This window comes from Magnolia sinica, chromosome 1, assembly GCF_029962835.1.
Source record: "Magnolia sinica isolate HGM2019 chromosome 1, MsV1, whole genome shotgun sequence".
Taxonomy (NCBI): Eukaryota; Viridiplantae; Streptophyta; class Magnoliopsida; order Magnoliales; family Magnoliaceae; genus Magnolia; species Magnolia sinica.
This window is the reverse complement of record NC_080573.1, coordinates 9,494,741-9,551,434: the sequence shown is the minus strand read 5'-3', so window position 1 is coordinate 9,551,434 and position 56,694 is coordinate 9,494,741. Positions and strand designations below refer to the sequence as shown.

Below are 56,694 nucleotides of genomic sequence, written 5' to 3'. Positions count from 1 at the left end.
GAGATCGATTAATTAAATATCAAGCCGTGTTAACAACTTTAACCCACAGCTCATTGTCCAACCGATTATTACTTAACATACCTCAATTTAATCTCAAAATAGTATGATTCATATATTCAGCCATACTATTTTACTCAGCTGTATGCATTACTGTGTCATACCTCATAATTTTTTCATTACTCCACTTGAGATTTTATTTTGCTTCGTTTTTAGGATCTAGTACTAAAATTATCCGTTAACATGTATTAACCGAGTGGATAAAATAAATAAATAACAGTGGAGCCCACACAGTTTACTCAGTACGCTAAGGGTACTAAGTTACTCAGTACGCAATCCGCTTCCGTTTTCATGTGCAATGGTACGAAAGTTGAGAGTTACAATGATACGATGATCTCGGCGATTTAGATTGACGCAACGTAAACATTTTGTCCCTGAAGACAGGCTGAGCCGTTGATCAGGTGGTTCATACGCGTGCACTGGGTATGGGCCGCTGGTAATCTTCTTTCTAGCCGTCGATTTCACACGTAAAAGTGATGGCCGGATGATGATTAGATTGGCTTACCTATGAGGCCAGGGGATGATCACAGTCATCCACTTTTATCACTGGCCAAGATCTCGCACACGTGTTTGAACGCTTCGGACGCGATTCACCGATTCGGTCGGACGCGACTTGCCTGCGCCCCCAGCCGCATCAGGTTGCTGTAGTCGTAAGTTACATGGGGTCCACAGAGATTCTCCTGACAAATCCACTCTCTTCATCAGTTTTTCAAGACCACGATAGAACAACGATAAAAAAATCAGGCATATCCAAAACTTCGGTGGGCCACACATAACAAAACAGCGGGGATTGAATGACTACCATTGGAAACTTTGTGGGTGCACAGAAGTTTTGTATCAGGATGATAATCGCACCTCTGAACGGTATGATATTGGCACCAATGTACGGTTTGGATGGCATATAAAAATCATGTTTGGCTCCAGGAAGGTTTCAACGGTGGATGTTTCCGTTCTAACTGTTTCGTGTGGGGTGGTCTAATTTAGGTTTTGATCTTCCTTATTTTCGGATTTAAGTTCTGCTGTGGTCTCTAAAAACTGATGGACGGAGTGGATTAGTCACGGGCATCTCTGCGGGTCCCACATAACTTCCGACCACAGGAGCTTCCCTGTGGCCGAGGGCACAGGCGAGTCGCGCCTCTTCAGTCTCTCCATTTCTGAGAGAACGAGAGAGAGAGAGAGAGAGAGCTGCAGAAGAGGGATTTTTGCACGTCTCGAGATAAAGAAAGAAAGAAAGAAAGAAAGAAGGCGATGGCTCCTGTTGCTCCAAGATCCGGAGATGCAGTCTTCGCCAACGTCGACCGCGTCGTGAGTGAAGTTCCATAAATACCCATCCAGTTTCCATGATCTCCCTCTCTCCCTCTCTCTCTCTCACACACACACACTCTCTCTCTCTCTCTCTCACACACACACACACACTCTCTCTCTCTCTCTCTCTCGTAATTTTCCATATTTGCTTTCTTTTTGCAATGCGACGGAGAGCAGAACGCGGAGCTTTTCACGCTGACGTACGGCGCGATCGTTAGGCAGCTTCTCACAGATCTGGAAGAGGTGGAAGAAGTCAATAAGCAACTCGATCAGATGTACTACTTCCTCCCCCCATCTCTCTCGACTTCTCATCATCATCATCATCATCATAAATTTTATCACTCATAGTTGCACCGGGACACTTGGACAGTCCAATCGATCAATCTGGACTGTCCGCTAGGTCCAGCAAACATTTCATGGGCTATCATGCAAAAATCACACCTATAGGCTATTTTTTCAATTCCAGGCCTGAAAATCCACTAGGCTGCAGTGCTGGCCCTTTTCAATGCCGGGGCTTGATTTGGTTGACATGATCAACGCCCTTCTTGTAGGAGTCATATCTGAATTCTGCTGGCGATCTTCTACAAGTAAGATGGCAGCATTATTCATTTGAATGGCATTATTTGGCAGCTTGAAATCTCCCCACACAACTTCAACATCAACGTGTTGAGTCCTTGTTCTCTCTAATGCAACTAGATCAAGGAAGAAACTAATTGCAATAAAATTCGATGTACCATACTGAAAGTTCGAATCACAAAAAAGAGAAAAGATGCAATGACTGTGAGCAAACTCAACAGTCCCCTAGTCTTATACTAGTGATCACTACTCTCCCCTCTCCAACACACTACCATAGAGAAACAAGAGAACTTGCTCAAAGAAAATATCATTCAACCGTGGTTTGTTCCATAGGGTCTATGCCTTAATGAGTGCTTACAAGATTTTCTCTCTAAGACAATACCTAACATAATCTAAGGAATCTAAAAATAGGATCCCTTGCTAGCAAAGATCTCCAAAATAAGAAAACCCCTAAGCAAAAAAATCTAATAAAACTTATTTCCCAACACAAAGATCTCTAAAAATAGGAAAGCATTTAAACAAGAAAATCTAATAATACTTATTGAATAAAAAGAGAATTTCTTAGCATAGGAATATGAAAGAAAGGAAATTAAGAACATGCTAAAAAAGTAAAGTGAGCCTTTTCTTATTCACATGTGTGGAGTGTGCATGTGTGGGATGTGGGGTGATTGCATCAAATACCCCGGCTTGGAAAAATTCGGTTTCGTCGAGTTAATGACTTAATGGCAATGTACTCCTTGCAGAGCTCCGAGTTGATGCACTTGAAATCATCTGCCACGATCCACATGCTGTTAGATCTCGGTCGGCCCTTGCACTTGACAAGAAACTTTTGATACCCTACTTGGTGTGTGGAACCTATGTGATCGTCCAACACATCAATGATTTGTTCAAGTTGGCGTGACACCTCGGTGCGCTCTGCCCGGTTACTAATGAATTGGTTTGTGACTGCCTTTTGAATATGATGACTCTTATTGAAACACTTTCCCTCCCTCAAAAGGTGGCCCATTCTTCCGTGCTCTTGTCTTCATGATGCTTAAGATAAATTGTAAGGTTTTCCACATTGAAAATGAAGTCGATCTTCATTTCGGGTAGAAACTCGATCAGATATGCATCATCACTTAGCTTCTTCAAAATACGATAAGGACCCGCCCTTTTAGAGTGGAGCTTTGTGTAAGAGCTTGCTAGAATCTTCTTAGGCTTGAGCCGCACCATAACCCTATCTCCTTCTTTAAATTGTGCAAAACGTTGCTAAACATCTACATGCCTCTTATAATTTTCATTACTTCGGGGGATCTTTTGCCTGAATTCCTCATGTATCTCCTTAATATGTTGTGCAAAAGCTTCGACGTCTTGGCTCGATCAAGTTGCAATAGGAAGTGAGACTAAATTGATAAGTTGTCGAGGTTGCAGACTCGTTGCAGTTTTGAAAGGAGAGGGTCCTGTAGTGTAGTTCACAGAACTGTTACAGGTAAACTCAATTTGTGGTAACACGATGTCCCATGAATTGATGTGGTCACCAACCAAACATCGAAGTAGATTCCCAACACTGTGGTTGACAACTTCGGTCTACCCATATGTTTGTGGAACATCTCGATGCACGTGGTTAGCGGGTGATTGTGATGCAGGACATGAAATTCAAGTATGATGTGCAAGATTTTTCAGGCTTTTAGATCACACTAGTTCAGAAACAATTACACAAAATTTCACATCCCATACAAAAGTTCAAACACTCAATTAAGGGGAATCTTATGCGGATCCAGACCTACATATGCTAGGGCCGGATTAATCAAAATTATAGACCAAACAAGAATCAAAGGAGGATAAATTCATCTACACATGCACAAAAATAATTTTTCTAATTCAAAGGATTCAGAAATTTCAATTTGGGGAACCCTAAGGTTGAAGAAAGGGCATAAAATTGGGGATTTGAGTAATTTAAGGTTAGGTTTAGAGATTTTGGGTGAAAGAGTAAAAGAGAGGAGAGAGACGAACCAGAGAAGTACCGCACGTGTGGACAGCAGCAATGGCCCAGACGCACGCGTGTGTGATCCCAGCTGCATGTGTGTGGGGCCCATTATTCAAAAAAAGGCCACCTTGGCCCTGGTCGGCTAGGGATGGACTCCAAAATCTCCAAATCTTAGCTCGATCCGATGCACGGTTTATGCATTGTGCTCTGCCGAAGTTTCAGCCATCTTGCAGGGCCAGATTCCAGAAATCTGTTGTAGATGGGGAAACGCCTGCAAATATTGATTGATTTGCAGATGGAATGCTTGTAGGAAAAGAGAAATATGGATGGTAGAAGGTGGGGGCGAATCGGGATAGGTGGTGTGGCTTCGCACCACGGTAGTCAGCCCTTCGAGGAAGGGAGAGTTTCACACCCAATTAAATTTCCACAACTCAGGAATTTAGAGGAGCAGAAAAATGCAGAAATTTTATTAATCTTCATTGAATTAAAAAGACTACAAGGGATGTCTATTTATAATAAAACCCTATACCCCAAAACTCACGCCATGTGCGCAACCTATTACTTTGGCGACGAAGTAATAAAAAATAACAACTAATCAAAGCAATCTAAACCGTTTATGATATTCCTAATAACAATAATAAGCAAAACTCAAAGTACTAGATTAATTAGAATAATGGACCATGATCATGAGAACCCATGGTGGGATTCACATGACTATCGGGTCCACTCCAACGAACCAAAATGCAGCTCTTTAACTAGAAAGCCCTCCCCGGATGTCATCATCGATCCAGATCGATGGTGGGGCCCTCCTCCTTGTGTACGTGCGTAAGGGAGGGGGAGTGCATTTGCGCGAGATGTCCCCATTAATTCTCTCCGGCTGCGAAGGTTTCGCCACTGGCGAAACAAAACTTCTGGACCGCTCTGAGATGTAAGGATCAAGTCTCTGAAGCTCCTCCTCAGCGAGCCACATATTGTCTGAAGCTGGGTATGACTTCCATTCGACCAAGAACTTCTAAAACCCGCCGTCTGACGTGGATATTATCTGATGGTCCAGAATATTCTCTATCTCCTCTATGGGTATGGGAAGGATAGATATAGGAGGTAGAGGCTGGGAAGATGGGTCGGGAGGGGGCCATGGATTAAGGGAAAGGTTTGGGGAATCAGGATAGTTAGGTTACAGGTTGGATAATGTATCAGTGGTCCCCTGAAATGCAACTAGATCCTCCACATTGAATGTAGAATTAATTCCCATGGAAGTTGGAAGATCTACCACATACGCATTGAGATTGTTTCGTTTTATAATTTTGAATGGTCTAGCGTTACGTGCATATAATTTAAGAACGGCTCCCTGAGGGTACCGCTCTGGCCTGATGTGGATCATCACAAAGTCTTTTACATTGAATTCTTTGAAACGTTTATGTTGGTCTGCAGAAAGTGTGTAATGTTCATTACTAGTCATGATCTTCTGCCTGATTTCTTGATGCCATGAATGAATGTGATGCGCAAAAGACTCCGTAGACTCTGACGGCTTATGGGACAGTGACATAGGGACAAGATTAATATGTTTTCTAGGTTTATAACCAGTAACGACTTTAAAATGACTTATACCTATGGGCATATCGACAGAACTATTAAACGCAAACTCAGCTATCGGTAGTACGGTGTCCCACGTCCTGGTGTGCTGTATATCTCTCTTAGGGGGAAACTCATCCGGTAGATCATCAGGAAAGATATTACGGAACTCATCCACTACCGGAATGACCTTAGTGGGTAGCTATACACTAGCCTCTGGTGCACTCTCTCCAGCCACAAGGCCTTACATGTCGTACCACTCAAAAAGGTGGTCCATGTCTGCTAACCAATCTTGAAAAACTTTAGGGTCCAATTGGTCATCAAACGTGAGGGCATTTACTCTAACTTCTTTAAGAAGTTGTGCATTGGGGTCATAGTGTTCTTGATGTCCCTCACGGAGTGCGCGCCCATAATCGATTCCTTGGCCACCTTCATTCATCGTTCTATCCTCCTGACCACCTGCCTGAGATTGAGCATCTTCCCCAATGGTGGGGTTTGCCCTGGCGGAGGTCTCTAGTCGGGTAATGCGCACATCAAGCTGTTCAAAGCGTTGGTCAATACATTGTTCCAAGCGCTTACCCAAAGACTCAAACTGCTGGGTCAGCTTGTTCATTGAATCTTGCAATTGCTCCATGTTTAGTGTAGGGTGCAAGCCAAAACCACGACCCGTACGTGTAGGCATACAACTACTAACTCAATCTGAAGACCTTTTACTACAAATATATGCGCCTAGATAGGACTAAATGCTCCTATAGGACTCTATATGGAGAAAACGACACAATACTACTCAATTTCTAGCAACTTATCTATCCAAAAAATCTATCAATAGAAAATCCAGCAAAGAGATGCGGATTTTCTGATAGCAGAAAATTCAGCAGCCTATATCAGAAATTATGGACCTCTAAACAACTCTATATGATGATACTTAGTGCATAATGGACACAAATAAACTTAACCCTAAACATGCAATGCATTCCTCCACAAGAACCCTAAGCTCTGATACCAAATTTGATTCAGGACATGAAATTCAAGTATGATGTGCAAGATTTTTCAGGCTTTTAGATCACACTAGTTCAGAAATAATTACACAAAATTCCACATCCCACACAAAAGTTCAAACACTCAATCAAGGGGAATCTTATGTGGATCCAGACCTACACATGCTAGGGCCGGATCAATCAAAATTATAGACCAAACAAGAATCAAAGGAGGATAAATTCATCCACACATGCACAAAAATAATTCCCCCAATCCAAGGGATTCAGAAATTTCAATTCGGGGAACCCTAAGGTTGAAGAAATGGCATAAAATTGGGGATTTGAGTAATTTAGGGTTAGATTTAGGGATTTTGAATGAAAGAGGAGTGAAAAAGAGGAGACGAACCAGAGAAGTACCACACGTGTGGACAACAACAATGGCTCAGACGCACGTGCGTGTGATCCCGGCCGCACGTGTGTGGGGCCCACTATTCAGAAAAAGGCCACCTTGGCCCTGGTCGGCCGGGGATGGACTCCAAAATCCCCAAATCTCAGCTCGATCCGATGCACAGTTTGTGCATGGTGCTCTGGCGAAGTTTCAGACCTCCTGTAGGGCCAGATTTCAGGAATCTGCTGTAAATGGGGAAGCACCTGCAAATATTGATGGATTTGCAGATGGAATGTTTGTAGGAAAAGAGAAATATGGATGGTAGAAGGTGGGGGCGAATCGGGATAAGTGTGGCTTCGCACCACGGTAGTAAGCCCTTCGAGGAAGGGAGACTTACACACCTAATTGAATATCCACAACTCAGGAATTTAGATGAGCAGAAAAATGCAGAAATTTTATTGATCTTCATTGAATTAAAAAGACTATAATAGGTGTCTATTTATAATAAAACCCTATACCCTAAAACTCGGGCCATGTGCGCAACCTATTACTTGGCGATGAAGTAATAAAAAATAACAACTAATCAAAGCAATCTAAACCGTTTATGATATTCCTAATAACAATAATAAGCGAAACCCAAAGTAGTAGATTAATTAGAATAGTGAGTCACGATCATGAGAACCCATGGTGGGATTCACATGATTATCGGGTCCAGGAGGGGTGTGCATGTGCGTGAGATGTCCCCATCAGATTGCGTGCATTCGTAGAGAATAGTCTCATCTTAAAAGGGGGTGGGGACACGTTGTCGTCATAAAAAAAAATGTTTGTGGATGTTAAGCACTTCATGACTTTAATTTAATTCCCATCTTAGACCATAAGGTGCACCAAAAGTAGCTCATAAACTTAACATCATGATCAGATACAATTGTTTTAGGAACACTGTGTAGACGAACTACCTCTTTGAGAAAACATTGGTGATGCGTAGGGCATCTGATCTAATGTCTTCGTACAAGAAATGAAATGGGCCATCTTAGAGAACTTGTCAACCACAACGTAGGTATGGTCATAATAGTCACTTTGAGTCTTAGGTAATCCTAGGACGGAATCCATACTGATGTCTTCCCATGGAGCATCTGGCACTGGTAATGAAGTATAAAGACCACCGGTATTCTGCTTACTACCTTTGCCTGGTTTGCATACTCAACAGACATTGATGATCATTGATTCTGACATCTTTCTTTAAACCCGACAAATAGAAATGGTCCTCGACTAGGGCTGTTGTCTTGTCAATACCAAAGTGACCATTGAGGCCGCTTGAATGAAGCCCTTGTATGACAAACTCTTGCAAGGAACTTGTAAGAAGGCACAACCTCATATCATAGAATAAGTATCCATCGTGCAGGCTGTATCGTTGGTACTTATTGCTTAAGTTGGCAGAGAGTGTTAAAAATACCTTCCTAAAATCATTATCTATTGCATAACCGCTTATAAGTTCTTTGAACTCAACAATGGAGATTGATAAGGTATATGAAAAATGTGATTTTCGGTCGAGGGCGTCCGCTACTTTTGAGAATTTGAATAACGCAACACTTTGTGATTAGAATAGAGCCCAAGCTCTCGATGAATAAGGTAATGATGCCAATGTTTCAAAGCTTGTACAACAATGTAAAACTTTACACTGTATGTAGAAACTTTTTCCTTGCCTTATTGAGTTTTTTGTTGAAGAAGGCCACTAGATGTCCTTCTTGACTAAGGACACCTCCTATACCTATGTGGAATGTATCACATGCAACTTCAAACACCCTTTTAAAATTAGGAAGCCTAAGAATTGGAGCTTATGTTATTTTTTGCTTGATTTCTTAAAATGCCTTTGTTGCCGTTTTGGTTCCCTAAAATGGAATGACCTCTATACATTTAGTAATAGGTGCCATGATGGAACTAGAGTTCCGAATAAATCTTCGATAAAATGTTGTTAGCTCGAGAAAATTGCAATCTCGTGATATCATGGGAGTAGGCCAGTCGACAATGGCCCTTATTATTATTATTACTAATTTTCAGAATTAGCCCACCTTTTGTTGAAATCGCGAACCCTAAAAAGACCACGTTGGAACTTGGAACTCATGAAGGTATGCTTCTTCAAATTGATGTAGAGGTTTTCATGGCATAATACTCTTATCACCTAGCAAAGATGGGCCGAATGATCTTCTCATGAACACTATAGATTGAGATGTCGTCAAAGTACATGACGACAAACTCGCATATGGTTGTAGAATCTGCGTCATCAACTGCGTGCATTCGTAAAGCTGAAAGGCATGGCTAACCACTCATACAATCCATCATTTGTCTTAAAAGTGATTTTCCATTCATTTACAGGACGAATTATGATCTAGTGGTTTTTGCTTCGTAAATTGATATCCGAAAAGATTGTAGCATTCACCATCATATATAACTTGTCATTTAGCTGTGGAATGGGAAAATGGTAGTGTACCGTTATCTTGTTGATGGCGCGGCTGTCAAGTGTTAACACACATTCGCCAACTACCATCTGTCTTTGGTGTCAATAATGCCGGAACAACACATGGGCCAAGGCTATCATGAATGAAACCCTTGTCTAGCTATTCCTCTATCCATAGACAGAGCTTTGCATGCTTTGTCATATTTATTCAGTATACTGGAAGATTTGGTAATGGTGCTTTGGGTACCAAATCAATCGCGTATTGAATGGTCGCACATGGGTGAAAACTCACTTGGTAGTTCATTAGGGACCAAATTCTACAATTGTGACAGAATGTCATGAATCTCAAGTGATCGGACAACAACATCACCAGTTGAATCAGACTTGCCTCCTACCGGTGCATATGTGATTCCCCCTTCTCGACTTTCCTCCACGAATTGGGCCATATTGAACAATATGGAAGAGGCTTCGCCTCTTCGGGTTTGTCATCCTTCGTTGGGTTGAGAGTAATGTGCTTCTTTTATACATAAAGCTGTATGTGTTCTTGCAACCATCATGAGTCACATCCCTATTGTATATCTATGGGCACCTTATTTATATATGCGTAACCTTCACTGGACTGATGTTACATTAAAGTGATTCTTCATAATGACCCAGGGAGAAGTTCACTTAAGTTCGCTTAGTCACGGGGATGAACGTGTTATTTGCCTATGCTAATTTTGTATGGCTTGGGATGCTTGTGAGGTCTCAGCCTCAACTTGTCTTCCATGCTTTATGAGGCCACGTTCATACTGCTGCTTCCGTCAATAATGACCGCGACAGCCTTTCCACCATATGATACTCATGTACGGCAGATATTGGTTCCCAACTAGTCTTTTTGGGCATCCTCTTTTGGTGCCTTTAGAATCCTCCACCACCAATGATGACTTATTTTCGTTAAGGCCATCAAGGCCTTCCTTAGGTTCCTGATTGTCATCTTCTGAATTGCTTTCATGTTGACCTTCCATTTGGTCTTCGACAAAGTTTTCTTTGTACCATTCACCCTCTTGTCCCTTGTAAAACTAGAGATTGTGAAAGGGACACTGTCACGTAATGTCCACGATCACCACACCGAAAGTAAGTATTAGTTGACCCCTCCTTAGTTTCTGCAGTAGACTTCTCTTTTGTGTCACCACTTTGGAAAAAAAAGGATTAGAGGCAGAGTTATTGCCAATTTTACAATCCCGATGAAAATTACTGCAGGGTGCAATCCATTTTAGTCACGTTGTGGGATTGTGAGGGGGAGACTATCGCATAATGTCCACGACCACCACACCAAAAGTAAGTATTAGTTGACCCCCTTAGTTGCCGCAATAGACTCTCCTTTGTGTCACCACTTTGGAAAAAAAAGGAATAGAGGTAGAGTTTTGGCCAATTTTATAATCCCGATGAAAATTACTGCGAGGTGCGATCTATTTTAGTTACGTTGTAGAGCCACTATTAGTAGGATGGGTGGATGTATAGCCCTTGACTTGAGGCCTATTGTATCTTATCACCAACTTTTGCTCTTGCACTTTTCCGGCCATCTGATACACCTTGTCTACACTATTGAGCAGAACGGTCAACAATTCTCTTTGAATTTTGAACCGCAGTCCATTGCAATAACGTGATGCTTATTGGTTTTCGGTCTCTTTTAGGCGGCAACGAATAATTAAATTATAATGTTATGTATATTCCTTCATAGTCAGATAGTCTTGCCGAAGCGTGAGGAGCTTTTGGAAATAAGTCGTCTTATATAATCCATCAACAGAAACCTCTGCTTCAATGTCTCCTTCATTTCCTCCCAATTGCTCACGAGAGGAAAGTTGTATCATTGTAAGTCTTCTTTGATAGCATACCATCAGTCTTAAGCCTCGCCCTTAAGTTTCAAGGCAACAAAACGTAACTTGACGGTTTCTTCCATTTCGCACCAATTAAAATACTGCTCCACTGACTTGAGCCAGTCATTGGGGATCCAAATTACCATCGTAATTCGTAATTGCAATATGGACATGCTTAGAGCCAGGGATCTGCAGTGTGAACATTCCGCCCTTCTTCGAGATGATTTGGATAGTCCTGTCGGACTTTGTTCATTCTTCTTGTTCCTGGTCGTGCATAACAATGTCGTCGGATCGTGCAACCAAGCTTTACTCTTCTTCATGGAAATTACTATTTCGACTAATATGCCTTGAGTCAATATTCCTATATTCCAAGTTTCCCTGAAGGCCATCCATAGATGTTTGATAGTTTGGATTGATTCCCTTTCTTGCTTCTTCAAGAATAATAACTCTTCCTTCCAGAGCTTCTAGAGCTTCTACATTGGTTGTTAAATGAGTCTCCATATCGTTCAACCATTTCATGATCAAATTGATCACTTGTTGTAAGGTTGTTACAGTCCCATCCTGAGGTTCCGTAGCCATCCCACTATTGTAAGTTGTCCCTCTTCTAGTGCTCTAATGACAGTAGGTTTATGCAAAGTATGTGAGAATGTTTTTTTTTTTTGGGGATATAGGGAATGTAAAAAAAGGTTTTGGGAAGTTTGAGTGTTTGATAGACAGGGTACGGGCTTTGGAATTTGGGATAGAGATAGGGTGCTGGTTTAGGTGAGATGGAGATTATATATGGTTTGTGGTGGAAGGGTGGAATTAATAGGCTGGTTTAGGGAATTGAGGGTAGCTTTGGGATACATATTGGGATAAAAATTGTTAGTCTTATAGTAGAGATCATTACTTCCCCTCTCCAACACACTACCGTAGAGATGAGAACTTGCTCAAAGAAAATATCATTAAACTATGTTTTATTCCGTAGGGCCTATATCTTATTTATAATGAGTGCTTACGAGCTATCCTCTTTGAGACAATCTAATGCAGGGGCATTTTCACGCTGGGCTCGAGTGGTATAGCTTGTGGGATGCGAGGACACACTCGAGGTGGGCGGCCCATGTGAGGCAGTACCCATGTGATATGGGGCCCACGAGGGGGGTTCGGCCAAGGTCCTAACTCATACGATGTGGGGCCTAGGCTATAAGATAAATGGATTAATTCACCATGCTCTATCAGTTCGAGCTTTTAGAGCAAGTGGTTAATTGTCCTGCATCACAATCTCTAACATAATCTAAGGAATCTAAAAATAGAATTCCTTACTAACCAAGATCTCCAAAATAAGAAAACCCCTAAGCAAGAAAATCTAATAACACTTCCTAAAAAAGGATATTTTCCTAACATAGGAATATGAAAGAAAGGAAATTAGGAACAAGCTAAAAACGGAAAGTGAGCCTTTTCTTGTGCGCAAGTGTGGGATGTGGGGCGATTGCATCATTCTTGCTACAAGATTATCTGTTCCTAGCTGTCTACATATGTCTACATACAATCTCTTGGCAAATGGCAGGTAGAAGCTATGAATAAGAATTTGTTCAACATCCTAAGTCAAGCAGTCTCGGATTCAAAGCATGATTGGCATGAAAAGCTGCTGCATGCTTGGCTGCCCGGACTTGTAGGGCCCGGGCTTGGGCCCCTAAACTTGGCTCGAGGGCTGGCTTGGGCTTGAAATCTATACCTGGTGTCCTGGCCAGGCCAGCCCAGGGCTGGGCCAATGATGAATGGCTGGCCTGGTCCAATCATCAAGTGGGTCACTATTATACGAAAGAGTGGATGGTCTAAAGATACTTATGAATGGTCCGATTCAACGTACATGTGTATTTTAAAAGAACCTTTGGATTTTGGGCACACTTCCATTTATATGATGGGATTCATCATGGATGGAGGGAATAAAGCAAAAAAATTCCTAGATTCAGACAATTTCAAACCTTTGATCATGTCACTCGTTGACTTATAGGGCTGGCCTTGTAGGTCTAGGGCCAGGGCCGAGGCCTTTTTAACCTGATTAGGGTGAGGGCTTGGCCAGGACCAACCCCGGCCTGGCCTGGCCCTAGCTTGGCTCATTGCCACCCATACTCATAGGTCTAACATACAATAGATCAGAGTCATCAGACGGACCTCTATTGTACTATATTCTATCATGTTGCACACTTTCATGCTTGGCTGAGTCCATTTGGTTTCTTGGATCTTTTGCAGGGGTTATAATATTGGAATTCGACTGATTGATGAGTTTTTAGCGAAGTCCAACGTCTCCAGATGCATTGATTTCAAGGAGACGGCTGAAGTAATTGCAAAGGTCTTTCTGAACTAATACCTTGACCTTTTCTCAGTGTTTAAAATCTTATATGTTCATTAGCTTCAGTCTAGTTAGTATTTTATTATTATTATTATGATTTTTTATTTCTTATTGTAAAGATAATAATATATTTAAAAACTAGAAAGAGGGAATAGAATTCCCAATACGAAGAGCAGAGCTTGGTGCACCCAGTCTGGCCAAAAAAGAAACATCTGAGCTAACACCATTGTTGGCAAGGGTAAACGGAGCATTTAGCCTGGCAGTAATGGAGTTAGATTCTTGAAAAATCAAGATCAGGGACCAAGGCATAGTCAGTTCCCCTTTAACCCAGCTAATAAATATCCAAGGAGGAGCCTTTACTGGTTGAACAATGGGCAGGTTTTGGTACCATTTAGGATAGAAATGAGGTGGTGGCTTAGGTGAGATGGAGGCTGCCTATGGTCTATGGTGAAGGACAGAATTTGTGGAAAGAAGATGCAGAATAGAAGGGAAGTAAAAAGAATGTTGCAAGAACAGAACTTGTCTCTGATAATAAAATAGTGCAAGTGTGCAACTAGATCAAGGAGGAAACTGATTGCAATGAAGTTTGGTGTATTAGATTGAAAGTTGGAATCACACAAGAGAAAAGATGTAATGATTGTGAGCAAGTCCAATGGTGCTCTAGTCTTATGCTCGAGAACACCATCCCCCCCTCAACACAATACAATAGAGAAAACAAAACAAAACAAAAGACGGTCAAAGCAAACAGGCCCTAACAATTTATGTTCTTTCTTATGAACATTTTCTCCCATTTTAGTTTCTATCCAAGTCCTTAAGTCTTCCTCTTGTCCTCCTTTCAGGCACTTCAACCCTAATAAAAGTTCCCTTCCTTACTAGGGTCGTCTGCGGTTTACTTAGTCGAGCATTCTTTTTATGCTTCTCTGAAAATGGTTTTTTTCCCAATCAGTTCCTTCTTCAATATTCTCTAGTAGTATGGATAGGCAATGATACTGGCTTTTTCGATGCTTTTGAACAGGTTGGTTTCAAAATGTTCTTAGGGGTTACTGCTTCCGTGATGAATTGGGATGCTGATGGAACAAGTTGCAGTCTTGTTTTGGAGGACAACCCTCTGGTAGACTTTGTTGAGCTTCCTGATACATGCCAAGGCCTATATTATTGCAACATCTTGAGTGGAGTTATTAGAGGGGCACTAGAAATGGTGAGAATTTCATCTCTCTCTCTCTCTCTCTCTCTATCTATCCATCTATCCATCTATCTACATCTAGTTAGTTACCTACTTACCTACTAACGGGTTTAAATATACCATAGCTTGTCAGAAATTTCGTATGGAAATAAACTATCTGTTATGGAGCAATACATTTGTCCCTAATCTGCTAGTGCATTCTGTTGAAAATAAACTATCTGGTATGGAGCAATACATTTGTCGCTAAGCTGCCTGTGCATTCTGTTGAAATAAACTATCTGGTATGGAGCAATACATTTGTCGCTAATCTGCTTGTGCATTTTGTTGAAAATAAACTATCTGGTATGGAGCAATACGTTTGTCGCTAATCTGCTCGTGCATTCTGTTGAACAGAAATGAAAGCCAGTAGAAACACAGAGCATGATCATTTATTCGTAGTTAGCCTACTCCTTCTGGCATAAAAGCCTTCGTAGTCGTGTTCTAAGACTAATTGTGTGGTTTAAACTCTTTGATAGTTGTGGGAAAAAGAAATCTCTGATTACTCATCAGAAAAAGGAAAAAAGATAGTTGTGGTAAATTTTTTGACAATGTATTTCAAACCCTTTGAAGTGAATTGAAGAATATCCTTTAGGATTCATCTCTTAGGTTGAATGCCACTATTTTGGCATTGTTGTTTCTCGTTACTTGGGAAGTGGTGTGACTTCTCTGCAGTCATGTTCATCTCTCTTTTTGTTATTGTCTAAAGAGTTTACCAATTAAAAAAAGGCAAAAGATTTTCCTAGTTTCTTTGCTTTTCTTTCTCTTGTCATTCAGGACAGTTTATGTTGAAGTTTATATTGCTTATTCGTGGGATTTTGCCTTTTATAGCTCATGGCATTTTCGCCTTCTCCTGGATTTCGGAGAATAATTCTTTGAATGTCATCCACCTTCCCTTTTATCAATCAAATCATGTGAATGGGGAAACTGTGAAGGATCCATGTGGCTTGGATGATCTGTTGGCATTGCTGTTCCATCTAGGTCCAAGGGTTGCAACTGTTGTCCGTATGCTTGAAACCTATCTCATCATCCTAATTTGCAGGAAGGCAGTCTCCTGCTATTCTGTGCTCAAAGCTGATCTTGGTTTATTAGTTTGTGTCATGGTTGGTTTAAGGGATTGATATACTGCTGTTGGGTATCTATGCCCCATAATTATAGAATCCCACATAAGACTCCACGGTGAATTAAGAAGACCTAAAAAGAAGATAGTGAAGAGCAGAGGAGATTGAAACGTAGTTTTGAATATTGGTATCGTTTGGGTCAACATGGCTGTATCTTATCTGTATTGGCTTGCTACAATGGGCAGTATGGGGCCAAATCGGCCCACCCGGAAATGATGGGCCGTATCAGCCCATATTGGCATTGATACAGGGCCGATATGCCTGTAAAGACAATGCGTGCATAAAGGCCCAAATTTGATTTTTTTTTTTTCATGGTTGAATTGAAAGTCATTTAGACTAGATTTAGGTGTATTTTGGGGATCAAAACAGAAGATATGAGGGCATTCAACAAATTGAAGTGAAATAGACAATTATGGGAAAAATCAGAAGAAAGGGTAAAGCATCATTATTTTTTCTTCTTCATGTTTTCATCTTCCTTCTGTTGTATTTCAATGTAGTGGGCTCCAATTTACCAAATCATGATTGATTTGTGTTCAAATAGGGTCCATTTGGTTGTCTTTCAACAATTCAAGCTGACAAACAATGTTCTTATCAACGAATGGTCTGATACACCATTATATACCTGTCCAAAATACTAAGTAATGATATATTCTTTAACATCTCTATTTCTAATATTTTATCATAATTCTTTGGCTGAAAAAAATGACCGATATGGGCCAATACCGTCCAATATATGCCGATACTGATAAGCGATGCCCGTATCATATTTTTTTAGACCATCTTTTACCCACGATATTCCATGGCAAGAATGTTATGAATAATTTCTCTACAAAGGGAAAAGGGTGGGTGGACTATGACTGATCTGATTTCACGTGGAGGAGCTTTGACAGATGACAGCCGACACTGTCAGAAACAGTATTTTAAATAACTACGCTATGTAGCGTAGCTTAGCCTTAACGCTACATAGGCCATGAAAATAGCTTAAGTCACGTGTAGCCTATGCTACATGATAATTTACATACACTGTACGCTACATGGACTACGCAACACGCTATATAGCTCACATTACAATTTATTTTTCACTACAACATTAAAATCAATTAATGCTTTCAATGATTTGTTACATTTTTTCCCCCTATAAAATTAGTTAATTTTTCAACACTTCTAGTAAAAATAATATAACTAACAGTATTAAATCAGTTTCGTGTTGCTTTCTTTACATTTACTCTTAATCATTACCTTATATTATTTTAGGTTGAGTTTACTTTCACCAAATATCTAATCAGTCTAATTTGGTCCAAAATATAATGAAATAGGTGCAACTAAGCACGACCTTGATTAAAAATCTAGAAGTAGCATGTAGCTTACGCTGCATGCTATGTAGCTTACACCTCACGCTATGCTACACGCCATTTGCTATTTAAAACACTGGTCAGAACATGTTTTTTCTCAACAATCTTCCTGAATAAAAATCAAATGTTCCCCGAATTGTAGCAACTTCTTCCAACTTTCATAAACACAACCATCTCATTACAAGAAACTTTGTATATGTTCTAAGAAACTTAGCTTAACCTAAGTTTCAATCAAACCTATTTTCCCAAGTCATCAATGTTGTTAACAATCTTCCCTTCAACATTCCTGAGTTAGCAACCTTTTTCCTGGTCATTGATTCCATTTATGGTGGTGATGTATCAGGATTGGAGTCAATGCTTCTCAACATTTCCCTTCAATGCCGACGCTACCCTAGCTCTATGTCTAACTTTCATGCCAGTACCTTGATATCTTTGTTAGAAAATTTTATTTTATTTTTATTTTTCTTAAAGTAATGATAATTATTAAGGAGAACATAAAGGCCTGAAAACAAAGATACATTACATCTCACCTAAGAACGATTACTCATTTTGGTCGAAATCCTTAATACAAGAAGCCCGACCTACTATATACATTTTTGCCCTCCTATATACATCCATCATGGAGCCACTCTTTTTTTGGAAATGTGTCCCATTTCTCTTCCCCCTAATAGCCTAGGAAATTGCTATCGTTACTAGCTTCCACACCATCCCCTCCTTTTTGTAGTCCACCTCTAGGCCAAGCTAATAGGAGACCGACCATGGACCTTGGCATCTTCCAAGGAGACTTGAAGAAGCGTATAAAATTTTTCCACACCTTTCTTGTAAAGGAACAATGAATGAAAAGATGATCCATTGATTCCGTCCCTCTCATTCATAGAGCACAACAATTAGGAATTACTATTGATCTTTTCTGCAAATTGTCAATAGTGAGGATCCTACCTTCTCGCCAACCATATGAACACCACTAACTTTTGAAGGAACTTGCCGAATCATACAAGTGATAGAACATTGCATCCTTCTCTCAAACTTGGCTCATCAAGTGACCTGTAAAAAGACTGGACTAAAAATTGACCTGATTTTTCCGGTGACCACAATATGGAATCCTTGTCACTTGTAACCACTTGTAACCGATGTAATCATTTTATTAGATAAGGAAGATCCTCAATTTTGATTTCTGATAAATCTTTATCTCACCGGGGTATCCACACCACAATCGTTAGACCATGTGAAGCATCGATCTACGGTCATGTCCAAATCCATTGCAACTCTGGCTAGTGATGGGAATGCCTCCAATAATGGACATTTCCTGATTTATAAGTCCTAGAATTGAATTCTTTCCCCATCGCTCATTGAGAAGCAAATCTCCACATTTAAACTTGTTCATCAATGAAGAGAGTAAGAGACCCCCTTTCACAAAGCGGAAGCCCTATAAAGCGATGAATCATTCACCCACCAACCCCCTTTCTTGAAGACCATACTTGCTACAACTTCTCTCTACCATCTTTTGTCCTCCGACCCAAACCTCCATAGCTATTTACCTAATAGAGATTGATTCATTTGTGCCAGATTCCTAATACCTACCCTCCCTATATGGTTTGCATACTTCTTCCAACTTTAACAAGTAGAACTCTTGCTTCACCTTGGCTCCTTGCCATAGAAAATTTCTTCTCAATTGCTCCAACCTGTCTATCACTAATGTTGAGTGCTTAAATAGTTACATGAAGTAAATCGGTAAATTTGACATTGTAGCCTTCATCAATTTTAACCTCCCCCCAACGATAGGTGTTTGCTTTTCCATTTAGACAACTTCTTTTCTATTCTTTCGATAACCTTGTCCCTTGGGTGTTCAACAGGCTTGCCAACACATAAGGGAAAGCCTAAATATGTAGATGGGACTTGGGAGAGAGCTAACTAGTGTTCGAAATATTGGTATCAAGTTGCGTATCACACCGTTGGGATATGGATAGATATTGGTTATCACATGGGATATATCGGTTGTATAGCGTAATGTATCGTTGTTGTTGGGAACATGGGGAAACATTGAGAAATTGGTCGGATTTTTCAATGAAACTTCAGTGATTGTTAAAAAAGATATCATCAATACACACTTATAAATCAAAATATTACAAAAAACAAAGTGCCATAATAGGTTTTCTTTGTATGGGGTCCTAATCTATGCGCTGTCTAACTGAATTGATGCAAGTATATTCAAAGTCTATTCATATAATTTATAAATGTAAGAAGACGTGTGGAACACAAGCAATGCATTCAAAAGCAAAAGAAGAATCACTAGATCATGTTACATACATGTTTGATTTTATGTTTGGACACAAAAATTGCAATCGATTTGTGAGAAATTGAGAAATTTAGATTTAGATTTTTTTTTCAATTTTCCGCAACTAGCCCATCTCATCCAAATCTTGAAATCAAAGCTCCCAATCCATGATTTTTCATGCAAAACATGAAAAATCATGGGTTTGCAATAATTTGATGCTAATTTAACATGATTTACAAAAAAAAGGGTTGAAAATCGAAACATGAAAAATCATGGGTTTGTAACAATTTGATGCTAATTTAACATGATTTACAGAAAAAAAGGGTTGAAAATCGAAAATGCTCACTAAATTGAACATGCGGGATATATCCCACTAGTGCGTTTCGTATTGCACAGTTGGGATGCGAGATATACCGACCGATATCGTCAATACTTAAAAAACTGGACCTAACTCTGCATCCAAAGATTCTTGTCATTGTTGCCACCTTTTTTTTTTAAAGCGCGCACACACACACACACACCCCAAAACACTTAACTCTTAGATATGTTCTCTCAAAACCGATACTACCACAAAGCATCTAACCACCTCTCTCAAATTGTCCGCCATCTGTGTATCTGTGTTGCAGAATAGTATCTCGTCATTTGCAACTGAAGGTGAAAGATCGGGGGCTCCATTTTTTTTTTTTGAAACGAAAAAGAAAAGAAAAGAGAAGGAGATAGTGGGTCCCCTTGCCCTAGGCCCCTAGAAGCCCTAGAGAATCCTTTGGGAGAACCATTTACAAAGACTGAGAAGCTTGAGGATCTGACGCACTCCTTCATCCAACTTCTACATTTTAGACTGCAACCCGAACGACCCATCATGTAGTCCAAGAATTCCCAATCCACATGGTCATATACCTTTTCAACATCCAAATTACATATTCCCTCGTTGTACCTTACATCCAAACACTCATGAGCAATGAGTGCACCCAATATTTTCCTTCCCCTAATAAACTCTCCTTGGGATTCTGCTATGACTTTGTTCACTACCGCTCTAATTCTTGTAGCTAGGATTTTTGTGATGATTTTATATGGCCCACCAATCAAGCTAAAAAGGCCGAAATAATGAAGATTCTCCGCCCCCTCTATTTTTAGGATAAGAGCAATGAACGAGGCCCCTAGGTCCGGCACCAAGTGACCTCTTGTCCAAAATTCTTCTATGAAACTAACGAGGTCCTTCTTGACTAATTACCAAATTTGTTGGGAAAAAGTCATTGGAAAACGATCCGGTCCTCAGGCTTTGTCACCCCAAGTGACTCCACCATTGCCTTGACCTCTTCCTTCGAAATCGGCTTCTCAAGTTTTTCTGCTTCCATAGGTGACAATTGTTTGAATGGCAAATGGTCCAATCTAGGCCTTGATCATCCCTCATCCTTTAGTAGATCTTCATAGAAATGCGTAATATTGTTGTAAACTTGTTCTGTCTTCAACTCTTCTTTCCACCTTCACGTTATGAATTCCATTGTTCTTGGCGTGTACACTAGCAATGTTATGGAAGAACTTGGTGTTTATATCTCCTTCCTTTAACCATGTGACACCGTAACCTTTGTTTCCATTTTATTTCTTCTTGAGTAAGCCTACTCATATTATCCCGTGAAAGTTTGAACCTTGTTGCCCTCTCTTCAGTTGTTAAAACACCACTCTCTTTCTTCATGTCCAGAGCTTGTATATTATGTAGTGTGGTTTTGGTTTTCGCCTCCCTATTCTCCAACACTTCCTTTTTCCACTTAGTAATTTTCCTTTTAAGTAGTGTAATCTTCATTTGTAGTATGAATCTGGCTTGTCCCATGACTTGGAAAGAGCTCACCATTCCTTTACTAAATCCAAAAAACCGGTAATTGTCAACGACATAAACTCGAATCTAAAAGGCTTTGGGCCCCAATTTTTCTCATCCCACTTCCAGAACTATCGGGCAATGATTAGACATTGGCTTCGGTAATCCTCTTTGCCTCGCAAGAGAATCCATGTCCACCCAATCAGATTGTACTAAAAATCTGTCAAGCTTTGACATTGTTGGTCTTTCTTGTGCATTGCTCCATGTGAACTTTATGTTACCCATTGGTATGTCTTCCATTTCATTTTAAAAAAAATCCAGCTTGAAACACCCCCATTCGATCTCTTGTAAGTGAATCTCATTATTTTGAAATCACCCCCACCACCTACAGTGCATGCCATCTGTTCCTAACTGTGTCTAGCTCCTCACAGAACGCTGACCTTTTCCATTTCGACCATCAACAGATGTAAACACCCATCTCACACAGTGAAGAACCTTTCAACAAAATAGAAATAGAAAACTTGACGTGTCATGATCTTCCATTTCCTAAACCTTTTGAGTCCCACATCACTACTTGGCCCCTTGTTGTGCCATCAACATCTAACACCACCCATTCTTTCTCTTTGACACCCTACATAGAGTCAAGCATCATTTGGTCTATTGCCTGTGTTTTCGTCTCCTATAATGCCACCAATTGAACTTTTGTACATTTGCAAAAGTCTCTAATTTGCACTCTCTTGTCTTGACACCCCAACCCCTAACATTCCTTGTTAATATCTTCATTTAAGGCACTTTACACTAACCATCCCTTTCTTCCATTCTGGATGGGGCCCCAACGTTGCAATTGATGGACGATATTAACCTTGCAAGCCGCCTTCTTCCTTTCGGAAACAGATGAGTTATCTCCCAAGCCTTCCGATTCCCCTGCTGCTCTACAAATTTGAACAGAGCCACGTAATCCTCATCCTTGTTGCTGATGGAGATGTTTACCTCTCTCTACCAAATAGATTGCCTCTTTCATCCATCTCATCTCTTGTTCTTCAACTTCCGAATCTCCGCATACCCCAACCTAAGCACCAACGAGTCATGGCTTTCATTCAGGGTCATGACCTCGCCTCTTGCTTCTTGGACAGTAGAAATGTCCAATGCCACCAACATCGGGTTAGGAGTCTCATTGACCCAATCCCTCCTCTTCTGTTGCCTTGTCTTCGTGCAACACTATTGCCAAATCTTCGTGCAACACTATTGCCAAAGCTTGCTTGTCAGGATCTGAAACCAACACCGTCTCCAGTGGCATAGGCAAAGAGCTGTTAACCGTTATAGGAAGAGCATCTGCATGAGCCGGTGACATTGTTCGAGGATAATCTCGCCTCAACGACTCTGCTTCTCCCGTTCTCTGTTTTTTGGTGACTCTGCTTCTCCTATTCTCTGTTCCCGTGCCTCCCATTGGTTGACACCCAAGTCATCATCTGACATCCTTACCAAACACATGTCAATGGGAGAGGGACCTACCTCTCCTCTCAGTCCAACATCAGGGACTTGTGTCCCCCATTCTGCCTGCCGCCTGATGTGGCACCTGCCACCTCTATTTCTTGCCTCAACCTTGGCGAAGACACGTGTCGAACCAGGAGCTATCGTTGATATAGGCTCCCACCATTGTGATTTGTGAATACTTCGACAAACCACAATTCTAGTGGCATACTCCATGGTTGTACCCAAAACACCTTCGAGCTGAAGATGGACCACTTGGACCACCAACACAAAGATTCCATTGGGCCCTCATTGAACATTGCTCCAGTAAGAACTCTGTCCAGATTCTTGTTTGGTTGCAGTGAAATCCATACCTTCAAATCACTTACTAACTTCAGTATGCAATCATCTTCCACACTGTAAGAGGATACCGTCCACACTTCCACTTCAGCTGTCAAGTCTCCGGGCTTCATTGTTGCTACCAGACTCCGCTGCAACTTGTTCCATGAGTTCTCCACCACCCCTGAGTGTATCCGAACCTCCGGACCTCCTCCTCCTTTCTCCACCCACACCCATTCACTTCCCCCTGATGATTTCTCTTCCCTTCTCTTTCCCTATTATCCTCCCTTCTGTTCTCCCTCATCCCCTTGCCTTTCTAAGCCATTCCTCCCACTTTCCTTTCACTGCATCTCTATAAGATTTAACTTTCCTCATGCTCAACTCCTTGCAAAACCCCTCTCTCCTGTTCGTCGTCTTCCTCCTCTTCTACTTCTTACCCCAATCCCTCTTCCATTCCCTTCACCCTTTGCAAGTACAGAGTTGTTGGTGGCTTCTGGTCTGTAATGTTCTCAATCACTCGTTATGTAGGATAACATTCCCCTTCTACTCCTTACCCCAACCCCTCTTCCAAAGGAGTATTACTTCTTTCTCTCATTCCGTTCTTCTCCTCACCACCACTTTTTGCCAATCCTGTGTCTGACATCAACTGAGCATCAAGAAAGACGTTTGTGTCTTTGCTTTTCCTCTCCAAATTAATAAGATTGAAGTTATGCTCCTGGTGTATCTTTTCATCCCTTCTGCCCATACCAGCAAGATGAAGAACATCCATACATCTTCCTCACTCCAACATGTCGGTCTCATGCTGTATTGGATGCTAGCCTGCTAGGCCTACCAATGCAATGTTCTGGTCTCTTGAGCCCAATCCAGTTCAGGTTGGGCTTGGGCCATTTTATATGATCTGAGGCTATGCATGTGTTTAAAAATCAAGCTCATTGAATAATTGGGTTGTTCTTGCTTCCATGTTTAAAAATCAAGCTCATTCAATAATTGGGTTGTTCCTGCTTCCAAGTCGTATGGCCTGTGATTGCTTAGTGAGTAAATTTTTATTGGTCAACTGTTTGTAACATCTCTTACACCAAATGCTTATATAACACTTCCTCAATTTCAAAAAGTAATAGAGATATTATACAGTGCTTGTTGAATAGTCTCTATGTATACAGTGCTTGTTGAATAGTCTCTATGGTACACTTCAGTTTCCATTTGTACATGTTGGGCGCATGGTTCAGTGATTCGAGCTGTTGATGAGATGGGCCACACTGTGGCAGGACATGCATCAAAAGTCCCTCATGTTCAGGTTTAAAGTATTGTCCAAAACTGTTGCATATTGTCCGATACGTACCGGTATCGTCCATGAACTATATGGCCATATTGGCCCGATATAGGGTGGTACGGGGCGATATGGGCTGTATTGGTGGTGAACAATATGAAACCCAAGACTCCGATTTAAAACCTTGCTCATAGTGGAAGATCCTAGCCATCTACTGTGCTGGCTGTTTTTGGTTGATGTGGATCATTTGTGCATTTTCTTTCTTAACTATCAGTTTTCTGGACATATTGAAGGGTAAGGGTTTTCCTGTCTAGGAGATTTTTGATGTATGGTCCACCCACTGTGGTTCCAACCATATCAATGGTTTGGATCACTGACCATGGGGTCTCCAGGGTGTCCCAAAACGGTTACGTATTGGCTGTAACGGCCGATACGTAACGGTAACGGTGGTACCCGTTATGCGATACGGGGCCGTATCGGCCGAGTCCCTTTTTTGTACATGTAACGGCCGTTACGGGCGTAACGGCCGTTATTGACCCGTAATGGCTGTTACAGGCCTTGGAAAAAAAAAAGAAAGAAAATAAATAAAAAAACCCTTACCTTTTTCCTTTCTTTTCCTCTTCTTCTTCTCTCTCTTCTTCTTCTTCTTCTTCTTCCTCTTCTCGGCCTGCTGTGGCTGCGGCTGCGGCTACGGCCTCCTCCTCCTCCTCCTTCTTCTTCTCTCTCTCTCTCTCCCCCCCTCTCTCTCTCTCTGTTCTTTCCCTCTTTCCCTCTTTTTTCTTCTCTTCTTTCCCTCTTTTTTCTTTTCGGTTTCCCTCCTTTTTTTTTTTGGCAGCGTAAGCTGCTGTAGGTACGTGTAATGCTGAGACGAGCGCTGACACTCCTCGAGCTCCGAGTTGTACGAATGGTTCAAAGGAGATCAAAGTTTTATAGGCTCCACAGTGATGTATTTATTATATCCACACCGTTCATCTATTTTTAAATATTATTTTAGAGCATTACCTAAAAAATGAATCGTATCCAAAGATCGTTTGGACCACACCAAAAATAGCAGCGGAGATGATGATTTTCACCGTTAAATAATTCATAGGTCCACCGTAACATTTATTTTCCATCCAATCTGTTCATAAGGTCAAAAAGACCTGAATGAAGAGGAAAAACAAATTTCATATTGATCTAAAAGTTATTTGATCCCAAAAAAGTTTTCAATGGTAGACGTTCAATCCCCCACTGCTTTTTGCAGTGTGGTCCACTTGATAATTAGATTTGTATTATTTTTCGTGTCAAGCCTTAAGACGATCTCGTCAAATGAATGGACGGTTTAGATATAACACATTCATCATGCGTGGGGCCCAAAAAACTTTGACATGTGTGCTACACTTCACAATCCGAGTCCCACCTAATTTGGGGCCTTAAAAAATTGTACCAAAGACATATTAACTTAAAATTTACCAATTAAATTATAAACTGCAATTGCTAACTCACAATGCCAAAATCAAATTATTTGAATAGTTTTAATTGTTATTTGGTGTACTCTTATTTTTTAAAATAGGGCCTTTTGATTTTTTTCATGATTCACTATCCAATAAATGTCCACTAATACATAAGTGGGATAATGACAATAAATTGCATGAATTTGAGGCTAATTTGGGGCATAGATTGGTCCTCCAAGTCAGCCCGAAATTGGCAACGCCATCTACCTGAATTTAATTTCATTTTTTTAAAGAACTACTGGGAGAAAGATATTAAATTGTTAAGTATATAAATTAGATATTTAGAAAATTAAATATATACATTTTGTAATCAAATTTAGGTTACCTGGTTCAAAAATTAATCAGACAGTCCGATACAGCTTCTCACCAAAGAGTGGACCGTTACACCACCATAAACATGTTCCAATTTATAAATGAATGCATATTTGGAATGCTTAGAATATTCCGGATTTAATACATATTTTTTTGGCAAAATTTTTTTTTTTACGCTGTTACGGGCTGTTACACCCCCGTATCGCCGTTACGACCCCGTATCCGTATCGGTTTTGGAGGTCACCGTTACACCAACCGATACCGATACGGGACACCTTGGGGGTCTCCCTTGTACAAACTGAAAATGTTAGCCTACTTCTGAAACTCCAGGAAGAGCTTTATCTGATACTGCACGCTAATATGGGATTGCATCAACTGGATATTTGAGCTTGGTCCAGATTCAGGCTCTAGCCAAGCCACTATGGCTGGAAGATGTATTTCAGGTTGGGTTGAAGATGGACTTAGGCTTGAAATTTTGGCATGCTGTTGGTAAGAGCAATGAATGCATTTAGGTCCATCACAGACCCAGATTGAACTCAGAGCAATTTCCAACTTTTAAGTGCCCATAATGTTCTCAATCACTCATTATGTAGGATAACATTGCACACCGATGCCTTCGATGCACTTCTCGTGTGGCTACCAAGTCTTCTATCTACTCATTGAGCAACCAAAAAACTTGTTACCTTTATTTTCAATCAACTCATATGATTAGCAACCATCATCATCCATCTTTGGTCTACTCTTTCATTGAAACTTCAGTTGCCTCTTGGAATCGATTTATAATCAAAACATCCACGAGGTTATGATACCACTTGTAGGGTAGCAGTGTAGAAACCCACGCCATTTGAATTGAATGAGAAAAAAAGACAACATTGACAGGTTGATGGAGGAGAGAGGGGAGAGAGGAACTTCATGTGAGAACAATGACTACATTGGAAGGGGTTGATGGAGGAAAAGAGAGGAGGGAGGGATCTTCATACCTGGTGCAACCCAGTTATCAAGTCAATGAGATCTTGACACCCGAATTACAAAGAAATGCACAAGAGCACATCCACAAGAATATTTGAGTAAAGATGGAGAAATAACTTTATTGATATCGAACTTTTCTTACAGATACTCAAGAAAGATCACGAACTCAAAAGGCGGCCCCCCCCCCCCGAAAGACAATCCTATGAATCTTTTATGAAAATTCTCCACACTATTAGATTGTTTTATGAGTTTTAATTGATTTCAAATCAACCTATGATTTATTTAAGACACTAAAAATCCCACCAATAAAGATTTGGCCTAAAATAGCAAAAATGAATATTCACTAATACCTTCCACATCTACCTCCCTATCTTCCACAAATGGCAAATGTGATCCTTGACATTAGGCCCCAAATCTTGCTATAGACAGCTCAAAATCAGCACATGTTGGGCCCTGCTATGGGTTGTGGGCTTACATTATTCCTTTCGGGTTGGAAAGAACTCGACTCTGATGCATTGGACGCTTCATACAAGTCATAGAGGTTTGAATCTAATCTTTTCAATTGATTGCCTGTGATCCATGTGCATTCAGAATAGGGCTTGTTCTTCTATTTCATCAACTATTGCTTTTATTGGCCTCATCAAGTATCATTAGTCTTCATTTGCAATACTTGTTCAACTTATTCGTTTTTTTCTTTCTTTCTTTCTTTCTTTCTTTGGGAGTTGTTTATCCATATCAACAACGACTTCATCTTACATGTCAAACGCCTCGCCATGGTACTCAAACAAATCCAATCTTTTTCTTCATTTGAGTTTGTAAGCACCGACATCTTCGCTCCCTTGATCTTGTGCCCTTAACGGTTCTAAGTCAAGTATCTCATGTGGTCTTCTCCTGTGCACGATCTTGAATAGGGATTTTCCTGTGGTACAATTTACCAAGTTGTTGTAGGCAAATCGGCTTGGGGTAAAATTAAGTCCGATTGAGATACATGATCACCCATCATACTCCTCAAGATGTTACCATACCAAGGCTCCTATTGATTACCTCGGTCATTTGTCTTCGGGTGATATGCTAGAGAATTGGAGCTTAGTCCTCAAAAGCTTCTATAAAGTGTGCTAGAAGCGTTCCAAAAACTTTGAATTGCGGTATGAAGTAATTGTTTTCGGTACATCGTGAACTTGCACAATCTCCGTGAAGATATACTGGCGATATGCGTAGTGTCCATCATCCTTTTGCATGGAATGAAGTGGACCATTTTCGAAAACGGTCCACCACTATGAAAGTCAAATATACTCCCCTTTTTGAGTCTTAGGAAGATCTAGAATGGAGTCCATGGAATATCCACCCATGATGTGGGTAGAATGGGAATTGGCGTATAAAGCCTAGTGTCTGTACATGACCTTTAAAGACCTAGCATCAGTAACATCTTGCTACGAACTATTCAATGTCACGGTCTACTGCTTTAGTCCATTTGAACTTTCCTCTGCACATGCAATTAGTGATGGGTGCGATAATAGTATTGAATTTTTTGGTAAATCTTTTGTAAAATGTCGGCAAGCTGTGGAAAGTATGGACTTCCGAAAGGGTTAGTGGGGTGGGCCACTCTGCAATGGCGTTGATTTTCTCCTAATCAACTTTCATCCCTTCTATAGATGCAATGTACCCCTAAAGCTCAACATCATCGACAAGGAAGAAGCAAAATTTCAAGTTAACATGTAGTGACTCCTTGCGTAGTACATCAAATATTTGCGCAAGTGACCAAGGTGAACAGGTGAATCGGGACTAAAAGCATAAATATTATTATGATAAACATCAAAGAACTTCCCCATGAAGGGAAATAGTACATTTATAATCAACTTGAGGAAAGTATGCGGTGCATTTGACAGGCTGAATGGCATCACAAGCCAATAGCACAACCTATCTTGAGTCTTAAATGTGGTCGTTCTCTCATCCCCGTGCTGTATGCAAATTTGCTGATATTCTCTCATGAGGTCAATCTTCGAAAAGATATTTGCTTCATGCAACATGGCCATCATATCTTCCAATCGTGGAATAGGAAATTGGTACTTGATGGTAATCCGATTGATCGTACAACTATTCCACACACATTCAAGATCCATCATTCGTAAAGGTTAATAGTGTAGCAACAACACATGATTACATGCTTTTTTGAATTAAACTCTTTTGTAGCAACTCAATAACCTGTCGGTGGAGCTTGGCATGTTTAGCTGGACTCATTCAGTAGTGCACAAGATTTGGTAGGTTCGAACTTGACACTAAATTAATATGGTGCTGAATGTTCCTCATGGGAGGAAGTCCAATTGGGAGTTCTTTGGGCATCGTGTTTTCATATTTATGGAGTTCTTGTATAAGAGGCAGAACATCCGATTGTTTTATGTCTTCTTTAGTAGCTGGAATAGAAATTTTGCCAACCTCTTTGCTTTCATCTCTAACTTTTCTACATCAAGCGATTTCTAACCATCGTCTTGATTGGATTTAGGTTGGAAGATGTTTCATTGGGTGCAATGCGATATGAACACCGTCCTTGACAAAGGAATAGGTGTTGGCTTTGAAATTGCGTGGATTGTTTACCACGGCATGCGGAAGCTTAGCGGAGGGAATAAGACCACTTAAAAATTATGCGGCAATTAAAGCAATTAACGCTTAGGCTTCCAAGCCAAGTGGGTCCAAGTACATATATTACACAAATGATTCAACTAATTGAACTATTAGTCTATGGGAGATAGATATCTTGTCTTTGCGTGTGCAATCAATTAAATGCCTAGCATATAATCCATTCAAGCATTAAGATAATTCAACTAATTAAACTTATAAGCGTGAATAGAAGTGTGCACAAATCACAATCGCAAACATGAGGATATATAGTGGTTTGGCTACTTGCCTAATCTACTCCCGGCAGACGCACTCTCCTCGAGTGTACTGGATTTCACTATCTTGGAGGTTTCCAATAGGTTCACCTCCAACTTTTACAAACGTACACTCCCGCCAGAGGCTCCCATGAAGACTTACACACGCACACTCCTGTCGTTGGCCTACACAAGGACTTGACAAACGCACACTCCCGTCGGAGGCCTACACAAGGACTTAATAAATATATAATCCCATCAGAGGCCTAACAAGGACTTGATTGAGTTTGGATCACAAACTCTATACTTAATCTACACAAGGAAAGAGTATATAATAGACTCTAAAATTGATAACTTGTTGGATTGAGCCCTGTTGTAATGCCTTGCTTAAGATGCATCTTCACTTCTTGAATCCACTTCTCTTGTGCTCTCCCGATCTTTGAAGTCGGTCTTTTTTCCGCTTTCTTGAATGAACATCCTTGCACTTGATGCCTTAATGAGGCTACCAAGGTAATGAGAGAAAGGTTAAATCTCTTACAACTATGGGATAATTGGTTCCAAATTGGGATTCACCTAGATGAGCATCCTAGAGGGTGTTTAGACAAGGATTTACCTATGGGTATGGTTTCTAAACTCTAGAGAAAGCAAGATACCATGTTCTTCATCAAATGGAGCTTGGAATGCTCATTAGGGTGATCAATCACAATGAAGAAGGTATTGATCTCTTTGGGTGATAGCCTAGGAGTGTTGGGAAAGCTTGGAATACTTTAGGGCTTCTAAATCACATAAAACATCATTTCCACAAAGATCCGGTTTCTAGTTTTATAGGAAAAAAAGGCTCCAACGGATCTATAACGGCTAGTATTGATCGATCAAGCGACCCCTTTGATCTATCGAGCTTAATTCGATTATAAGGCAAAAAGCTTGCTAGATACTTTTATGCACTTTTGATCGATCGAACTCGATATGTCGATCGATCGAACTTAATATGTCAATCGATTAAGGTTTCTACAAAAACAGGGTAGAAAGCTTGTTGGGCTATTTCATCCATCTTTGATCGATTGAGTGAAGGGCCTTTGATTGATCAAGACTGATCAAAGGTTCACTTGATTGATCGACAATCAATCGAACTTATGCATTTTGGTTTTCTTTCTTTTGCACATGATCCAGCCGGGCACAAACCTAATGACTAAGGGTTTTCCTATATAGAACAAGTTATCTAGGGTAGGTTGTTTTGGACCTAAATGGGTGTAGGGCTAGGATTATTGAGGCACCTCATGTTTTACCTGTTATCTTCGATCTTGATGCTTCAAGTTTTCGAGTCTTCGGTCTTCAATGTCTTCCTATGGAGGCTCACCCGACTCAAGATACAAAAGCTAACCTAGACCTTGTCATGGTCCATACCAATGACAAACTAAAACAGCTTTAAAAAATTACATGTTAGTTGCAAAGATTTACAGCTTGAATACAACAAGACATGTAAACACTTGCTATGCTCCCCCTCAAATGCTTCCCCTAACTTCATCAATTCCCTGCAACAAATAAAACCTGCAAAACAATATTCAACTTGTTTTGGTGGGACTTGATCTTTCTCTCCCTTTTTGTCAGGAAATGACAAAGAGACAAGTCATGGATATACATATAAGAACAGAATATGGAAAGCTCTGTAAATCATGATTTTTCTAATAAGCATGTACTAACAAGGGAATATAGGGTGCATATAAACATGAAAACCATGGAGCATGCAAAATATGATCATTCAAAAGATATGCCTATCAAGCAACATCACCAATGATGGTTTAGCAAAAACATATGATACTTAAATGAAACAACTTTAAAGTTAAACTACCAAAATGAAAACGAGGCTATAATTCTCAGATTTACCTATTAAGCTCACATAGACCTTCTAAGATCACCCATCCTTCTTCACAATCCACTTGGGTGTGAATTTCTTAGGACTCGGATTTATTTCGGGAGGGAAAATGATTTTCCTAGATGCATCTCCTTTAAGGTGAATTCCCAGTTGGAGATCTATGTCTGGAAGAGGATTTACTTATGTGATTCCTACTTTGGTTGTTGTCCCCCCAACTAAGCATTTTCTTGGTTTCCTCATTCAAAAGGGCAACTTGTTTTAACAACACCCTCATATGGTCGGTCATTTTTGGAGGGGTTGGAAACTTTTTTGTCTTTTCCATCAATCTTTAAGGAGTGCTTCTCCATTGGTGTGCCGATTTCTTAGTCATGGTATATTTACCTATTCAGTTTGGGACTGAGGTAGATTGGGCCCTGCGACCAAGCATTCAAATTTTAGGTGCCTCACATCTCCACAAGCGTGGCACACAGGAGAGACTTTCGATCTACTCTTTGAAGCAGATGAGCCCTTTTGGATTACCGGAGGGGTAGAGGTTGTGGCATTGGCTTTCCTATTATGCTCAAATCCTCTATTGTCCCCAAAAGGTTTTTTTTTTTAATATATATATTTTTTTTGATTTTTAACCCATATTTAATGATTTACTTGTTTGGTCTTTTTGGGCAACCTTAGCCTCGGTATTGCAAGAAGAGATTCAAGTTGGCTAACCTCTTGTCTCAGGCCTTGATTTACAGATTTAACTGTTTCAAGTTCATATTCAAGGCATGCATATCTCCCCAAAGTCTCATCTAAATCAGACTTGAGATTTTTCTTTTCTTGCACAAGAGAGGCATCTCATATTTTACTTTTTCTAGATCATTAGTCAATTGATTCTTTTCTGCCTTTACTCAACCCACCTGTTTAAAAACCTTCATGAATTTAGCATAGAGCTGGTCGTAGGCCTCTCGCAAGTTCCCATCTCCTCCATTTTCATCTTCTTCATTAGAGGACTCTTCCTCTTCTTCCTCTTCTTCCGAGGTGTTATGGTTGGAATCTCCTCCCAAGTCTTTAGGGAGAGGCAGTGGTGGAAGCCATTAGAACACGTAAATGTCCAAGGTCTTCATCACTTGGGGAGTCTCCTGAATTGGATCTGGACTTATTCATATCATCCCATGTTACTGCCATAGCCCTACCTTTGGATCTTATGTTGCCATGATCACATATGCCATGTGCATACGGAGGCAACATGTCCATAACCCTCAAAGTTGGAACATTGGGTTACATTCAGTATTTTTGAAAAATTTACCTATACGCACAAGTTCAATCGATTTACTCTGTGTCACAACCCTTCCCTCTGCTCTTGTTGAAGAGCTTCATTAAGTTTTTTGTGATTTTCTTAATTTCTTCCTCGTCTTCATCATTATCATCATTGTTATCTTCGGATTTGATTTTCCTATTCTTGTGCCTATGTGAAGTTTTCAAGACTGTGTATTTCTTCTTAGATGGAGTTTTAAAGTGTAGTTCATATGTTTGTAGGAAACCTCTAAGTTCTTCTACTTTCATCCCATCTATGTCTCTACACTCTTCTATAAAGGTTATCTTGGGAGTGAACATATTAGGAAGGGATCTAAGTATTTTCCTATATATACGGCCTTCCTGAAGGCTCAACCCGCTCAAGACACCTTAGCTCACGTCATTGACAGAACCGAGATACTAACAAGCCTGAGTTAAATGCACTGTATCTCGGTCCCATAACCACGAACTCCCTAATGAAATGTTGCATGCATCCGTAAGACCACGCCATGCCATACCTCATCCTTGTACATGGATCTAATAGAGAAAGAAACTAAACACCTAGACTTGTTAGAAGTTTCTCTCAGTTTCTTGAACCAATGAATCTAGTATGGGCATGGATGCCAGTATTATTTGAGTCTAAATATATCCACAATTGCTTGTGAGATAATGTTCTCATTGCTCCCCACGTCTACCAAAATCGTGCATATATTTCCACAAGAAGTGCAAGTGGTGAGGAAGATTTTGTGTTGTAACCATTGCATTTCATCAATCATTTGAGGCGCCGATAGAATTGTCCATTAGATAACCAAGAACTTGCCCTTATCACCATACACATCTGCTACAACTTCAACATGTGTCCCATCCTTCAATGCATGCTCTTCACATTTTGTGTTATCCTTGGCTTTCATATGGTTGGGAGCGACGTCAACATATTCTCCTTCTCAGCCAAATTCACTTTAACTATGAGTTGATGTTCAGGACATTACAACAAGTGGTGTCCCAACTGTACATACTTAAAGCATGCAAGAGTACTGTTTTGCTCCATCTTGGGTGTGATAGCCCCTCGTCCATAATGAAGTTCCATCGAGGTGGGGTTTGATTTCATTGTTGGACGTTGACTCATTGCCCCTTGACCTACAGGAGGCTCTGTGGTCGCCTTACTGAGTAGTGCTTCTCCATTGTTGATGAAATTTCTCGTGGGTCACCAAATTTTCTCCCAATTCCCCAATTAATTATCTCTCAACTTTTAACGTATGTGTGTATGCATTGGACATCTTTAATACATCTTTGAAAGCTAATTCATTTCTTATGATTGGGTTAAGACCATTGAGATATTTTAAATCTTTTGGTTTTCATACTTGAAACCTTGCATACAATGTTAATGTATGGAACTCCTTGGTGTATTCATTTACCGATTGGTTCCCTTGACGTAGATTACATCTTTGATAGGGGTCATGGGCATAAGTCGCGGGAAGGAACTCTCTTTTGACTTCTTTTTCATATTTTTCCAAGAATTTACTTCTTGCCTTAACGGATTCGTTTGGCTTGGAGAACATCCCACCATGCTAATGTGTGACTAGAAAACTTCATATCTACAAACTTAGTCTTCCAATTGTCCACAATTTCCTTGTACTCAAACACCTTTCCACTTTTCGTAGCCAATCGATGAAGTTGTTAACATGCAAACGACTATAAAATTTTGGAATTTCTACCATAATTCCGAATTCTCCGTTATGTTCCAACAATTGAAGGATTCGATCATTGATGTCTTTACAAGTTGGGATCACTTGTTATTTTTCCACTTGATTAGTGAGATCGCCTACCATATGCATGAGTTGATCTTCTCACTTTGTGTGTAGGTTGATCAATTGGGTTACTTGCGCAAACTCTTTTTATGTCACGCCTTCGAAGCCATTATGAGATGTGACTTAGAGTAGGAAATCGCCCAACGATCATCTGCTCTTATACCAAAATAGTGCAACCCGATTATTGAGTCAATGAGATCTCGACACTTGAATCATAACTAAATGGACAAAGGAAAGCTCACAAACTCAAAAAAAATATGGTATGCCCACCTCCTACCTTCACCCCTTTTATAGACCCTACAGACAATCCCTGTAAATGTTTTAATTAAAATCTCCCCAACTATTAGATTGATTTCAAATTTATCTATAATTTAAAGATAATAAAAATCTTGCAAGCAAATATTTGGCCTAAAATAGCAAAAATAATCTACTAAATAATTCTAAAATCTTCAACCATATCTTCTACATCAGCTAGACCCCCTGGCACAAAGGGTAAATGTGATCTTGGACATTTAGGCCCTAAATCTTGGCACAAACAACTCAAAATCAGCACATGCTAGCCCCTTCGGTGGGTTGTAGGCTTACATCAATACCATTAAAAAAAAAAAAAGTCTTTGGATATTCCCACGTAAAAAAGGTATTTGCAAATACCCTCACAAAAACGTTGTGTTTGCAAATAACCACGTTTATTTGCCGCAATTAATCAGTTTATCATTACTTTTGAGAGAGAGAGAGAGAGAGAGAGATGCTTAAGGTCTATTGAAACCCCAACCCCTCTACTCTTATTTATAATAGTAAAAACATGAATGAGGCCTATGAGCCTTATTAGATGGACTTTGGTCCAGTGGGCTTTATTCACTTATCAACCTTTCAATACTCCCCCTCAAGCTAGAGCATCCTAATGAGGCCTAGCGATGCTCCAGCTTGGAACAAGGGGTAACATAATCAAACCTAAGAAAGAAACAAATTCTTCTCTAAAAAAATTCAAACCTAAGAAAGAAATTCTTCTCTAACACCCTCCTCAAACTCGAGGTGCTTTGAAATGAGGAACTTGAGCTTGGAGAGGCATATAAAAGATTTCATAAAAGTAAAAAATAAAAAAGTAGTGCGATTATGGAGATGAGTAGTGCTGGTTGTGATGAGAGGCGAACGAGCGGATGAGAAGTGGAGGTGATGGGACCACCAATGCCTTCAGGCGAACATGCACTTCTGTAACTTCAGTGACGTGAGCCACCGAAATAACCATCCGGCATGGAATCAACTATCCAACTCAGTCAAGGTTGGGCCAATTGCCCAAACACAATCATAAGTCCAAACAACTATCCGGAACAAATAAGAATGTACTAACTATCCAATATAAACAACGAGTCCGGATCAACCATGTAGCTCAACCAAGGCTCGACCAACTGCTCAACACAATCATAAGTCCGGACAACTATCCAAAACAAATAAGAATGGATCAACTGTCCAATATAAACAATGATTCTGAGCCAACTGCTTAGAGTAAACAAGTCCAGTACAATTACAAGTCTGAGCCAAGGTTGGGACAATCACCCAATCCAAACAAGCCCAAACCAATTGTACGATGCATAAATGGGTTCGGGTCAGCTACCCGGTAAATAAAAGAGTTGGGCCAACTGCCCTAAATAAATACTGGTTACATCACACATCTTGGCAAGGAAAGCTTGAGACAAAGAAGCTGCTAAGTCGTTGAAGGAGGAGGTGGAGAAGAGGCGAGCACATGTTACACAACAAGAGACAATCCAGTCAAATGCCTCCATCTAGACAATGGAAAATTAACAAGGGCTTCAACTATACATTAAAGAGGCTTCAAATCCAACAACACATGAACCGGATCACCAAAAACTTCAGCCAATCAACGAAAGGGCTTCAAATCCAGCAACACAATTTAAAACCCTAAAAATTTCAGCTGTAAGCACCCCCTCCCACGATTCACAACAGGTCAGTGAGGAAAAGGCTTCATGACTCTCAAAACAACGTAAGAATGAAAAAGAAGTATGAAGGGTGAAGGGAAAAGGGTTAATAAGAAGCTGTTGTTGTCTGGGGAAGGAAATAGGGAAAGGGAAAAGAAAAGAGGAAAGAAAGAACGATTGGTAAGGGAAGGAAGGGAAACACCACTTGTTGAGAAAAATTAGAAGAATAAAACTCATATATCGATAACCTCTGTAAGTGAGGTCTTCTCCTAGTCAACGCTTGCCCCCTATGTTGGAAGGACAATGAATCGATTGATCACATATTTATGCATTGTCAATTCGCGTGGGGGATTTGGGGCAATTTCTTGTCATTGTTTGGATTTCCCTGGGTGATGCCAAAGCCCTACTTGATCAATTGAGGGCATGGCACAACGGTGGTGCTGGCAAGATCAGAAAGCATGTTTGGTGGCTAGTTTTGCCTGTAGGATTGTGGGCAATATGGCAAGAAGGGAACAAGTGGTGTTTTAACAACTTATCTGGAATTGCTTTGGAGGTCTTTTCTAAGGCAAAACACTATGTTATTGAATGGGCAACCTCCTAGCCCGCGATGAAAGATTGCTCCCTTGCTCGCTCATCTTGGGGTGTTTTGTAATTTCTGTTTTCTTTTAATGGCCTGAGGCCTTTGGTGTTGGTTTTCTCGTGTTTTGCTTCCTTTTGTTACTGTGTATAGTTGTTGCATATTACTGTGTATTGCTGGCCTCTTAGCTTTGTTTCTATAAATAAATTTCGTCATCTTAAAAAAAAAAAAAGAGTTAAGACTCGAGAGGAAGAAGAAGAGGAAAAAGAAGGAAAGAAAGAAGAAGTAAATGAATAAAGAAGGAAGGAGGGAAACCACTGGGGATTAGGAAGGGAAATACAAAAAATACCCAAAAATATGCTCTAATAGAAAAAATAAGCTAACCCTAGCCAATAAAATACAAAAATCTGCTTCAATAGAAAAAATCTAGCAAACCCTAGCCAAGGCAACACAAAAATCTGCTTGAGCAGGAAAAATTTAGCAAACCCTAGTCAAGGCAACATAAAAATCAGCAAGTCCTTCAGAAAAATCTTCAAATAAAGAATTGAAGCAGAATAAGAAAAAAAATGAAGGTAAAAGAAGAAGAAACCTAGAGGAAGAAGAAAAGGAGGAGGGAGAAGAGACCCTAGAAGAAGTAGAAGAAACCATAGAACAAGAAACCTTAGGAGCACTTAGACTTTGATACCATGTTAAACGTCTACATTGTACTAATCTTGAGGGCCTATGAGAAGCTACAATGAGAAGAAGAAGAAACGATGAGAGACAGAGATAGCAAGAACGTGCGATACTTAAGGGTCTATTGAAACCCTGCCCCTCTACTCTTATTTATAATAGTAAAAACGAGAATGAGGCCAATGAGTCTTATTACATGGACTTGATCCTGGGGGTGCACACGGTTCGGTTCGGTCCGGTTCTAGGGTGAAACCGGAACCGGACCGTTCCTTACGGTTCCAGGATTTTCGGAACCGGAACCGGACTGTTAGCATCCTAGAACCGAATCGGAATCGGACCGTGAAAACCGGTTCGGTTCCGGATCGGTTCCATGGTTCTAGGCTTTTTATAATCTGGCCCAATTGCATGTTCTTTTTTATAATTTAGCCCATGTCCATTCGTGTTGTGATCCACTTGATGAATGGTTTAGATATTGTATATGGTGTGAAAAAATACATTTATGAAATCAAGCAAAGGGTGCATTGTAAACCATAAATCATGAGTCAAATGTACAACTAAAATATATTGTAAACTCACGGTTCTAGGTTCGGTTCCACGGTTCGGTTCCAAGTTCGGTTCCACGGATCGGATCTATGGTTCGGATTCACAGTTCGGATCACGGTTTGGTTCGGTTCTACATACCCCCAAACTGGAACCAAACCAAACTAATTGGTTCTTTAATTTTTGGAACCGGAAAAGGAACCGGTGCACTCTAGAACCGGACCAAACCGGCCCGTTTGGTCGGTTCCAGTCCGGTTCTACTGGTTCGATGTGCACCCCTACTTGATCCCAATGGGCCTTATTCAACTATTAACCTTTTAACACTCCCCATCCAGCTGGGGCATCCTAATGAGGCTCAGCTTGGAACAAGGGCTAACATAATCAAATGTAAGAAAGAAATAAATTCTTCTCTAACAGCCCCTAAGAACGGTAGGCGTTCAATGCCCCTTGTTTCCTGTGGTGTGGTCCAGTCGCGCTCTGGATCAGCCTCATTTTTGGGCTCATGCCCTAAAATAAGCAGGTAAAATGGATGTACGGCGTGGATTAGACACATACGTGACGATGGGCTCCAAAGATTTTACAAGAACCGTGTTTCCTTTCCTTGGTTTTAGCATCAAGGCTTCCAAACAGGCTTAGCTGTCACGTCATGTGGAGGTGGCTGGGCTGCAATTACAGGTGTAAATAATAATTAGTCTTGTACCTGTATTTAAAGGCAATTACAGAAAAACAATCAGGCCCTTAGATATGTTTTGTAATTTTTTTCTTCTTCAGATTTTCATGTGAACATGTTCTATGAGTGGAAAAGTCATGGAGTGCATGTTTTCTCTTCCCTGGATTCATTTTATGGATATAATGATCTTGAAGATCAGTTATACATCTCGTGAACCACATACAATATGCTTCTGTTCCATGGTGGTCCAAAATATCTTAATCTTTCAATCATGTTAATGGACTTCTTAAGTGTTCTTGTTTGAGTTACCTGATGTTTTGAAAATGAAAGCTATGAGACCTTTTGCTTTCCCCATCTAACAAGTGGTAGACCACTACATGCACTTTCCATCATTACTTGAATGGTGATGACTCATCCACCATTTATGCGGCATTTGTATAAGTCAATCTAGACTATTCATAGAGCTGTACACGAGTTAAGTTAGCTCGATCAGCTCGCTCGACTCAACTCAAAAAAGCTTGACTCGCCTCAGCTTGAAACTGGATTCGGACTGAGACGAGCTGCTTTTGGAGCTCAAAAAAATTCCGAGCCGAGTTCGAGCTCGCCCAAGCTCGACTTGACTCGGGTCGAACCCCGACTCGAATCGACTCAGTGACTCGGTCATTCTGATCTTGATGCTGCTCACTGAGTGTTTGATGAAATGCCTCAACAAAGTGTTGTTTATTGGATTGCTCTCATATCATGGTATTCTTGAAATGGGTATTCGAAGGAAGATTGAAGAAACAAGTCCCCACAAAAAGAAAAAAAAAAACTTTACATTGTAGGATTGCCCTCATTTCTTGATCTTGATACTGCTTGCCAAGTGTTTGATGAAATGCCTGCAAAACGCTTTTACTGATTTGCAATTGAAATGTGGGAGATTGAAGATGCAATATATGTGTTTGAGAAAATGTCACACAGGCTCAAACTTGGCTCGAGCTGGCCTGAGCTGCATATCGAACCAAGCTGAGCTGGCCGGTCAGGCTTGAGGACTGAGCTGAGTTCGAGCTGGGGTTGGCTGCTGGCTGAGCCGAGCCAAGCTCGACTCGTGTACAACTCTAGTAGTGCATATCCTGAAATTCATACTGGTCAGATAATCTTAATCATCTGATATCATCCATTAAATTTGGACCATTAGCCAATTTATTTTAACCATCTACTTGATGGCTACCCATTTTACAGTTAGGATCATATTCATTGATCAAATTCGATTTGCGGGGTAATGCTCCATTCACAACAGGCCCATGTTTTGGAACGTCTAGCTTGATGAACATGTACGCCAGTTGTATGGTGGATTAAGTAATTGTGCGAAATTCACATAGCAGCTATAATACTCATTCTTCAATTCCCCGAGTTCTTATATTGTAATGACATTATATGTGTATGGGATTGATGCGGCTCATCTGTAGTAAAACATTTTAAAAAATAATAAAAAGTATATTAAATTATCCTCATAATCAAGAAATACTAAAATATTAAAAAACATGCAGCAGTGCCTGCATTCCATGAGATTTGGGAGCTATGTGAATTGAGGGCGGTCACAAGTTGAAGTTTTGCCAATTGGTACTATTCATTATAAATCCTAATTAACTTAATGAGTTCAAAATCCAAGTCGATATGGACTTCAAGGATCGAAGAAGGGTATCCCATATCCTTTTTAAGTTTTACTGAAGCATGTGACTCAGATACACCTATCTTTTGAAGGATCCAAGTTTCATAGTCTGGGAGTCAAACAGGTCCGACACCTAGAGCCATACCTGTATCTAACACGTACGCATGCCAGAGTGATATAGCTTAGCAGTCTAACCCATTTAACAAACCTTAGGCTTGCTGTTTTAGACTGAATTATAATAGTTTTGCATGTTACATGAGATTATCATAGCATGTACTCTCATGTCTTAAAGGCCCAAACAATTTATTTCAGGTGTCAATGAAGACTGAAGTCACTTGGGTTCGTGATATGCTGCGTGGAGATGATGCATATGAGCTGCGAGTGAAACTTCTGAAACAGATTCCGGAAGAATACCCATACAAAGATGATGAGTGATATGCTACTGTAAGAGGGTAGTTTCATGTACATGAAGTGGATGTTTTGCTTCTAATTTTACATGCAGTGGATGTTTTTCTTTTAATGTCCTGTTTTTCCTACGCAATATTCGAATCAAGAAGAATTCTCTTTAATATTTATGTTTATAACTCCCTTGATAATTTGTTGAGAATTATTCCAATGACATTACCAAAGTTATGATTCTCAGATGCTGTATTTTTCACTAATATTTCTGTTGTATTGATTGCCTGTGGTATCATTTGTTTGTGAGGAATAATTCTGTGAATATACAATTGCAAAGAAGCTGACTGTAGAACCACCTCAGCTGTCTAATCCATGTACATGCTCGCCGACAGGTCACCTTGTAGACCGGCCATCTCCAAAATTGGCACTGACCAAATGATTGCCTTTGCAGTTGAGTTTGTTGTGGATTGTTCAATGTAAAGTGGGAAAATAAACAGTGCAACAGTTTCAATTATGATGGTCTGTGTCCCAATTTGATAAAGCACTTGTGCTTCCGGATTTGAGCTAGCATCCAAATGTGGCTGAAAGGTGATGGGTCCACTGGGACAAATCACATGCAGATTGATGGATATTTTTCAGGTGCAAGAAGGCGAAAAAATCTCAGCTTTGCAATCATTAGATGGCCACGTATTGCACCAAAAACAGCATCCAACATGATCTCCGACCACAACTGTGCTCTCGCAATCTGCCATGTAGAAGAATCACATTTGCAACTTGCATGCTCTGCCGAAAGGTGCCACATGGAAATCCAGTGGCCTTAAAAGTCATTATCAGTAAGTCCCCCACAAGCTATTTTCCATCTATTATTGTCATAATTTACTTTTTCTTCTGTTTTTATCTATGTTGTACTGTGAATTCTTATGTTCCTTATCTTGTTTTTATCTTGCTTTTTCAATGCTGCAAAAATATCAAAATGATGTTGAAAAACATGTTTTAGCAGGTTGTCTAATGTGGGGGGCCCCGCTTCTCATCAAGATTATGTGATCAGGAGGCTGATGATATTTGCAAGTGGTGATATTTCTCTATGCGTGTTTCAGGCAGGATCATTCATTTTCTCTTGACAGGTGATGAGATATGGTTGATTGGACATTTCTCATCTTGATTGGACGGTAATTGGATGCGAGCGTCACCATCTTTTCTCCTTCTTATCCTTGATTGGACGGTGATAAGATTCTTCAGAAACTGGCTTGTAGTTTTTGTTTTAGCTATAACTAGGGATTCATGTAGCCAACCCCAATTAATTGGGATAAGGTGCGGATGAAAATGATCTTGCTTGACCATTGATCTTTTTCACGGCTGTTGATCTTTTATGGCTTGTGGATGTGATGTCCAATGCTGTTTTTGATCTTGGTTGGTTCTGAAGTGATGGTACTACATTTAGTGCCTTCCATCTGATCAAAGATCTGATCCATTTGGACATCCTTTTTTCCTTATTCTGTAAAAGATTCTAGACAAATGATTGCACTAACCAAATATTATTTTACCAGGAATTGTGAAGAATGGTTAAGAGTCCTACACTACACGTTCAACTGTAAAAGTGTGAGATCCAGGCCATTCATCAGACGCCCCCAAATATCACACCAGCGGTTATCAGGTGGGCAAAAGACATGGTACGTCACGATACGGCCCACTTTATGAACACAGGAAGCTCTCATGTATGCATATACGCATTTTATGTGATGAGTAGGATTCTAGTGTTTCATCTGACATTAGTTCTAGCAGGGCTGTTAGCTAAATGGTGATTTTTTTTATTTTTTGTTTAATCCTGAAATTTTAAACATTTCTTCAAAAAAATAGATCTTTCCAAACCTAGATACGGTCAAGGGAAGGGAAGTGGATTGCCTGTGACCCCTGTGCCTGGGGCTGCGGCGTCCACAGATGTCCATGAAAAATCACGCCGTCCATCTGTTTTGAAAGACCACAGTAGGAAAGGATTAAAAATATCAGGCAGATCCAAAACTCATGTGGGCCACTCTAACGAAACAGTGGGAACAGAGACGTCCACCTTTGAAACCTACCTTTTCGTGTGGTATGGCCCACCTTAGTTTCAGATCTGCCAAAATTTTAGATTCCTGTCCTGATGTCGTCTTTCAAAACAGATGGACGGAGTGGATTTGTCATGGACATCTCTGTGGGCCCCACACAGATATGTTACAGGCAATCCGCTTCCCAAGGGAAAGAAGTTGAAGGAAACCAGCAATATCAACAAACCGTACAAACAGGACGTGTAGAGGATCTGGACCGTTCAATCTTTGTATCGCTGGACAATAGTCCAAAAAGGAATGCTACGGAGATGTGAGAATGCCCTGTTACGGATGGATTTACAGTCTTATTGGGCTACGTGCGCAATGGTTGTGGTTCTGTTTTGACGGACGAAAACATCCCACCTTCATCCTGACGTGCATCAGAAAAGCTGTGCGGCCACGTGGCATCTACTCTGTCCATCCATTGTGGCCATCGTGTTACGGTTTGAGCCTGAAAATCAGGCACCTCTCTGTCCATTCATTTTGCCATCGTGTTTCGGTTTGAGCCTGGAAGTCAGCACATCCAAAACTCAAGTGGGCCACACCAAAGAAAAAGAAAAAAGGATATGAGGGCCAACCACTGAAACCTTCCTAAGGCCCACTGATAATTCTAATATTCCATCCAACTATGCATAAAGGTGAATCTCACTAGGTTGAAGGTTTAAAAAAAAAAAAAAAAATAAAAAAAAATCGAGATTTCAACTCATTCATTAGGTGAATCTTACATGGATTAATAGTTAGCTTCTTCTGTGGTGCGGGTGCCTGTGTGACTGTTAATCATGTGTCCAGATGTAGGTGGGCCATAGGTCTAAAACTGCCTGACTTGCCCGAATCAACTCAGCTCTTATGAAAGGTATAGAAGTTCTTTACAAAACAGACATTTTCATGTTTTGTGAAAATGAGTTTAATTTATATTATTTATGCTATCTTTAAATATTTTAAATATCTACTCATTCATTACACTTTTAAGGGAATTTTACAAAGAACTACCTAATTAATATAGAATTTACAATCTGGTGCCTTTGCCACCATATGTTAGGCTAAGGGCCAAAAAAATCAGTTCTAAATCAGTTCTATCTGTCATTCAGGTGGACAAGTTATTGGAAACAGTGTACGGGACAATGCTTGCCCTCCAAATTCGCAAGTCACCGAGGGTTATTGGGGTTTGGTCCAAAGGCCTAACCTTTTGTGTGACATTTAATGCTTGGACTGGATTTCATATAATTATGATGGTGGGTCCTATAAAAATCGAGGATGGATGTCTCTTTTAACTGTTTCCTTTAGGCTGGCGGACCAAAATAATAGGTCAGTCTAATTTTTTATTTTTTTCTCTGAGCCTAAAATGTGAGAGACTAAATATCTAATGGTCCCAGTGAATCTTATACAAAGATCATGGTGGGCCGTCAAAATAATGACAGGCGATCCATACTATTCCCTTTTTTTCCACGTGGCATACTCGGTTAGGCAGACATGACTATTTTTGGCGGTGCCAACCGTGATTTGAATGAGAAAGCGACTCCGTCTATAGAAAAAATTCAGGCTGACTTGTGATTTAGACGGGCCACACACCAGAGAAAGTTGGGGAAGAGTCGTCCACCCTTGATTTTAACAGGGCCTACCATAATAATCATATAAAATCCACTCCAACCATTAGATGGTACGCAGAAATTTAGGCCTATGCTCTAACTCAGGCTCATCCATGATTCAGGTGGACCATACTGAAAAGTAACTTTTTTGAAAAAACATTTCTAGAAAGTACTGGTATGCAAATTCTTTATTAATTAGGTAGTTCTTTGTAAAAATTTTCACTTATAATTATTAAATATTGACTGGGATTGACTCTTCGAGTCGACCTGACCCGGTTGGGCTGAACATCTGAGTCGAGTTTTCGAGGTGGGCCATATCAAGCAAGACAATCATTACTGCGGTGTATGGGGGACAGTACCGGCGTTTCCAGATGCTCGGCTTCAAGAACCATTGCTCAACCTTTATTGCAGCAGAGTCACAGTTGGACAGATCATGAGGGACTCGGTTTCTGCAGTGATACCTCCGCTGCGGTGTCGGTGTTGGAAAAGCTCTGTGGACCCCACTACGATTTATGTGTTCTATCCACACTGTCTATCCAATTTTTAAAGCTATTTTTACCGCATGATCCCAGAAATGAGGCAGATCCAAATATCAGGTGGACCACATTACAGGAAACAATAGTTATTTAATAGTCACCGTTAAAAACTTTCTAGAGCGGGCTGTAATGTTTATTTGAATGAAGGGAAAACAAAAATACCAGCTTTAGGCCCTCAAGAAGCTTTCAATGGTGGGCATTCAATCACCACTATTTCCTTTGATGTCGGAGTTTCCCTTTTCAATCATTGATTGCCACCACAACTTGATTAGCTATCATTACCAACCTATGACATCTGAACAACTGGACGTTTCAGGGGAGCGACATATGGTCACCCCAGCATGGGCCACGACACCCATCACCACTCCAGAAACTTTGCCATGCCTTCCACGCGGGAAACGGATTTGGTGCGGCCCCGGCCGCACCCAAGAAAGTGTGGCCCTTACAATGGGGCCCACCTTGATGATGTATTTTATATCCATACCGTCCATCCGGATTTTCAGATCATCTTAGGGCATGGACTAAAAAATGAAGCAGATCTACATTTCAGGTGAACTATACTATAGGAAACAGAAGTGATTGAACGCACTACCATTAAAAACTTCCTAGGGCCCACCATAATGTTTCTGTAATTTTTATTTACCATCCAACCTGTTAATAAGGTCACGTAAACCTGGACGAAGGGAAAAAACAAATATCAACTTGATCTAAAATTTTTAGGGCCAACTATAAGTTGTTAATGGTCATTCACCACTGTTTCTTATGTCATGGTCCACTTGAATTTAGATCTGATTGAATTTTAGGAAGATACACTAAAATGATCCGGAAAATCGGATGAACGGCGTGGATACAGTATAAATGCATCAAGGTGGGCTCCACAGTAAGGCCGCACCATGTTCAGTGAGGCGGGGGCCGCATGTAATCCTTTCCCTTCCACGCGCGTGCCAGGGATACAATAGCAGGGCCACGGATTGGGTACTACCCTAACTGGAGACTAACGGCCCTCAGGGCTCTGTTAGGCCCACCTTGATGTATGTATTTTTATCCACGCTCTCCATTTATTTTTGCAGATTATTCCGGTTCATGAACCCAAAAAAATGAAGATACAAGGATTGAGTAGACCACACCACATGAAATAGTAGTAACAAAGACTACCACGGTTGAACCTTCGTAGGGGCTACCGCCGCGGTGTTTATTTGCCATCCAACCTGTTCATAAGGTCAACTGGATGAATATGTAAGACACACCTATCCTGCTGGATCACTCACAGTCAAACACAAACCTTCCGTCATTTGTAAGGCAAATCAAATGAGGAAGATGTGGTGGAGTAAAAAGCAACGACATCGACATGTATGAATGAAGAATTCACTGTTTTATTTTATAAAGTAGATAGAATTTCAGTAGGGCTATCGTTTTATAGTCTTGTTCAATGTATAGTTATTAAGCTCACCCTGCATACGAGACGACGAGAAACGGGCCCCCTCTTTTACATCAAATGAATCATCCTATGTTGTCAGCTGGGCGGGCCACCTCCAGTCTGGTAGGGCGGCCTATCAACTGACGTGCCCTGCAGCTCGATCCAAAATTTATGGGGCTCAAGAGTGATTTTCAACCATAGGCGTTTAATCCTCACCATTTCTTGTGGTGTGGTCCACTTAGCCTTTGATTTACTTCTGTTTTGGGCTCGTGTCCTAAAATAATCTGTCAAAATGGATAGACAGCATGGATACAACACATACATCAAGGTGGCTCCACAGGTCCTTTGTCAGGACCATCCATCTTCTTCTTCTTCTTCTTCTTTTTTTTTGTTTTTTGTTTTTTTGTTTTTGGTTTTTATAGGACCATCCATCTCTACCCTAAAATAATCTGTTAAAATGGATGGGCGGCTTGAATAAAAACATACACATCAAGGTGGCTCGAAAGAGGATGGATTAAACTGATTATTGGGCCAGGCACCTACATAGCGGTTCCCCTCTGATGGATGGATTAGATATGTCACACGTGTTATAACAGCCCATGTAGTGGCTTGTAGATGCTATGCATTCCTGGCTTGTGGGCTTAGCAAAGCTCACAAGATCATGAACACCGATTAGGCAGTGAGGCCCTCGCTACCGGTGCGGTGACTTAGCTAGATATGATTAGTGGGGTCCTATGTTTTCAGAGATGGGCCCAGGCTTCTTTTGGCTCGGTATGGACGCGGCCATCTCTAACAATCTACTGCCCTACTAATCAAATCTCGCCGCGTCACCACAACAGTAGTGAAGGCGGACGTGGATTAGGTACTACCCCTCCCGAGCTGGAACAGGTTGGGGCTCTGAAGGGCCCACTGTGATGTATCAGTATATCAACACCATCCATCCATTTTTCCATATGATTTCAGAGTACAAGCCCCAAAACGAGGCAGTTAACAAGCTTAACTGGACCACGCAGTTAGTATTAAACACGTACCGTTGAAAACTTCTTGGGGGCCATGATTGTTTTGGATCAAACTGATATTTGTGTTTTGCCTTCATTCACATCTATGTGATCTCGTGAACAGGTTGGATGGCAAATAAACATGACAGTAAGTCTTAGGAACGTTTTAACAGTGGGAGTCATTACCACAACTGCTTCATATGGTGTGGTCCGTTTGAGCCTTGGATCTGCCTATTTGTTGAGGTTGTATCTTAAAATGCTGCGGCAAAATGGATGGACGGTGTAGATAAACACCTAAATCATGGTGGGCCCTCAGAGCCCCAGCCTGCTCAGAGCTGAGCTGGTGAGGTCCCATATCCAAGACCATATGAACGTGTGAATCGAACAAAACAATACAATTAGTAGCGTGTGAGAAAAGATCCCTGCTTAATGCACATGCCAACATATCACACCAAAGAAGCTCATCAGGTGGGCCCCATCCTGATCTGCATGTCTGTGGGGTCACCCTTGCACAATATCTGGATTCTAAAAGAGTTGATGAACGGTCCACATTCAGTGTACTTGTATGGTCCATCACATTTACATTTTTGGCTTAGTGAATCTACACAATCGGGCCCATCCGATAAGCGGCATGGATCAACCGTCAGTGCATGTAGGGGTGGACTACGTATGTTAGAAAGTGCAGCTGTAAGATCTATCCATTCAAAAAAACAATACATGCTCTAGTCTTTTTTGGACTACTGAATACTCTGGAAGATTAGCTGCTCCCAACCACTCATGGAGAATGATATATAAGATGGTGGGCTAACACATGCATACAAAAATCTTGGCATACGTGCAAACGTATGTACATGTATCTAGCACAAGTACATGCATGCACATGTTCATTTCACACACATGGGTTGTTATGTGATGATACGAGACATACGTACGTGCATATGTTCATTTCACACATGGGTTGTTAGATGATGATTTTAGCAAGGCTGGCATATTAAGAACCAAGACAAGACGTCCAAAATATAGAATGGCCCGATTTTTCTTGTTCACTAGTGAAAGATAATCTATTTTAAGTTAGCATCTAGGTTTGTGGAGTAGATGATTTTAAGGGGGTGTTTGGATGCATTTGAATACTCCAAAAATGAATTTGGTTTGCATGGAATCCAACTTTCTCACTACTCACGAAAATGTATAGAAATCGACATTCATTTCTAAGGTTTCCGTATATATATATATATATATATATAAAATGATTCTTTTAAAAAATATGTTTAATAATCATTTTTAAGATAATGAGAATTAATTCTTATTTTATGATACTTGACATTTTAATATTTTTATGAAAAATTATACTCTATACTAAAAAGAATTTTCAACCCTATTTATTATTCTCAATGACCTATCATCTAATTGATGATCATTAGCCATCCATCCCGTGGAAATACTTGCGTTCGTAAACTTAGATTGAACATGGGTCTAGTTCCAAGGCGTAGCGGTAAGCGGACTCGGTTTCAACATTAAAATCATAAGATCAAGTGCCCATGTAATATAAGAGTGTTGAAAAACAAGAAACTTACACTGAATTTTTTAAAAACTTCTAATAGAGTTTGAAAATGAATTGTAAGTATGGGCAGTGCATGATATGATTCCAATGGAAGAGCATAATTCATATAGCTAACTGCAATTAGTTGAGATAAGGTTAAGATGAAGACCACTAAGATGATATTCAAAGTTAGTTAATATGAAATTTGTAATTTTTTACTTATAAATAAAGGTTGGCGCCCTTTATATCAACTTCATATTAAAAATACATTTTAATATAAATATCTATGGTGCGTTTGGTTGCACCACATATAAATATCATAAAATTTCATGATAAATAAAGAATTTATTATATTTGATGTGCAATCAAACACACCCCTATGGAAAAAACAAGCTTGTTTAATTTTAATAGATTTCTAAGCAGGAGATAAAGCTTCATGCATGCATGCATCCATGCATCCATGCATGTGATTGATGGTGCATGCATGCATCCATGCATGTGATTGATGGTAGGATCAGCATTTGCTGCCACGTGTTGGGTGGATGAGATAGCTTGTGTCCCGCCAGAATTACAAATGGTCATGTCATAGATGGTTTTGTGGATTCCCCATCAGTCGTACCCATGGCAGGGAAGTCAGTGGTTCGGGACCGTTCATCTGGTGGGCCCCACTACGAATACATCCAATTAAGGACAGGTAAAAGTTTAAAAAAAAAATGGTTGATGCTTGACATTCGAAGTGAAAGAGGTGAGGGAACGTGATGGATGGATTTGTCTAATTAGTGCAGGTTTGGGATGGTGGACCATCCACAGCAGACCTACGGCCATTGGATGGATTGAAAGAGGTCATTTCCGTACACGTGTTCAAGATGTCGGCCATTCAACAAGTGGGGCCCACTCTGACCATGCCACCGTGGAAAATTAGGCTGGAACGTACAGACCATTAGCCATTTTTTGAAACTACAATGAGTGGACGGTTCTGATTGTTGGATGAGGGCAGCGTCACGAGTGGGTCATGCACGTGTGCCACCTTCTTCCACGTGCCGCGAATGAAACCTTCATCCTTCGCATTTCTCTTCCACCATTAGTAGACCATGAGTGGGGCCATTCATCATCAATTGCCTGACCTTGGCAGTTTGGGGTGGTGATCCGGACCGTCCATGTAGTCCTCATTGGATGATTGAAATCAGCCTGATTTCCAGGGCACAGTGGTGGGCCCCATGGATCTCACGCCACTTCTGGCAGGGTGGTGGCAGATAGGTGGGCCACCTTATAACGCGTGTGGGCTTATCGAAGCTGCAAGTTTAGCACCATAACCAAGCAACAAATGATTAGACCATTTCCCTGCAGGTCCTTTGGATCTTAGAACTTACTAGATGGGCGTTGCCGATGAACGGTCTGGATCTTTCTATCTCCGTTCCATGTGTATGGCAAAGATTGAGTGAGGGCAACAAAGGTGCCTAACAATGAAAGGGTTAGGAGGATCTTACAAGCACCTGTTAGGCTCGATGGGAACAAATATTGGAAGGGGTTAATCGCACCTGCCTTCCTTCAAATGACAATCATACATGGCTCCCCTCAGTTTTGTATTATTATAGATACTCATTCACAAGGAAACAATGTCTATTATCATCCTTCAACCATTGAAGGTTTTGCTCCCGTCTCATACACAAATAGTTCTATATGTGTAGATCACCTAACGTGTATATATGATCCAACCCATTTAGTTTGGCAATTAAACTATGAAAATAAAACATCCCAAAGATCGGGTTAATCCAACTATCAAGTGGGTCACCACATAAATTTGGAGGTGCAGAAAAAAACCTACACACCATTGATGCAAGTAAAGCAAAATCACAAAAAAGAAGAAGAAAAGAGAATAGCCAAACAAAAACTAAGAGATAAAAAAGTACAAAGACTTGGGGCCCATTTGGCCAATGGTATTAAGTTGTATTAAATGGGATTGCATTGCTAATCCCACTTTGAAATTGGGAATGACATGTTTGGAAGGAGTGTGAAATGTGATTAAAATTAACTTTATAGGCTTTGAAAAATGAGCCTTCTATTGGAAAGTGTGAGATGCGATTACAAATCTCATGGATGATGAATTTTTGCTTTATCCAAGTTCAATCCAAGTGTGGTTTGAAAGTAAATTCCGAGATTTATTTTTTAATGTATATATTCCAAATATGGTATTAGAAAACATAAGATACACTCAATCTAGAGACAATACCTTACACAAACATTTATTGTAACTTTTACAATTCCATCCACTTTAATCCCGCCTAATGCAATTGGCCAAATAGGCCCTCATGTTATTTAGCGATATGCTTTGATTGATGAGATAATAATATAGAGCTTTATTCTTTATTAAAATAAAAGAAATTAACAATACAAGATTTATGTCTCTCATACTTTTCCTTTGTATAAGAATCTCTCCCACTTTTCTTCATTAGCTTTATTAAAATAAGAGAAATCAACAATGCAAGTTTTACATCTCTCCTACTCCACTTTGACAATATGCCTCTACTGATGAGGTAACAATATGAAGGTTCATTCTAATGATGTGAGCATGCTCTTCTTTACCCGTCATCTTGCTCATATAGACCACACACCTCAAGAGAGAGCACACCCAAAACTAAAAGAGAACTATATTGTGCATGTGCAATGCACGCAGAGAGAGAGAGAGAGGGAGAGAGAGAAAGACGTCACTCATTACCTTAACATGATGTCACCCGTCGCCTTAATAGGAGGTTTGTGGTAGTTGTTCATTGTTTTATCTGGTGTGGCCCACTTGATGATCGGATTAGTTTGATTTTTTTTGTTGGCATCCATCTTTTATAAAATAACCCTAGTCAATGGGTTGGATGCTATTTATACATGATGGTGGGTTGTCTGCACATGCAAAATTAACTCATCAAACTAGGGTTTTTATCATTTTGTATAGATTCCTCTAATATCTCTAGCAAAGGAAAGATACCTGCAATAATTCAAATAGGAGAAATGCAAGTGTAATTGTCATATAACTAAGGGAAGGTAAAATATAAGTGTAATTGAGAGTCTAGAAGCTAGCGTGTGATGTCTAAAGTCTTGAGGAGCAGTCCAGCGTTTGTATATAGCTGTCACTTAAGCTTTTGTTGGACAATGACCGCCAAAATTGATATTTGGTGGCTGGAATTTAATTGTATCCATGAAGATAAGCCATTTCGTAAAGATGCTTTCTACTTTGCATTTCTATTAATTCCTATTGTACTTTGAGAGATGTAACCCAACAACAACTAATTAATATGGAATTCAAGAGAGAGCACGTGTCCATCATATATAGGACCAACTTATGACAAGTCATGGAAGTACTATGTTAGTACATGCAACAGCTCACCTTCAGTACGTGCCCCCACATTATAGACTTTTGAAAGGTATCTTTCCAACATAAATTCATCCATAAATCTCTTATCCATGCATCTTACAACAATTCCTACAATAATTTAGGATGGAAAGATACTTACAGTAATCAAAGCAGAGGAAACGTAAGCGTGGGGGTTCATTTGGAAGCTTGTATTTGGAATGAATCGGAACAAAAATCACAATTGAAATGAAATTGATGTGAATTGAAATACTCAATTGTATTATAATTGGAATGTTCCAGCATTAAAAAATTATGTTTGGATGACTTTAAGTGAAATACATTGAAATTTTTAAGTATATTTATAAGAATTTGAATTTGATTAACTAAATTAACTTTAATATTCCAATTTAGTGCACATATGTGATATTTCATAAAGTGATTGTAATAAGCCTATTGACATATACTTTGGGCACAAATGAGGAAATTTTGGGCTTCGTATGAGTCACAAATGTAAGGATTATAAGCAAGTGTAGACACCCTATCCTGGGCTGACAAGTTGATTAAGTTGGATGAAAGCCCTAATCCAAATCCTAATCCAAACCAAACCCTAAACCTTAGAGGCCTAAATCCTATGAACCAACTCTAAACTTAGTCAACCCAGTCAAATAGACCTGACAAAGACTTAACCCTAAAACATAACCTTAGGAGAAACCTAAAAAAGATCAAACAACTTACCAAGTTAACCCATCGAATCAACTCACCTATTTAGCCCACCCAGTTAACTCACCTGTCAAACCAGGCCCAAAGTCTACCTTATTTCAAGTCCACATCTAAAGCCCAATCATACTACGAAGTGAGACAACAAAGCAATGCCCTCTAGTCAGAGCCCCCACACGTGTGGGAGAGCTCACTTGCCAAAGCAAGGGGCCATTCGCCACCTTTAAAAAGGGATTCAAAAATGGCCCTTCACACCTATTATGTTGAATTCACAGCAAAACAAACTGATTTCAAAACACACTAAAAAATAGCTTTTCATTTATCATAAACTCATTACCTCTAACTATATATGTAGCGTAAAATGCAATAAGTAATGTGCATTTACACTCAATTACCTCTAAATACACCCAAATATAAGGTCTCAAACAACACCTACTTGTCATATAACCCAAGGGAGGTAATATACAACCTAGTCTAATTGAGAGCCTAGAAGCTAGCATACATGTGCATGTCCAAGTCTTTAAGAGCTTTCTAGCATTTGGAAATGACCATCACTTAAGACAATAAAACGTTTGTTGGAAAAGGACTGCAAAATTGAATATTTGGGTGTCCATTCATTTGGAAGGCTAGAATATGAAACTGTTCATGAAGAGAAATGCTACCATGAAGATGCTTCCTACTTCACATTTCCATTCTTATTGTACTTTGGTAGATGTAACCCAACAACAACTGATCTCGAATTCAAGAGAAAGCAACTCCCCATCATAGGACCAACTGAGATAGCAGGTCATGGAAGTACTACGGTACCTAGTACACGCAACAGCTCACCTCTTCAGCACATGCTCCCACATTAATGACTTCGAAAGGTATCTTTCAAACCTAAAAAACTGTCCATAAATCTCTTATCCATGCATCTAAACATAAAATTTCAACAACATGCATTGAACTATGCATGGTACATTTTCGTGAGAACCATGGCCTCACATCCAAACAACCCACGAAGAAATTATATGATCCTTGTGGATATGTACGACATGACTTTGTGGTTTGCAGGAGTGGATCCTATTTCTGTAATTCAGAACATTGGTTTTTTGTGCACTACTGTGGATGGACCATGTCCCAAATGTTTCCCAAACTAGAAGATCTTAGCCATCAATCTTGTTTTTTTATTTTTTATTTTTTAAATTTTAACGTGCAGAATTTTGCTGTGATTCTTGTTTTAACTTCAAAGGATATAACTATCCTAGCGAGGTGATTCCGTTGATTCAATGGGCCACCATGTGGCCATGTTAGCCATCCATTTCCCACTGTAAACTGCGTTTGAGAAAAGGTGGAGGAAAAGACTAGCAATGGCTCATATTCAATGTAAAAATTTGCACGGAGATCAATGGTTTTGATCAGAAGGTCGAAGTTGTCAATTTGCCCTGATTTTTAGTCTATAGCTGGTCCACATTGTGGGCCATGTGATCAACGTTTCTGATTGTGGGACACCGTGTCCCAAGCGTACACTGGAGGATACTAGAAATGAACTATCCTCCAACTCCAAGGAGGCTAGCTCAATCCTGTTATAATAACAGAAAAACTTTGATACTTGGTAAGAGTGTGAATCTGAATGATATACAGGGACTTAATAATTACTTAGAATTTCCCTTATTGACATATTACTAACCTCCCCCTTTCCCGCGGGTCCACCGTGATCTATGGTTTTTATCCTTGTCATTCAGCCCAAAAATGAGGCAGATCCAAGGCTCGAGTGGACCTCGCAGTGGGGATTGAATGTTCACCAATTAAAAACTTTTTAGGGGCCACAAAAGTTTTAGATCCGACTGTGTGATCTTAATTATTATAACAGGTTATTATGCAAATAAACATCACGGTGGGCCTTGGGAAGGTTTCAACGGTAGGCATAATTATCACCATTGCTTCCTGTGTGGTGTGGTCCACTTGAGCCTTGGATCTATGACGCGAATTTGGGGGAGTGGATAAGGTGCAGCCCTAGCCTTTCCCAAGACTGTGTGGCCCTTATTGTAGGGTCTACCTTGATGTATGCATTCTCTATCCACTCCGTCCATCCGTTTAGTGCATGAACCCAAAAATGAAGCAGATCCAAGTCTAAGGTGGGCCATACTCTAGGAAATAGTGTTGATTGACCATTAACAACTTATAATGGGCCACAAAAGTTTGGATCAAGCTGATATTTGTTTTTTCCCCTTCATCTAGGTTTTTATTACCTTATCAACAGGTTGGCTGGAAAATAAACATTACCGAAACATTGTGGTGGGCCTTAGGAAGTTTTGAATGGTGGGACATTTAATCACCACTGTTTCATAAAGTATGGTCCACCTGAGAATCAGATCTACTTAAGTTTTGGTCTCAAGTCCTAAAATGATATGGTGAAATAGATGGACGATGTGGACATAGAATACATGCATCAAGATGGGCCCCATAGTAAGGGCCATATCGCCTTGGTTGAGGCCGGAGGGTGAACCCAATCCCCTCCCGAATTTGGTAGTGAACCCTCCAGTACTCACCTCAGTACTGGTCAATGCTGGAAAAATTTCTATAGGCCTCACTGTGATATATATGTGTTTAACCATGCTGTCCATTTGTTTTGCTAGCTCATTTTAGGGAATGAGCCCTCAAATGAGGCAACTCCAAATCTCAGGTGGACCACATCATAGAAAGTAGTGGTGATTGAACATCCACCATTAAAACCTTCCCAGGGCTAACTGTAATGTGTATTTGCCTTTCAACTTATTGATTAGGTTGCACAAACATGGATAAAGGGAAAACACAAATATCAGCTTGATCTAAAACTTTTGTGCCCCCAAGAAGTTTATAGGTGTTCAATCACCACCTTTTCCTATGGTGTGGTCCACCTGAGATTTGGATCTGCCTCATTTTTTAGCCCATGCCCTAGAGCTGGCAAAATTGATGGATAGCATGGATATAACATATGCATCAATGTGGGGCCCACAGAGCTTTTTCTTGCACCAACCAGTATCGAGATGGGTACTGGAGGGGCTACTGCCATATTCGAGTTTTGGATCTGCCTCATTTTTGGGCTTATACCCTAAAATGATATGGGAAAATGGA

General features: G+C 40.3%; 1 protein-coding gene across 1 annotated transcript; it reads left to right on the top strand.

Annotated features, from left to right (window-relative positions):
• The first annotated feature begins 1,212 nt into the window (after window positions 1-1,212).
• Window positions 1,213-41,618, top strand: LOC131239051 (uncharacterized). Its single transcript, XM_058236615.1, has 5 exons — window positions 1,213-1,362; window positions 1,540-1,637; window positions 13,388-13,487; window positions 14,503-14,685; window positions 41,291-41,618. Exons 1-5 carry the CDS (start codon window positions 1,306-1,308, stop codon window positions 41,411-41,413), a joined length of 561 nt encoding a protein of 186 aa, XP_058092598.1. The 5' UTR covers window positions 1,213-1,305; the 3' UTR covers window positions 41,414-41,618.
• Window positions 41,619-56,694: the final 15,076 nt, after the last annotated feature.

Coding starts and splice junctions, on each gene's coding strand:
- LOC131239051 (XM_058236615.1), top strand. CDS start 1,306: ATGGCTCCTGTTGCTCCAAGATCCGGAGATGCAGTCTTCGCCAACGTC. Junction 1,363..1,539: donor TCGCCAACGTCGACCGCGTC/GTGAGTGAAGTT, acceptor GACGGAGAGCAG/AACGCGGAGCTTTTCACGCT. Junction 1,638..13,387: donor AATAAGCAACTCGATCAGAT/GTACTACTTCCT, acceptor GATCTTTTGCAG/GGGTTATAATATTGGAATTC.